Raw genomic sequence first — 72,089 nt, 5'->3', positions numbered from 1 at the left:
TGAACCATGAGCTAGCATAACTTAAGCCCTGCAGTCTTAAGGTTTAAAGAATCTTTACATAATATATATGTTCTTTACCAATGAAGTGTAGGGAGAACCTAGATGATTTTCTAATGAAAGGTAAATTAGGGAACCAAAAGTGTTTTTTTATGGCACATCACACAAAGAAAATAATTAAAGAATTTGATGAAACACAAATGTTTTGTTTGTTATAAATACACATGTATGTGTGTTTGTGTGTGTGTGTGTGTGTACATATCTATCTATCTATCTATCTATCTATCTATCTATCTATCTATCTATCTATCTATCTCCCCCTCACGCTCTCTCTCTCTCTCTCTATATATATATATACATATATATACATATATATATATATATATATATATATATACACAAACACAAATGTATGTGAAGATTTTTTTTCAAGGGTTCTTTCGTAAAGAGAATTAATGCTTAATTGGTTGAATAATTGTAAATGATTCTTTGATCATCTGTTAAATGAGGGAGAATGTGTTATATATATATGTTTCTATATAGAATCATTTTCATTAAGGTGAACCAAATTTAGCACCAAAATGGTTACAACATCAAGCTTGTAACAATAGAAGAACCTTTTCTGGTGCTACATAGAACCTTTTTCTAAACAGCACTGTATACACCACATTTTCCATAACTCTGAAGGACCATTTCACCATGCAAAGAACCAATTAAGCATGAAATGGTTCTACATAGAATAATAGAATAGAATAATTTCCTTACTAAAGAACCCTTGAAGAGCCGTCTTTTTAAGAGCGTGTGTGTCTATAAAAATATAGACGTGCAGATGAAATTCAGTACAATTTTAATGCTTTAGAACTTTTCCTTAATTGACTGCAAAGAGGCACCAGAATGAATGACTGAGGAACAATTTTCTTTCTTTCTTTCTTTCTTTCTTTAATCTCATAATATATAACATGTCAATGCTAGCAAGCTTAGTCACTGAAATTTGCTAGCTAATAGTAGTAGCGGTTGCTGTGGAAGTTTACTAGTTAGCTGATATACAATCTGAATATCTATGTTTCAAAATGTAACTCATATATTTTTAGAACACCCCACAATAAAGAAAAAACAAAATGCATGTCAAAGTCTAAAACCTTTAAACAACCTATGGCAAAGCACAACAGACAAAAGACAACATATCACTGCTTTTGGAAGAAAACCTTGTATCTCAATTTAATGAAGAATGGACTGAAAGAAATGGCTCCTGTACCTGTATTCACCAATTTGAAGATACAAGTTTCCAACAGCGATGAGATGCTTTCTTTGAGACATAAAACATCTGTAACAATCTGTTTCCACCACTAGTTGTTGAGAATCATGCCTGATAGCACACCACTAATATACATTTTTTAAAAATGTTATATGCCTAATTACAGGCACACAAATCAAGCAATGCATAGATACACTTTTCTATACCTGAATTTATTATGAATGTAAATACCATTTCATAACCTCACCACACTGAACATACACTTTCATTATGTATATGAACCGCATCACATTACTGCTCTGGATATCTATTTGATATAGGGCACTGAGGCCTGATGATTAGGCTGCACTCTAAACTTAAAGACTCAATTTGTTCCTCCTTGCCACAAAGTAAAAAACAGTCAATATTTTTTCATTCTTTTTTTCCCCCAAAACATGCTGTCATTTCAATGTTTTATGACTTTAAAAAAAGCATCCCATAAAGCCCTACAGTAGCTGAGCTTTTATGGCTTTTGCCTTAGAAAAAAAGTCTTTTCTATTCTCTTTCTCCACTGCCATTGCCCTAAGTCTGTGGGGATGGCGGGGTACCAGCAGGAGAAAAAAAACTTTTATTGTTGTGAAGAAAATCATTCTTGTTTTACGATGCTGCTCGAGGCGGGCCTGTGCCTGCTGACAATACAGCTCAGTTTTTGGCTAAATTTGGATGATTGAAAAAAAAAGTTCTTTTTTTTCATAAAGCAGTTTCACACAAACATATAAAAGGAGTAATGTTGCAAGGCAACGCTGCAAAGTGTTTCTCAAAATAAAAACAGAAGCACGTTTTCCTTTTTTTGGGAGCTGTGTGCGCTCTTTTACTGCCTTCTTTTCTTGCTCGATCTTTCTTTCTGTCTCTCTTTCTCTCACTTTTTCAGCAGCTCCTTTAACTCCTCCCACCCCCTACTGTGGCTTCCCTACAGCGGAAGATGAAAGGACAAAGGTCAAATATAATATTAAGAAAAGTAGTTGGACTGTAACTGGAGTCTGCAGGGCCCTCCTGCAAAACACTCATCATGCTTTTCCACACCCTTTCTTTTGCTGTTAAAAGGAAATATTTGGGCATTATGCACTCATTAGTTCCCCTGTGTGGCCCACAGTGTGGCCTCCTGGATGGAGCGCTGAACTACTTTGAAAACATTCTAACATTCTGTTTCTACTTCCTTTATAACAGGTTACAGTAGTGGTCTAGATGAGGGGAAGGTTTTGAATCTTTAACCCTATCTTATGTAATGTATTGTGGATATATATTTAATATACTAATACTGGGTGGGGCTTCCCTTTGCTCTCAATACAGCCTCAATTCTTCTTGCCATGAATTCCACAAGATTTTGGAAACGTTCTTTTGAGATTGTTGTCCTTGTTGACATGATTTCATCATTTAATTCCTGCAGATTTTTCAGATGTGCTTTAATGCTGCAAATCTGTACTACCACATCTGAAAAGTGTTCTAATGGATTCAAATCCAGTGACTGGGAAGGCCACTAAAGAACACTGAACTCATTGTCGTGTTCATGAAACCAGTTTGAGACGACATTTGCTTTGTGACTTGGTGCATTATCATGGTGGAAGTAGCCATTAGAAGATGGGATGAAACTGTCGTCATGAAGGGATGCGCATGGTCAACAACAATACTCAAAGGCTGTGGCATTTAAGCGATGATTGATTGGTATTAATGGATCCAAAATGTGCCAAGAAATAATTCCCAACACCATTACACCACCTCCACCAGCCTGAACTGTTGACAGAAGGCTGGATTGATGTTGTTGGCCCCAAATTCTGACTCTACCATATGTGTGCTTCAGCAAAAACTGAGATTCATCAGACTAGGCTATGACCATGTCTTCAACTTCCCAGTCGTGGTGAACCTGTGTCGACTGTGGCCTCAGGTTTCTGTTTTTGGCTGACAGAAGTGGAGCACGACATGGTCTTCTGCTGATGTAGCCCATCCACCTCAATATCTGACTTGTTGTGCATTCTGAGATGCTTTTGTGTTCTTTATAGAACATTTATGAAAAGGGTTCCATATAGTACCACAAAGGGTTCTTCTATTGTTACAACTTCATCTTGTAATAAAAGAAGAACCCTTTTTGGTGCTATATAGAACCCTTTTCAAAAAGGTTCTATAAAGGACCACCTACAGTACATTCTCCTTCTTATTCTTCTTATTCTCCACATTCTCACCTAAAGAACGCTTGAAAACCATCATTTTTTAAAGTGTGTTATTTATCATCTGTGATATATGTAGATCCAAATCTTCCGTTCACTGCTGTGCCATTAAAGAAGCACATTGCTGCCTTCATTGTTGGATGCACTGCAATAGTGTCTGAGCAAGAGAGCACACTTTCAGAAAAAACAGACTGGAGTGTAAAATAAATTCCTCTTCATATGTTTTCTTCCTCAAAAATGGTTGTTTACGACAAAAACTATAGAACTTCATAAGTGGTCAGTTGCTAACCTCAGAATCTTTGGCTAGATATGTTTGGGTTGCAGAATGTCACTCTCAGAATGTCACTTTCAGCAGTAATGTTGACTTGTATAAGAACCTCAGAAACACCACAGAAACAGCCCTGCCACTAAGTGTTGCTGCTGTGTTGAGAACGATTCAGTACCCAAACAATATCATGGTCAGTGGGGGTCAGTGGTCAGAAACTAACCAATAATACATATCCTTAACAAATGAACAGAGCACATTATAGAAAAAGGCCAAGACTTAATTTACAAAGCAAATTCATTTTAAATTTATTCTCAAGATAATGATGATGTATGTATGTATGTATGTATGTATGTATGTATGTATGTATGTACTTTACTGTAGGGTTCTGTTCATAAGGCTACATGACACCTACATAAGCTTGTCATGACAACTGACATAACCCTACAGTAAAGTGTGATCAAAATAAGTTAATACATCCTCTACAGAAAACACATTTTAACTATGGTTAATTGGCTGAATTTAACATTTAACATTTTAAGGCATTAGTTGAGATGGTAATAAGCTAAATTTATACAAAATCATTATTCATAGGGTGCTTTCTTTTGGGAAGTGGCTGTCCCAAACCATAACCCCTAAATTTCAACTTGTGAAAACAATACTCTTGTGTTTTTTCACTCATCTTTTTGATTTATTGAAGTCAGGTTAAAAAGATTTAGATTCATCATGAGTTTAATTTTTTCAAAGAAAACTTGTGAAAAATAGCTTGTGAAACGTTTTTATGTCATTACAGAAAAGCACAGAGTTTTAGTTCTTGGCTGGAACCTTATTTAGCCACACCCCTGCATGTTAGAGCAGAAAGTGAGACTGCATTTGCACCCTGTCGTACATAAGACAGCCACATGGTGAGCAGTTAGATTTCATTGTTTTGAAGTAAATGTGTCAGAGTCTGAAAATCAGTATGTAACATTAAGAATTATCCCTATTGAAACACACATTTTCTACAGTTATGTAAACTTTTAGTGTTTTAATAAAAATCTTTTGATTTTATTTGTGTACAACTGTTTAAAGTTGTGTTTGCTAGTCATGTACTGGTTAGTATTTTTCTGCTCAAAATTAGCTAAAATTGTCACTGCAGAAGCAATCACTACTGAAACATGTGGTAAAGTTTCTGTAGTGTTATGATTGTTTGGGCAGTGACAAAACCTAATGTTTTATCATATGTTTTAAAAAAAATAAACATTAGATAAGGTATACGGTCACTCAAAGCAAAAGGATTTTAGTCTAAGATAAAAGTCTGAAATGTGTTTTCAACTCCGACTTTGAACCAGCTCAGTAGAATGATCCATATAACGTTGCTATCAGAAGAGAACCACATAAATCCAAAATTGTACCTTTTCAGGAGAAGGAAAAATTATTCTTAACTTACAATATGAGTTTAGGATTTTTTAATTTCTATTGATCTATTCATCATGAAAATGTTACACAATGTAAAAGGCAGCTGGTGTTTAGGAATTATTACAAAAATTCCAAAATTGAATATACAAGGTTTTGTCCCAACTTACAAAGTTTGTAGATCCTGTTTTTGAAAAAACGTACAAACATGCAAAATGAAAGTAGTGTACACTGACAACTTATTTAATGTACAAAACTGGACGTGCTGTACTTTTGAGGTGTAACACTGGGTTGACAAATCAGACACTTGCAGATGTAAAATAAATCATAAGGTTTATGAAAAGGAGAAGGATATGAAACAGTAGGGTTAACACCAGACCAGGTCAAAAACAAGAATAGCCAAATACCGTACATAGAAACACACAAAAAGAGTAACAAGTAAACAGACGAGGGTCTAAACCAAAAAGCAAACCAACCAGTAATCTTGGACGGAGGGGTAAATCTGAGGATCAACAGGGTCATAACAAGAGAACAAACTACAGACAAAAGGCTCAGTACAAGCCAAACAGACAGGTACACCAATCAGGCATAACATTATGACCACCTCCTTGTTTCTGTGCTCATTGTCCATTTTATCAGCTCCACTTACTATATAGGTGCACTTTGTGGTTCTACTATTACAGACTGTAGTCCATCTGTTTCTCTACATACTTTGTTAGCCTCCTTTTACCCTGTTCTTCAGTAGTCAGGACCCCCATGGACTCTTACAGAGCAGGTACTATATGGGTGGTGGATCATTCTCAGCACTGCAGTAACACTGACGTGGTGGTGGTGTGTTAGTACGTGTTGTGCTGGTCTGAGTGGATCAGTGCTGCTGGAGTTTTTAAACACCTCAGTGTCACTGCTGGATGGAGAATAGCCCACCGACCAAAAATATCCAGCCAACAGCGTCCTGTGGACAGCGTCCTGTGACCACTGATGAAGAACTAGAGGATGACCAACACAAACTGTGCAGCAGCAAATGAGCTATCGTCTCTGACTTCACATCTACAAGGTGGACTGTCAAGGTAGGAGTGTCTAATAGAGTGGACAGTGAGTGGACACAGTGTTTAAAAACTCCAGCAGCACTGCTGTGTCTGATCCACTCATACCAGCACAACACACATTAACACACCACCACCACGTCAGTGTTACTGCAGTGCTGAGAACTGTCCACCACCCAAATAGTACCTGCTTTGTGAGGGTCCATGGGGGTCCTGACCACTGAAGAACAAGATAAAAGGGCTAACAAAGTATGCAGAGAAACAGATGGACTACAATCTGTAATAGTAGAACTACAAAGTGCATCTATATAGTAAGTGGAGCTGATAAAATGGACAATGAGCATAGAAACAAGGAGGTGGTCATAATGTTTTGCCTGATCCGTGTATACATACAAAGCAAACAGGTGAAAACAATTAGAATTCAGTTGACTGGGATCTGCTGACTGACTGATGATTGGGTAGCTGGGTCATGTGACTGGCTGAGGCATCTTGGGAATTGAAGTCCGTAAGAGAATGAGAGTCAATTTGAGAGCTGGGAAGTATGAAATGAGGATACATTTACATTGTTTTTACCTGTATTACCTGTATATGCAGTACTCATTTTTCTAACAGTGTAGAAAAATTTTGTTGATCTATGCACATTTTGGGGTCAAATGAATCAAATCACTCCTTAACCATGAATTTTCACACGATCAATTTAAGACCAAATGTGTGCGCACAAAGGTTTATGAATGAAGCCTCAAGACTTTGTGCTTTGTGAGTGAGTGAGTGAGTGAGTGAGTGAGTGACAGGGCGATGAATAACCCTAAAAGCATAAATACTTTTGTAAAGCTTGTCACTTTAGTGTTTAGTTGCAACATTTTCAAAAGCACGGGTAATCGTTCCTAACTTGGGACGTGATGACATCACTTTTTTGTGGCTCTCATTTGAATCATTGCTGTGGGGTTCTTTATTTTTGTTGACCTCATTAGTAATCCGCATTTGCAGAGAGAGAGAGAGAAAGAGAGAGAGAGAGAAAGAGAATGAGTGAGTGTGTGTGTGTCGTATCTGCTGTGTTCAGATCAGGAGCTGTGTGTGTGTGTGTGTGTGTGTATGTGTGAGTGTGAAGCAGTGGAAGAGGTTTATGGTGCTGTCCCCTGGGAGCCTCTCCCTCACTTTGAAGCTTCTGCCTGTTTTGGTGGCTTCTCTTATCTCAGGAAAGGAAAGATCTCCAGCTTAAACCTTTTTCTCGCCCGCTTTTTTCTCTCTTTCCTCTGCCTTTATCTCCCTCTCTCTCACGCACATTTTCCTTTCGTCCTCTCCTGCTATCTCCTGTCTGGCTCTCTTTTTTCCTCCTCCTCTTACTTCTCATCTTCCTGTTGGTTTCATCTCAGCCCTCCTCTTTACACAACTTTCTCTTTTGCACTTACCACATTCCCTGTTCTCTTTCGCCTGTGCTCTCGTCCCCTTTACTATCTCCTCCTCTGCTCCTCTCACCTCCTTTTCTTTTCATTGTTTCCTTCCTCCTCATTGTCTTTCCATAGTGCCGCTCTTCCCTCTTCCTTTCCTTCTGCTTCTATCTTTGCACTTATCCCATTTCTCCTTCTTTCCTGTTTTCTCTTCCTCCTCACTGTTACTCCATTGCATCTCCCCTTTTCCTTCCTTCTCTTTTCCTTCTGTCTCCCTTATTCAGTGCACTTATCCCATTCCCTGTCCTCCATCCCCTAGAGTATGTTCTATTCCTCTTTCTCCTCCTTTTCTTCTCTCACTTGCTTCTCTTTTCACTTTTTCTCCCTCCTCATTCTTCCTACATATTGTAACTCCTTCCTCTCTTTTCCTTCTTTCTCTGCACTTACCCTATTCCCTGTTCTCCTTCATCTGTACTCCTTTCTTCTCTCCTCATCTGCTTCCTTTTTCCTTCCTTCTCTTTCCTCCGTTTCTTTTCATTTTCTCCTCCTCCTCACTCTCCCTATATTGCATCCCTTCTTTTTTTCTTTTATCTTCCTTTCTCTGCACTTATCTTATTTCCTGCCCTCCTTCACCCTCCTTCACTCGGTTCTCTTCCTCTTTCTCCTCCTTTTCTTCTCCCATTTCTTACTCCTTTCATTTTTTCTTCCTTCTCTCACTCTCCTTTACAACGTTGCCCCTTCTTCTTCTTCCCTTTTCCTTCTTTTACCTTCTTTCTCTGCACTTATCCCATACTGTTATCTTTCACTCCTTCCTCCTCTGCTTTCCTCTTCTCCTTCTCTTTTCACTTATCTCCCTCTTCATTTTCCATCCATGGTGTCACTCCCTCTTCCATTTTTTTCCTTCTTTTTCCTTCTTTTTCTGTATACATCTCATTCCCTGTCCTCCTTCTCCTGGGCTCTATTCTCTTCTTCCTTCTCTTCCTTTTCTCTTTTCACTTTTTGGTCTTCCTTATTTCCGCTTGCATTACTTCCTTCCTCCCTTTCCTTCCCTTTTCCTTCCTTTTCTGCACCTATCCCATTCCCTGTTCTCCTTCATCTGCACTCCCTTCTTTTTCTTTCTTCTCTGCTACTTTCCTCACATCCTTTTCTTTCCACTTTTTCTTCTACCGTACTCTTCCTCCATTGCCTCCCTCCTTTTTTCCTCTTTTCCTTCTTTCTCTGCACATATCCCATTCCTTGCACTCCTCTGCCTAGGCTCTAGTCTCTTCCATTTCTCCTGCTTTTCTTCCCTCTTTCTCTTTTCTCTTTTGTTCTCCCTCCTAATACTCCCTACACAGTGCCTCTCCTACTGCTTCACTTTTCCTTCTTTCTCTGCACTTATCCATTTCCCTGTTCTCTTTCATCCATACTCTTTTCCTTTTCTCTATCACCTCCTTCTTCCCTCACCACCTTTTCTTTTCACTCTTTCTTCCACCATACTCTTCATCTTTTGCATCAGTCTTATCTTTGCCTTCTTCCTCTGCACTCATCCCATTCCCTGCTCTTCTTCCACACTCTGTTCCCTTTTTCCCTTTACCTTTTCACCTCTCCTTCCTTCATCTCTTTCACTTTGTACTCATTCGTCCTCCCTCTTTCTCCTTCTCTTTTCCTTCTTTCCTCCCCCCTGCCTCGTGTTCTACGATAGACGGGGTAATTAACGAACATCATAAAGCACGCTTTCCATTAGCTTTGCATTACTGAACCTGGCAGCGCTGTCATTTTGGACAAAAACACACAGCTCCTCTCTTTTTTTGATCCCCACTTCAAAGAGGGATCCCCCACTGTTTGTGCCTCGCCGTACTAATTGTGTCCCCCTTCTGGATGGGGCGAACACCCCCAACTGCTTCAAAAAGCAGCCAATGGAGTGCACAGATAGCAGCGTTGGTAGACTTCCACTGACCTGAGATCAGTCTTGCTTTTTGGCTTGTAAAAGCTACATTTCGGATTTGCTGTCAGGGTTTCAAAGCTTATTTGGCATTATGAGGAGCTTATATATGGAGCTTATATGGAACAGAATTCTTATTTGCACTCCCAGCATCTATCAAGCAATTCAGGCAATTTGCTGACAATGCACTGTCATATCAGAAGGGGGTAGAGTAGCCTAAATTGAGTAGAAGTGAAAAAGTATATCAGGCCAAAAAAACTCTTATAGAGCTGCAGTGGAACTAATTTGTACATCCATGCATCTCGCCCAGGAAATGAAGTGTGTTAGACACTATTCTTCTCTTACCGGGCTCTAAAATAACATGCTAAAGCAATAGCATGTACTGTGACCCACAGAGCAAAATGAAACTAAACCCAAAAATGCGAAGGACTAAAATAAAATTAAATGAAAAGTAGATTTTCTCAGAAATGTACAGGGGGTGTCCAAAATAGTGGAAACACCACAGGAAATATTCAGTTATTGGCTGTTTTATCTTGTACACCTACCATATAGTTGCACTTTGAAGGCTTACACTGCAAAAAAAATAATATATTGGCAAGTTAAATCTTAAATCTAGTTAATAGATCTTATATTTTTCATTTTGAGATTGTTGTAATAAAGTTAAAAGATTACACATTTCTACATTTTTCACTTGTTTTAAGCCCCATATCATGAAAAATGTAACCTATTCAGCCTATAGTAGTTTAGCCCCACCCACTCATGCTGAAGTTATAAGGAGTATTTCAGTCCAGAAAGAGGCACAGTACAGGACAGCCAATCAGAACAGAGCTCATTTACATATATCAGTCCTAAAGGCACAACAACAAAAACAGCCTGTGCAAGTAAAGTAAATTATAGACCTTATAATATTCTTACAACAATATTAAAATGCAAAATATTAGGAATATTGAATTTAAGAAGATTTTACCTGCCTAGATATAGTTTATTGGGGTGTTCAGTTACTGACTGTAGCCCATCTGTTGATACACATTTTGTTAGCCCCTCTCTACCTCACCCTTCAATGGAAAAGGACAGTCCATTAACACTGATAGTGTTGGGTAGGACAAGTATATTCTGAGACAGGAATGACCCTTATGCATGAAAACAAACCAGATACAGTGTCTAACTATACATCTACAAAGTGCACCAACTAGGTAGGAGTGAATGTGTAATCGAGTGGACAGTAAGTGTGCACAGTGTTTGAAAACTTCATCACTGCTATTACATCTTATCGAATAATATTATCGAACAATAGCAGGTCAGTGGTGGTCCTGTGGTGGTCTTTTTACATTGATGCACAGGGTAAAGGGGGACGATAAACTGTGTATCAACAGATGAGCTACTGTCAATTGTAAACCTACAAAGTGCACATCTATAGTACACACTTAGATAGTTCTTCAAGGGTTCTTTAGTAAAGGCAATAGTTCTAATTAGAACCATGAGTTTTATACAGAACCATTTCCTCTTAAATGTTTTTTTTTTTTGCATGGTGAAATGTTTTTTCAGATTGATGGAGAATGTGTTGCGTATAGTCCTTTTTGAAAATGGTTCTATATAGCACCAAAAAGTAATCTTCTATTGTTATGATGTCAAGCTTGTATGTAGGTTTACCTGATAAAACAGCTGATCAGTGTATTTCATGTGATGTTTCCATTATTTTGTATGCAGGGAATACATCTTGATGAGGCACAAAAAAAACTGTTGTTGTATTTTCACACTGTTCCTCTTTCTTACTGGTGGCAGTTTTGGCAGTTTTCTTCATTTAGCTGCCTAAACTAAGCAAAACAGGGACACTTTTGATGCATCAGGGAATCCACATTAAGATATTGTTGCGCTTGCTACGGGCTGCACTGCTGTGGGGAGCTCAGAGGGTGCGGCCATACAAAGTGGCTCTTGGAAGGTGCTGTGTTCCTGGTAAAATGGACATTTTGTTGTTGTTGTTGTTGTTGTGTTGCTTAAGCAGTCTGTAGCTGTTGTTTGTTGAATCGTGTCTATAGAGGGGCTTGGTGTGTGAGTTTGCCCACCCTCCACATATGTCATGTCCTCCAGTGTTACTCCCTGCCTGGTTTCATGTTGGTGTAGTGCTGTGCTGAGCATTTCTAGTCTTCTAGTCTAGTAAAGTTTTGCTATTTAACTGCCTGTTCAGTCAAGAGCATTTGCCCGTACACACTATGTTTTCCATGTCTTCTTCTGTGCCGGCACTACAATATGTATATGTTGCTGTTGCCACAAAACTTTTTTCATATTTTGACATAATTTGAAATCACCAACTGCCCTTTATATTATGTCAAGATTTCCTGATGAATGGACCAACAGAACTGGTCCCAAATGACTTGGAATAAAAAATTCTCTATTAACTTTCATTTAAAATGAAAATGTTTTTTTCCTTTGCTTGTATATATTATATTTACACTGAACTTTAAAAAAAACACCTTTTAAGTGTAGACTTCAGCACATTCCCTGTTTTCCAAGTAACCTCCCTCACTCAACACTGAAAGAAAAAACTTTAACTGGTTCTGTACTTATTATTTGAAGCTCAAAACTTTAAGGCAGCACAGTTACTTAGTTTTTTTTTTTAAGTTAACGTACCAATTTTTTTACAGTGAGTCTGATACAGTGAGTTAGTATTCTACCATACCACATTTTATTTTGTCCTGTCTCCACCGATTGGATTTTGAGATATTAAAACAGCTCATAAACAAACAAACATAAACACAAACAATGGTGTTTCTCTAAAAGTTTACATGCTTTTTAATTGAGTGCGTAAATATTGAAAGAAAAATATGAAAGATAAAAACTTACAGTATTCTAAACACTGCCTTGTTTAGATGTATGTAACATGGACTGAATACAGATGCTTCATTTTTGTATTCTGAATATGTGTTCCATTTTATCCCAACCCTATACACAGCACGCAAAAACACACTCATGTTAAAGAAAAATGGCAAATCTTTCTGCTATACTGTGTTCAGACAGAGGAATAACATGAGGGATGTGTTAAAGGCCCCTTCAGTGACTTCTTTGCTCAAACACATTTGATTCAACTCATCAGGTAATTTCCAGCCTTATTCGAGCTAAGAAACCTGGACTCCCTGACGTAACCAGTCATGTTGGAGAGATTAGGCTAATTAGCAGAGTTTTACAGTTAGCAGCAAAACCTGAGCATCAAGATTGTTCAATAGAAACATACAGTGTCTTATTTCTCCCTTTGTAGGGCACTCCATTTTGGCTAATGTTATCTGACTAACTTGGAAATCTTCTTCACTAAATATTAATCTGATTTGCTTTTGAAGTCCATTTTTAACTTCACTGGATCCGCATACCCACTTCATTCCCCTAAAAAGCGTGTGAGTCCAATTGGCCTGGAACAGATCGGATTTCATGTGTTTAGACTTCAAAGAAAAGATCGGATGCATCAGATATCGCATGTGAGGAGCTAAACAAAGATCCGATTCGACTGGCTGTCTAGCGTCCCTTAGAAGCCTAAACTAGCGTGCAGTTCAGTAGTTAAAGGGGTAAACACACTCGGTGGGCTCTGGGCCTGAATACTAGTAGCTGTATATGTCTGCCTTCTTATGACATGAAAGGGAATTCTTAAGTGAAAGTTTTCCCCTCGTTTTACACTATAAGCCAATAACATAAAACACTAGCTCAGCATCCAGCTAATTAAAGGGGAATCTTTAAAGAAAGAAGCCATCTGGAAAAAAAGCTCTCACTTGGTAAGCAATTCATGGCCCACATTCTAATGATTTCATGTTTTTTGTATGATAACCACCTTTGTACTTAATATTAAATCAAAACGTGGCATAAAATAAACATATAAGTCTGTGTTCTTCAATGAACACTTGATCATTTGATTCTGTCACACTAACTTCTTATTGCATTATCCTCTCTTTTTCACTATATATTGAATTTGCACTATATTAATTGGTACCTATTGACCTTGGTGCTGTTAGCCTTTCACTGGAGGTTCCTCTCTGACCTACTGCTGAAGTGGATATGCCTTTAGCACTTACATTACAGTTGGCTTTTGTCATAGCTGTGCACTTGAATTGTACACTGTTAAAAATTTGATTTACCTGGCTGTCTTAACTTATTGATTGTCTTCAACTTTAAATAAAAAATAAGATGGAATGCAGTGCAGACTATTGTTCCATTCATTTATTAGAGCTTCAATGATTTAAAAATTTTAACCCATTAGCAAAGAAATATATTCACATACATATTTTCAAAACATGTATCAAGTTTGTGAAATATTAACATGTTCGTGTGTAATATGTGAATATTAAAAAAAAACCACATTATTTAATTTAGATATATGCATACATTTAAAAATATTGACACATGCACTTTGTTAGCCATGCTGCTGGCATTAAATTCAAAATGGCCATACATTTTTCAAAAAATAATAAAATTTCCCAGTTTGAACATTTGATATGCTATCTTTGTACAATTTTTTTATGAAATATAAGGTTTAAATGATTTGCACATCATTGTATTCTGTTTTTATTCATGTTTTGCACAGCATCCCATTTTTTTGGAAACAGGGTAGTATATTCTACAAACATATATTTGTAAACATCATGTATGTTGGACACATATTACACATATATTTTTGATACAAGCAACTACGCAGTGGGAGCAAAAATCTGACACAGAGCCACAAAATGACCTAGGAGTAGTGCAGAATCTTGAATATTTCTTCATTGTACTAGTCATAACTTTTCTATGAGTTACAGTTTTAGAGATTCCAAAACTTTCTTTAAAAAAAAAAACCTTCTTAAAACTTGTAAGAACAAGAAATCTATATTTTTAATGTGTACTTGCCTCACTTGCATCTTTCAAGTCAATAAGCATAAATCGTGGCTTTCATAACAACATCTCATCTCTCCCCTTCAGAACGTTAGGGCCATTTCTATTGGTCTGATGGTGCCATATGTCATCTTTTTCCAGGACACATCCACTTTTTGGGCCCCAAAAATGCCTAAATTGCCTAAAATGTGTGAAATTTTGCTTTTATTTCATGTTGACGTTGCTTTCTACACTCTGCCCTGTGCCACCCTCCTGCCCACAGCCTCCTTTTTTTTTGAAAACCAATATATGGTCGTCCTACTTTCAGTGCTCACACAATGCAAAAGGCAGCTGGTGTTTCCAAACAACATAAAAAAGAAAAAAAGTAGTTAGGTTTTGATATGACAGGGGTTGGTATGTCTGTCTTAATGAGCTTGGTCTCTGTGCTTGTGTTGTGAGCATACTGCATGCCAAGCTGCTGTTGACCTATGCCCCCCTAACACGTATGGCCTACTCTCTTTCTTTCTCTCTCTCTCTCTTTCTGACTCTCTCTGTCTCTCAGACACACACACAAACACAAACACTCTTTACATTGCATGCTGGGCCCCCACAAAGCCCAGCTCCACAGCCATGGTTGAGGTCGTTGCTGTACTGCCCACTCCTCTCACACACACGCGGCCTGCTTTTGTCTGTAGAAAGAAAGGCAACAGTCACATGTCCAGTGAGCACCCTGCAGCTGCTCTCTCTTGCTTTCTCTCTCTCGTTACATGGGCATAAACAGTAATGTTGCAGATTGCACTAATTCTTCTTTTAATTCTTACACTAGTTACTAACTGTTTCTTGAAAATCTGTGTTCCACCTTAAATGTTACATCAGTTATATCCTGAAACCTGTACAGCCACCAGAAAGTAACTGCTGCACCATTTAAGGTGGAACAGAAAATTCAAATGAGAAGCTGGCAAACAGAAATTTTCAGCCTTACTGTGGTCATACCTGGTCAAACTAATTATTTCTGTAATTTGATATCTTACATTGATTGAATGTCCGACCCCTGACAGAACATAAAACCTTTAAAAAGAGGCTAAAAAAAGCCTTCTACTATGGGATTGTTTATGTTGCCATGGTTACAGTCACCATGTGTTCTGAAACTTATCCTTAGTTCTGATCAGACAGACAAGTGGAGTTTTACAGCTTTTAGATCCATATAAATAAATCTTCAAATCTGACTCGTATAATCATCAAGTCATGTATCTTTAAGGTTATTAATATTACTGAGTTTTGACATCTGCAGTCCAGTTTCCACAATTTTAGAATAAATTTGTCTGTAATGGTATTTTCCAATTCTCAGCCCTGCCCCCACTAAAGTTTGGGCATGGCACTGACAGCACCTGCACTGTTTTGCAGACAGACCTTTGATTTGGTCTATGAGTCTAATTATTTTACATACATATTTATGTATGTTATCTGATGCAACTATGTATGTTATCTGACGCAACTTACAGATCACATCATGTTAATATGTCTGCACCTTATTCCACTACCTCATGTCCAGAAATCTGTGCTGTGTCGGTGCTACACTGTCCGGTCTGTTTACTGTGTCTAATGTCTGTTTAATTTATCGTATTTATTGTATTGTTTCTAGCTTAATTTTTGTTTGCACATTGTCTGCACGTTCGCACTTGTTGCACCTTGTTCCTGGAGGAACGTAATTTCACTCCACTGTGTACTTGTACATAGATGGAATAACAATAAAAGCCTCTTGACTTGACTTGACTTGACTCAAGAACGGAGAAGCTGTGTCCCAAACTGTGCCCTATATATATATATATATATATATATACTATCCTCTATAGTGCACTATTTTGTAGTGGTGTCTGAAAATAAGCTATATTCCACTCCACAGGGTCCCAAGCAGTACTCTTATATTTCCTACATACTTGAGCTTGGGATGTGGGTTAAGGGACCTGCAGTTGATAAATGCCTTCATTCAAAACATCCTACAGTGTCATAATCAAATACGAATCTTTAAGAGACCTGCAATGACCGATGGGTAAACCTTTCGTTCAGCTTCCTGCGAAGTGATACACCAATGTTCATTATTCTCTGTGCAGTTTAAATTTTCCTTCCAATGGAACTTTTTTCACTCTTTTTGGTTTAGAATCACCCTTAATATGTCTGAATACCCTGTGCAGTACACTTTGCAGGGGCCTATAAGGGCAATTGGAATGCACCTCTAGTGCAGAAGATCCAGTGCACCTAAACAATCCCAAAATGCACCACAATAAGTAGGGTACATAGGTCCCTATGTACCTTAGGGAAGCGGGGATACCCATAATGTACTGCATTGTTCGGTTTGAAGATTCACACACAACTTCTCCAATGAGGATCACTGAGCCCATTTGCAATGGTAGCGTCTCCCCAGACCTCTCTTCACACCTGTTACAGATGTAAGTAAGCTCTTCTCATGTGTGCAGGCCAAATCAGTGGTTATAGTGGACTGGTGGCAGGATGTTTATAGTGTTTTAGCAATGGAATCTAATAGTAATGAGCAAACCTTATGACGTAGTGTCTTCATTCGAAATCCCCTACTACTATCATGAACTCTGTTCTCTATAACAGTGTCCTATGTAGTGATCTAGTTTTTCAAATGTTGGGTATAGTGATTAGGGGACCATTTCAGACACTGTGAGAGATCCCAGAAAGAGACAATAGAACCTAACAAACTTCAGTTCCCCTGATGATAGATGCTGGATATTCTATGAAGTTCCACTGAGGTTTTATAAGTCACTCATCCATGCATCAAATTCAATGTTTCTATATATGTTTCTCAATTTCGTGAAAATACAGCACAGAAAAACGGTTCAAACATTTCCTGAACCTGAGTCGCCCTTTCCATTCCATCGTATCCTGAGATTGTACGTGACTCACATCCGTAGTTATGAGGCTATGAGAAGGGGTTGCTATACTCATCATCTGCCTCTCACAGTGTATAATTGGTGGATTCATGTGTCCATCTACATTTTGTATGAAACTGACCAATGGACACTCAGGAAATTACTAAGGATTGACCCATCATGTTGGAAAACTTTTATTCTTCATTCAGTTGACCGTTCAGTTGTCTGCTGAAGTTATTGTAGCAGTTTTGGAAAGTAGCGATGAAGATAACAAGCATTTTGATATGAAACATACAGGTATCATGTTATATGCAAGAGCCTTTGAAGGCACGTTTAAGAAGATTTGCAAAAATCAAGAAAATTCCCTTAAAACCGAGAGGGTTAATCAGTATTTTTTTTTGAGCTTCTACTTTTTACATTTTACTGAAGTTGTTTTAGGAAAGGTGCTTTTACCTCTACTTGAGTTATTATTCACCAAGTATTATTCATCAAGTAACAGTACTTTTCTTTGAATACAAGTTTAGGCTATTTTACCCACCACCGCCCATTATAATTATAGTGTTTCCTATTATTATTACTGGTAGCTACATTTCAACCAAAGGATTTTTTTTTGCAAAAAATGATTTAAAGATTTTTTTAAGTAGGCTATGGAAACTGCCAGCAATATTTTATGAATGTGGACAAAACTTTTTTTCTGTTCAACTTCAGTGGACAACTTAAATATATTGAATATATATGAAATATTTTGAAAATCTACATTTTTTAATGAAAAATAATGCATTAAGCATAAATTTAGTGTAGCATGACAGATTTTCGGTCCTTCACAAGGAAAACAAACTGATGCAAACTGAATGGCGGAGAGGCAGAGTTGGACTCAAGAGCTCAAACAGCTCTATATTACGGAGCCCCACCGGTGACATTCTGTATAAATAAAAATAATGTGTGGCCACGACTTTAGTAAGGCATGATCTCATTCCTACACCTTACTAACTCTTAGCCATGACTTAATTATCTCATTCCCATGCCTTACTAAGTCGTGGCCATGCATTAGGATCTGGTTCCTACATGTTAATAAGGCATGGCCACGCATTATTTTTATTTATTTGGGATGTCACCAGCAGGGCTCCGTACTGTATGGCAGAGAAATGAAATGTCTCAAATAACTGTTCCCATCAAAAATAATTATGATTATAATGTAATAAAATGATAAACAAAATTTCCCTGTCAGTAGTTTATGGGGAAGTCAGCAAAGCCAGAGGTGCACAAGTTGCAATGTCATGAACTAAAACTCATGCAACAACTTTTTTTCTTTCAGGAAATCACGTCATTATATAAAACATTTTTATTACTTACGATCAGTTTGATGGAAACAACTTTTGCAAAAATTGCATTGTTTTTATACATTTTCACTCTATCACTTGCAGTTTGTGCAGAAAGTCCATGGAAATGTTGTAGTGAGTTTGGAATGTAACTTTAAGAAGTGCAACCCTGAGTGAAATAAAAGCCCACCAAGGACGAAAGGAGGCAGGGCGAGAAGAGATGAGAGACAGGCGGGCGTCTATGAAGAAGAAGAAGCTGTCTCCTCACTCTTTCCAGAACATGGTGATGATGTTCTACAGCTGTGACATTCTTTACAACCTGCTGTCAGTGCCTGGAAAGTGCTGTACCGCTGAAGCTATATGTCAATGTGTTCTATACTGGGGATTCAGACATCAACGTTTTTTGAAGGAAAGCAGACTGTTAATGTATAAGACAAAAAAATTCTAAATCGTCCCCAATCTCTCTCTCTCTCTCTCACACACACACACACACACTCACATGCCCGTTTCCTCCTCATGCAGGCTTCAAAGGCGCTGATGGGAGAAGCCATCTCTCAGCTGCCCGCATCAAAGCACAGGAAGTGTGTCTGAGAGCCTGGCCGGCTGTTCTGTGCCCCAGAATTTCTGTGTGTGGTGTGAGTGTAAGGGGTGTGATGAGATGCTGTTCTGTCCGTGTGCTTATGTGCACGTTCATATGAGCAAGATGAGGTTTAACGTCAATATCATGCTCGTCTGTATCTGTGTGTTTATGTGCCTGGGTGGTTCAAAGCTACCACAAGATCCGATGAAAGAGGCAGGATGTGGAGATCATGGAGATGCCCCATTCACACACTCTGTGTTTATGACTGTAAAACGATGGTAATTTACTGTTTATTTACTCAATACTTTAACTGTATTTCTAAATACAGTTGATTACTGTATTTGTACAGTTTTCCTGCCCCCCTGTATTTCTGTTTCACAGCTTATATATGCTCTAATGTGCACCCACAGCTGTCTGAGGACCCTCAATTTTACTACATCATATACAAGCCTAATTCTAAAAAACGCCAAAATGAAATGCCAATAATGATTGTGTGAAATGCCAGTAATAATAGAAAGCAGTGGTTAGTAAGTTTTGTTGGACAGTACAAAACACAATATTTAATGTTTTATCGTATGGACTTTTTTGTAAATATAGGCTTATTCCAAAATTGCAAAATGTACCAAAAAAGCTGGGACAGTCTAGCACTCTCTGATTACGCAGTGCTGTTGTAACACATGCAGAATGTTTCTTGGCATTGTCATGTTGAAATAAGCATGCACATCCCTGAAAAAGACAGCGTCTAAAAGGCAGCATATGTTGCTCTAAAATGTGTACAAATATTTCAGCATTAATGGTGTCTTTATAGGTGTGCAAGTTACTCATGGGCACTAATACACCCCCATACCATGACATACCCTGGCTTTTGAACTAATAATATCTGGATGGTCATTTATTTCTTTGGCTCAGAGAACACAACTTCCATTATTTCATTGAAGTCAACCTGAAATTAAATGGACATATTTTACCTTGTTAGTTCAAGTCTTTGGTCATTTTAAGCACAATTCATTATATATCCTTCAAAAAACAAAATGTTTGTTTTTCTGTGATCTTTGATCAAAGTGTAGTGACTTTTGCTTTCCTTTAAATGCAGTCTGACGTTTGGTTTGTAAAGCAGTGTCATCTGAGGGATTGAATATGATGGGATTCCCTTGTGGTTTTTGGCCTTGCCAGATATTTCTCAAGATTTCCTGAATCTGTTGATGATATTATGCACTGAGGAGGGTGAAACACCTAAAATCTTTGAAATTGCTCATGGAGGAACATTGTTTTTGTACTGTTGCATTATTTGTTGACATATTTTTGGTAAAGTGTTCAGCCTCAATAACAAAGTCTTTAAACAACAAAAAATGTAAAACACATTAAAATGTATATATGTGGTACAATCTTTAAAAAGATGGTTCTTCAAGTGTTCTTTAGAAAATGTTCTATATGGAACCATGAACAATTAAAGAACGCGTCGCATGATTAAAGGGTTCTTTGCATCGCTAAATGGTTCTTCAAATTGTTTAAGAATGTGCTGTAGATGGTTCAACGTTACGATGTCAAGCCTATGAACCCTTTTCAAAATGGTGCTATATAGAACCATATACAACACATTCTCCAGCAATGTAAAGAGCCCTTTTGTGATGCAAAGAACCCTTTGATCATGCACAGTGTTCTTTAAGTGTTAATGGTTCTATAGGGAACCATTTTCTTTACTAAAGAATCCTTGAAGATCCATCCTTTTTAGGGGTGTAAGAAAAATATGTTAAGGTGAAAAAACATAAAATGAACTGTAGATAAAACAATAAAAGCAAATTAACAAAAACCAACAAAAAAAATCCATTCACCCCCTTTCACTTTCCCAGTATGCTCTGCAAATAAAATGAATTTCTGAATTTTCCTGTTTTTCCCAGAATGTATATTTACATCAGTTCATCAGTTCTTTACATTGTGGCTTAAGGTAGCAGAGGCAACAGCTGAGTCAGAGAGGTGGTACTGGCTACCCCTGGAATCTGATAGGCCCAACTCTTCTGAGAGAAAGTAGTTCAGCTTATGACAAACAAAGGAAGCAGAAGTACGTTTTGCAAAACTTCAACTTGGTTGTAATGTTTTCTCCACGTCCTCCAGCGCCAAGGCTGTCATTTTGAATGGGTGTGAAAATTCACGGGTGGGCCGAACCTTGAATTTCACTTCTGTGGACAGGGACGATTCATCTGTTTCAGACTTTTTTTTTCATGCGGCGGCCATTTTAATGAGTGTCTCCTGCTGCGCCTCAATAAAAAGCAATGGTGGAGAAATAAAAGAAAAGTGAATACCACTTCTGAAAAACTGTGATATGTCCAAAAAACGAAAAGAAGTCTTTCTCCCATTCAGACACAAACACTAACGTTACTTTTATGCAGATAAAATACTTTTTCAAAAAAACGTTTGGGAGAGAGAGTATGTGATGTTATTTCTGAAAAAAAAACTGGTGTGATTACCTTAGTTATCTAATACTAGATAGATTATCCAGTGAACTGTGAGTGTTTTGATATGAAATGTTAATTTCTAGAAACTTATCAACTCAAATCTTCTTCACAATGATGGTTATGGGAACCTGGGGTCTTGAGCTCTACAATGAAAATATAGCCATTTTATTTACTATTAAAAATGACCAGTGAACTTAAATCTGTCTTGTTAGTTTTATTTTATAATATTAGAATATTGATAATTAAATAATTTAAATGGTGCTGTTTTGCTCTGCAACGTCCTGCATACACCTCTCCACAAATGAAAATAGGAAAAACACTGTAAAACATCTTGTATCTCATGTATTCAGCTATCAGGCAGTGTGTTTGTGACCATTTCAAATAATAGCTTTCTGTGAGGTAGATTTTAGAGGCATTGAACTCTTCAGACATCTGATTACTATCACCACCGTTATGAACTATTCTGACTCTGTAAGTTTCCTAAAAATGGCACAGTTCAAATCAAACTACTCTGAATGACTATTCAGGAATTTTGAATTTTAGCTAAAATCTTTCTGAAGCAATGAAACATCAAGTTGCTAAAGGTTGGTACCTTAAGTAGTTTGTAATTGGATGTTACACAACATCCATAGTGGACCACCGTCCTACATTTTAGACCAGTTCTCTAATTGCTGAAATGAACAATGAACTGAAGTTACTGATAACGATTTGTGAAACATGAAAGTGTAGTGACAGTGTGTTAATCTGTTAAGCTTTCTGCTACTGTTGCTGTATAAATGAGAGTGGGCCCTATCAGACGCAGATTTACTCATATACACACAGACCTGACAGACCCATACTCAATGGACACATTGAGGACACATTGAGGACACATTGGACACATTGAGGACACATTGATCATCATTTCTTTTCTAATTAATTAAACACTTTTAAAGGCCAGGGCACACCAGTGGCCCAAAGTTTAATTGCACACCTATGTATCAATACTTTGAGTCCAACTGAGCAATAGCAAGCTAGAAAACATTCACCAACCCCCCATTTTACTTTAAAACAAATGTTGGGAAACTAATCCAAATGCACATTTTCAAATCAGAGATCTCCAACCTAACATTCCATCTCACCTGACTGTAAATTTTAAAAGATAAAGTTACAAAACTAATAAAACTTAAATATTGAGAAAAATTAAATATGAAGTAAAGAACACATGAAGGAAAGAACACTACTGTTTGACCCTCTACTGTTTGAGAACTTTTGCCTTACTTAAGTTTTCAATTAATTACTGGGATTTTTTAAAATCTCATGTATTAAAATCGTTGTTGTGGTTGCTTGTTATGACCTTTCTGATGGATATGAATAATAAATGATGCATTCATTTTGGAAAGTAACAAATAAACACCATATAAATTCTATTCAGAGAGTGTCACAAGACTACTTTTGAACCCTGTACATGACCAATCTTTGGTTATCTAGTCAGATCCACTGTAGTAAGTGACGGGAAGTCTTAGGTTTGTTGAACCTTGGTAGTATAACACATACTGGACTGGCTCCTCTTATACTGAGTCTCGGCTGGGGTGGCTGTGATGTCATATATTCTTACTGACTTGCTCAGGCCCAATAGTAACAGGGCACTGCAGAAGCTGGAGGGACTCTGGAGTCAGACTTTAGTGGGCGGAGGTCAGATCTAGGATTACTGGCAGCAAAGTGGTATGCAGTTATTATCCTATATCTATGAAACATTACCAAGAGGCAGGAGGTTATTATCTTATATCTATGACACCAGAGGGCATAGCCTGGGGGAGGCCATGGGGTGGCCAGTGCCACCCTTGAATGAAGCATGGTCACCCCAGTTAGTGAAAGTGAGAAAGTCAGCCATCATCAGTCAGCCATGACCAATGATTGATAATAATTGATCAATAAAGCATCAACTATGCTTTATGGTGAAAATATGCCAGCAGTGTAAGAATCACTTATAGGAGTCTGATGATGCTGCCTTTGATAATTAACGTGTCTTGCTGTAATAGGCTCGCAAACAGACTGTAGTGAATGTGCACTGGGGTCCTTTCAGCTGTGCTGCTCATAAGGTAGCATAATCATATGGTAAGATTAATTAACTATCAAAAATGACTCAGCCACAACCATTTATAATGCTAATTACTTTTTTACAGTTAAATGCATGCATGTGTTTTGGTTTACCTTATACATTGCTGTCTGGTTATCCATAACATCCATAGTGCACTACCATCCTACAATTCAGACCACTTCACTAATTGCTGAAATGAAAAATGAACTGAGGTTACTGATAATGATTTATGAAACATGAAACCTATTGTAGCGACAGTGTGGCCAGCCAGATTCATCTCACTGTGCCATTATTAACTGTTAATCTGTTAACAGTTTTCTACCACTGTTGTTGTGTAAACGAGAGTGGACCCTATCCAACGCAGGTTTACTCATATACACACAGTTTTTTAGAATGAATTAAATCCTAAAGCAATAGCAAGCTAGAACACATTCACCAACCCCCCATTTTACTTTAAAACAAATGTTGGGAAACTAATCCAAATGCATATGTCCACATCTTGGGCTTCGCTGGCCACCCCTAAAACTTCTAGCTACGGTTTGACACGTTACCTGTTTCACTGTGGACTAAAGGAACTCCCCTTTACTGGTTTGGCAGACTTTCTTCACACTACTTGTGTTGATTTTGGCAACGTCTTTAACTAATTAACTAACTAAAGTAAAGCCAAAAGTTGCAGAAACAACAAATGTCGTCGACGGTTCATTTTAATTCATCCGTGTCGTGTTTTCTCAGCTTTTTATTTCACCCAGACTGCAGCAGTCGCTCTGCTTTTTTCTCTGCTGCTCTTTTTATAGTTGGAGACTCGAAAAGAATCCCGGCTCGCGCTTTCATGTGCCGCTTTTGGACCAATGAAATAGAGCGAAGCTGCGAGGCGTCAATCACTTATTATTTTCCCCACCCGTATTCCGGCATGCCCCGCGACCCTGTGCCAGGATTGGTTAGTGCTGTCCTGCCCCCCGCGCTAGGATTGGCTCGGCGGTCCGCTTGTGAGTGAGAGCTACCAGCCAATCTTAGCACAGAGGGGCGTGGCTTATACCGAATACAGGTGGAGAGAAAAAACTGGAGGGAGCTGAGCTGAGCAGAGGGGGGATCAAAGCTGAGATCCGTCTCTGTTGGATATACCGCGAGGGTTTATTCGCTCTTCTGTACGGACACTGCTGTGTGAAGGAAAACATTAACCGTTCGTCTCTGGATTATATTCATTTCTGATGTTTTGCTATTCCAACCCAATGAGGAGAAATGGGTAAACTTCATTCGAAACATGGTAAGGCTTTTTCTCTTTCATCTCTCTCTTTCTTTCTTGCTTTTTTTGGCTTTAACTGTGAAGCTGTAGTTCTCTGGACTAACCATGTCTCACCGTGTCTTCTTTCTCTTGTGAAATGTCCTGGGAAGCTGCTATTTGTAAACCGAGGGAAAGCCCTGAAGGTGAGTGCATTTGTGTCGTGTGAGAGAAAAAGAAAAGTGGTGTTAAAGGGGAACTCCACCAATTTTTCAAAAGTTGCACATAATTAAATAGTGGAGGTGTAAACGAAGTCATTCAGAGTGGTTTGACGTGAAATGCTCCGTTTTAGGGACACTTACCGAGGCAGAATCGTTCACAGTGGTGGTGACAGAAACCAGATGTCTGATGAGTTTAATGCCTCTAAAAGCTCCCTCACAGAAAGTTATTACATAAAATGTTTATGAATACCGTGCCTGATGCCTGAGTTATTGTTTTACGATAGGTTTGTGATAGTCTTAGCCTAAAATGACTTATTAATCCATTTATTTGAATCAATTCATAGAGGAGGGATACATGCAGGGCGTTGTGAGGCAAAATAGTCCCCAACGAAAACTTCCTTTTTCTCATTTTCCACTATTGTACAATCTTCAACATTACATGTAAAAACTGAGAAGGCACGTGTAGGTTCACTGGTGGTTTTGGATAGCAAATAAAATGGCTATATTTGTGTTGTAGACATGGCGACCCCTGGTTCCTATCACCACCACTGTAAAGAAATCAGTGTGTAACTTTCTCTACAACGGACCATCTCGTACCAAACCTCAGAATGACTTTGTATATATATATATCTTTAGAAATTATGAAAAATGGAAAATCGGTGGTATTCCCCTTTAAGGCAGTGTCCTTAATTTGTCAAAGTAGCTACAATTTATCCAGATAAGACCCCAACTCCTCTATCGTTAAGGTTAATCGGGAGTGAGAGTTTAGGAGACCACGGGACGTGATTTATCACGAAAAACAACTCAGACTGAGTTTCTTTTGCTGTTTTTAGGCGACAGTTTCGTAGTTAATGCCTGCTTGGCGAGAAAAGGACTCGACGACTGGCTCGTTAAGCAGAAGTATTACTGCACTGGATCTCGCCTAGAACAACAGGACTGCCACCAAAAAAGTACCTGCGGACTGTCTTCAAGGGTGAGTCTGTCTGTTTTAATGACATTTATGTGGTATTCAAATGCATTAAAATATGTGTATTTAAACCAAACGCGTTAAAATGTGTTTTTTACTACTTTATTCATATCTGGATTGGAGCTTCAGCTTCGTTGCTCTCGCGCGCGGCGGCTCGCGCTTCGTGTTGGTCTCCACAGGAAAGTTTTCTCGAGAATAGCCGTTTAGATGTTAAAGCTTTTTGTTAGAAAATGTAAAAAACTGTCAAAAAACTGAAAGTTACTTTACTTATGTCAGTATTTTCGAGTTTCTCCGCAAACTAAGACGTTTATCGCAGCGTCGTAGGCAGCTCCACTGTCTGCTCTTGACATAAACCATTGAAAGATGTTAAAGGGGAATTCCACCCAATTTGTCAAAATTCCTGAATAATCTAGTCACTGAGATGTAAAGTCATTCAGTGGTTTGACGTAAAGTGGTTTAATGGTTCACAGAAACCTATAGACTCAGATTTCTTTACACTGGTGGTGACAGGAACCAGATAGGAACACAAATATAGCCATTTTATTTGCTATCTAAAATCACCAGCGAACCTACATGTCTTCTGAGTGTTTCTATGTAATATTGATAATGATAAAATAGTCATAAATAGAAAAAAAAGTTTTCTTTGGGGACTATTTTGCCTTACAACACCCTGCATGCGCTCCTCTGCCACGAATAAATAGATTAAAATAAATAGTTTCGCATTTAAGGTCAAAACTTTATCACGAAACCATCATAAAACAGTGTCTCAGATATCAGTCAGCATATACCATAATTATTTCTTGTAATAACTTTTTATGTGGGAGCTTTTAGAGATGGACGCCTGGTTCCTATCACCACCACTGTGAATAATTCTGACTTGGTAAGTTTCTTTAGATTGGAGCATTTCAAACCACACCACTGGCTTTGTTTACATCTCATCCATTTCATTATGTAGAAATTTTGAAAAATCTGTGGCTTTTTCCTTTAAGCGCTGTAGGAAACTTTTTGTGAGTGAAGGACTTTGATAACTCACTGAGGTGAGCTAGTGTAAGTGTTACTGTCGGTGCCTGTGGTAATTCTTCCCAGCTTTTTGCCCTTTTGTGACCCCAAGCTCTTGGCTGAAGACCACCCTCACTTTCTTTAATGGCTTTCTGACGCTTTGGACGTGAGCTTTGGCGTTGTGTTTTCCATAATGGAGAACAACAGTCAGCATACCAAGCTGAAGCCACAAGAATGGCTTTGTTTAGCGGTTGGAGCCTGACTACAGAAGGCAGAGCCGTTATCCTCGGCTGTGGATTGGAGAAGTTTTGAACACACACTTGCCTGACACCCACTAATGAACGCTTTTAAAACGCCTGCCAGTTCTCTCTACAATTGCAAATGTTCCCTTTGAAGCCTGAGGTAGAGCGGATTTCTTCATGTTTATTCCTGAGGAGGATGGGAGGGGAAACGTCTGGTTGGAAGTTTTTACAAAGGTCCAGAGTCTGTTTGCACCTGACAGGCAGTCATTTTGCTGAAAGGAAGGAGGCAAGGAGGAGAAAAAAAGTGCTTCACACAAAGTGGTGCTTGGATTTCAAACTTTTACACCAGTGCTATAAAAGTGATCGGACGTTTCCACTTTTGCACGCAAGGTGTGGTTATATTGGGGGAAAGCTGAACATAGTCGAGTTCACATTTTCACTCATACATGACATGGATTTGTTCAAGCAACAGGGAAGCAAATGTGTCAGGGTTCAGAACAGCTGAACAGATGCAGTCCTCTCTGGAGGTGATAGATCATGGCAGGCTTGAAAGCACTGCGGCCTGACAGGCTGGTGACAGGGCTGCATTGTGAAACTGAGTTGGGGGGGTTGCAAGCCTGTCTGCGATTTGGCGTCCTGGTAAACACATAAGAACGTTGTTGTTTGAGGAGGGCAGAAATGCTCTGGAAGCACTTCTGAGGGAGCGTAAGCCTCTTTCGGGTTGGGGGCTGTCGCGTCTCAAAAGAGTTTTTTGAGAGGCCTGGGGTGGAGTGAGGGGGAATCCAGCAGGCCACTCTAAAGGGCCCACACAAAAAGCAGGAGACTTTGGCCACTTTGCAGGCTTCTTTAAAGTGCATGAAAATGCAATAGCCACCAATTCTTGTCAGAAACCACTGAAAGTTTGTGGGACTGTAGCCTTTGGGTCAGCGTTGCATTGCTTACTGAAGTGTTTCCTTATCTGGGTGCGATCCTCTAATTAAACGTCATATGATAGCTACAGCGGGGTAAGGTTCTCTCGCTCTTCACGTAAACCACTGGGGAAGGTGGACTGACCAAGGCTTTGGGACTGCTGCTAAGGAAGGTCATTCAGTGCCACTGGAGTTTATTTGGAGTGGCTTTGGCTGGTATGAGGAGGGAAAACAGGCAGAAAGTCAACAGGACAGCTCAGATATACAGGAAATAGGGGAGTAAAAACATTGTAAGGAATGCTGGTATGTTGGTAGGGCCACTGCTGAAATGGAGAGATGAAAATCCTTTGTTGTCTTGTCATTTCTTTGAAGGTATTTTTGATATAAAAGCCAAGGTGAGGTCAGTTGGAGTTATAAAGCAGAGGTGGAGTTTTAAAGCCTGAGTTTTATTACGTTTGGAGTGATTAGATAGTACTAAAGCGTTTTTTTTGTTAGCTTGAAATGATCTCAGGTTGTATCACAGAGCTTATTGCCATGACCACAGCTTTTATGACTTGAGGCTAAGGTAGGCTGAGCAATTCCTGAATGGCTCTTCAGGCATCCCAACGTATCAAACGCACAAGCTTTATGGAACCTTTGGGTGGGACTCTGTGGAGATCTCAAGACAGCTTCAAGTGACCTGCTTGGCTTCTTTCAGTGGAGGTTCTAATAAGAAGTTTGAGAACATTGGGAGAACATTGGACAAGCATTGCGGAACGCGTGTGTGTTTGCCAGATGGTGTGAAGTGATTTGGCAAGACTGTGTAAAGATCCCTGCTGAAAGACTTGGACTGTTTGAACAATTTGGACTCGACAGAGCTGTGTGTGCATGTGTTTTAACATAAATAATTGAGTCCTGTGTGCCTAATGGTTTTCACAGTGTTGTGGGAGAAAGAACAAAACGGAGCGAGCCGTGTTTCTGACCATAAATATTTATTTGGAAGTGTTTGCTTTGTTTTGATTTTAACAAAGCGTTTCTAAGATAACTTAATATTTCATTGCGTGTTAAAGTTTGAGGGAGTGCTTGCTGACGGCGCAGGCTTTTTGGACTCCCTTTCAGGCTGTCTGTTTTTTGGGACTCCTTTGTTAGTTAGCGTTGCCTTTGTTTTTGCTTCAGAAAAAGCGCCAAACAAGAATGCACTTCAGTGCGGTTTTTTATTGTTCCAAGATGACAATGATTGGATCCAAGTGTTCAGCCTCGATTGTAAACACATTTCTGTTTTATTTTCACTTTTCTCAGTACGTTTTTTTGTGTAATTTCTCACTATGTTGTATTGTTTTTGTCATGCTGTGACTGATTTCACCTCCACAATTTAATTCAAAGGGCTTGTAGTAAAACCACAAACTTGTGAAAAAGGAATGACTTCTGCACTTTTTGCCTTTCACACTGCCCATGTCGTGAGGGATTGTCAACCTTAGAATACAAGTTACAAATAAAACACGGATTTTATTTCAGACTAGACTGGGATGTGAGGCCAATTATTGGGAAAAACTAAATGACTGATGCTGCTATTTTTTATATCTGCTGGTTACAATATGATTCTGCAATCTTTTTTGCATGACTCCTTTTTTTGGATACGAATAAAAACGGTGTCTGTGGGGGTATCTATGATTTTGTAACAGGAATATCACCCAACTTTAAACCTCCCTTAACCTCATGCAGTAAATCTCCAGCTGGAACTAGAAGCTTTTTATTTAAGCAATATAGGAGTGTATGCGGGAGTGAAGTGTGGACCAACAGTGTATATGTGTCAGTGTGTGTGTGTGGACCAACAGTGTGCATGTGTGTGGCTGAAAGGGGGTGGGTGTTGTAAAATGTGGGTTATATGGGAAGGACAGTGGGGAGTCAGGGTCAGGAATCTGTTTGATGTTGAAGCCCACTATGGTTGTGTGCTGAATAGCTCTGGCGTGGGGGGAAAGTGTCTTGAAAACCCCCTCTCATAGACTGACCATGTTTATATAGCACCTCCTATTCCAATAGCCTGCTAGACTACAGAGTTTTGAACCAATGTAACTACCAAGATAGGAAGAAGTTGTGGCCAAGAGAACCATGGAGTTCAGACAAACTCAGCTAGTTTAGCCTAAAGATATAAGCCTACACTGTATCACTATAGGCCAGAATGAAAAGTTGCAATGCAAAAATACAAGTTCACAGCTTTTTTGTTGTTCTCAAACTTCCCGTTCAGCATGCCAGCCAGTTAGTGTGTAATGGTCACCCCAGTTATCTATGTATGTGTGTGTGTGTATGTGTGTGTGTGTGTGTGTGTGTGTGTGTGTGTGTGTGTGTGTAAGAGAGAGAGAGTGATTGACTACTCTGTATTAGGCAGGCAGGTGAAGATCAGTGTTTTTATTGTGTGTTTGTTGGTCTGGGAGGTCCACAGCTGCTCTTGCTGGTCTTACTGATGACACAGGGTGCTGCCCTCTATGGCCTCTCAGACCCCCTCAGTATCCAGCACAGGACTCCAGTGTTCTTTCTTTGATGTGGTAATAATCATCCCGGTTTTAAATGGAAGGAATAAGGGTTGCATCGTTATAGGGACAGAATATCTTGTTGCGATTACATAGCTGCATATTGCAGTTGCTATGCGTTAAAAACATACGGGTGAACCCTTGATATAAGATGATTTAAAGTTGTCCTGCATTTTTTTGGCCAAATGTGTTCACATTGGGTCACATTAATGTCTTGATTCATCAGAGGAGTTAGGATGCTCACAGCACATAATGAAAAATTAATAGTGATTTGTTAGCTTGACTACATGTTACAGCTTCTGTGAGGCCAATATTGCAGTTACATTGACCAAATGATATATCATACAGATCCCCAGTGCTCCCCAGTCTAGACCGGTGCAGTATGGTGATGTATTCAGATATTCACAGTTGACCGCCAAGTGATTGATTGACAAGTAAACTGGTGACGATGCTTCAAAGGATGTATTTGCTGTGTTGATGGAGAACTAGAGAGGATTAATTTATAACTTTAAATATCTTTAATAAATTTAAACAGCTTGGGAAATGATATTAAACATTATATGTCATGTTTCTGTTCACTGTTAAAACAATGGATTATTTTACAATGTTAATAAGCCATTAGGCTACGCCAGAGCAAATACCCCAGTGTCTGTTCTGCGGGGTTCCCAGAATGCGGTATACAGAAGGCTTTTCAGCACAGCTCAAGTGTCCCGAGGGCTTATGCATGTTAAGCAGTCTGAAGTTTCTCCACAAGGGGGAGCAAATTGCTGTGCATATTTTAAAGAGAAGAAACAGTCATGAGGCCACACCAGAAGGCGATCATAAACACATGAAAACAAGGCATTGAAATTATGAAAACACATGAAGTTTCTCAGTATTATTTGATAATTATTTCATATGTGATTTTCAGTTTGGTCTTTTGTTTTATCCTTCTTTGTCTCTTTAGTTTTCTCTGTTTTGCTCTTCTCTCTGTCTTCCATTGTCCTATTTAGCTGGTGGGCCTGCCTGAGTGTGTGTGTTTGACTCTGTGTGTGTATAATTGTGGAGGATGTTGTGAGTGAGAGTTAGCCTGAGCTATAGTGGAGAACTGAGGTTTTTTAGCATCCTTTTTGTCATCCTCATGCAAATACTTCACAGTCATGCAGGCTCCATTGGAGGCTCAGAGATTGACTGTTCCCTCAAAGCTCTGCTGTTTTTCTTCTCTCTCTCTCTCTCTCTTTCTCTCTCTCTGTCTCCAGTACACTTCTCCACTGCCACATAAAGAGAGAGAATAAAGAATAGAAACACAGTTTTTCCTTCTCTCTCCCTCTTCTCCTCCTTTAGAGAGTGAGTGCTTTTGTCTAGGGGCTGGCTGTTGCTTTTAGATGCGACTTGTCTTTTTGGCGCCCCACTCTTCCTTGCTCTCTTCCTCTTTTTCTTTCTGTCCCTGTTCCCTTTCTGAAGCTGACGGAGTGTTGCGTGCGCCCGCCCGCGCCTCCTCTTCATGGGTCGTTTTCGCATCCCTTTCTTCTTCTTTTCTTTATATTACTTCTTACATATTTCCTCTACTTTTACACCCCTTCAAGGGATCTACCCACCAGCCCTCTGAGTGAGTGTATGTGTGTGTGTGTGTATGTGTGTGCCATTCTTCCTCTATGCTCCCCAGGGACCTGGCTGTTGTTGTGTTTGAAGCCAGCTGAGGGAGAGATGGAGAGAGATGGAGAGAGTGGCTGTTGTTTTCCTTTTGTGAAAGAAGAGAAAGAAAGAGCCCCGGGGAGAAGACCGCCGGCACCCGATTTGAGGTGGGGCCTCGGAAAAGTTCCCATGAGAGGGCAAGAAGTAAGTGAAGAGAGGGACAGTGAGGAGAGGAGAGTAAAGGAAAGGGGAAGATACAAGAAGAGAGGGGGGTTACAAGAGGACAGAGCAGGACAGTGTAGTGGTTCTTGGCTTGTGCTTACAGTTCTAGGAAAAAACTTAATTGGTATAGAAGCTTTATATTACCTTACTGTTCTTTAAGCTCTCATTAATTAGAATGGTTTCTTTAAAGACGCATCCTTTTAAAAGTTCTTCATGGAACCAAAGGTCACTCCAAAGAACCTTTTTTTTATGCCGTCTTTATGTTTGAGTGTAGGAAGGTGGGTAAAAAGTGAAGAGAGTAAGAGAAAAAGAGAAGAGAAAGAGTTGAGTGTGATTTGTGCAGGACAGTGTTTCCTAATCCTTATCCTAGAGTAGGGCTGGGCGATAAAACGATAACGATAAGTATCGCGATATAACTTTTCCTCGATAGAGCGATAAGACAGGTTCGATAAATGTTCGACATAATACACCATTCGCACACTTCCCCGTTTTAGCGAAAGCCTTGGTGGCGTTTTCTACTGCAAGGAAAGCGACACTACTCTGCTGTCGCCAGGAGAGGGCGCACTTCCGAGTTTTTCAACTTGATTAGAGAGGGAGGGGGCCACGAGGGCCTCCCTGTTTCAGTGGAGCGACCGGCGATCTGTTCTCCTGTGACCGAGTGTGAGTGACGAGGTCAGTGGTGTAACTATACCGTCCTACGGCGAACTCACCTCTTTACTAACAACTTTAGCGGTGTTAAATCAGGTCTACAGCGCCATGTTACAGCGCCAAACCGTCATATTTTAGTATTCGTGCATTCTCGAGCAACGAAAGTGAAAGAAAGAAGTGGGTTCATGTTCGAAAGTAAACTGAGGAAGCTGTGAGGCACTGGAGAGCGGGAGAGCGCTATCTTTCCAGGCTAGCTGTTTTTACCTGCTGGCTAACTTGAAGCAGCGCTGAACTGATGATACGGTAGATCAAACAAGACACAAAATCACCGCTTTCAGTGTAAACATACCTAAAAGGAGGACTCTGTGACTGGTGTGAGAGATTCACACTGCAGATAATGCTTTTACACAGCAAACGTCAGATATACTGCGGTTCACCCCTTAAACTACTACAGTAGCATAGAGAAACCCAGTCGCCGCTAGCTGGTGTCTGAATACTGTGATATGCTCTTACATGGATGTGGTAGGAGTGACAGCAGTGACCTACCGAACCGAGTTGACGTTGTTGAGAAACTAAAGAGTTTAGCACTGTTGTTGGCCACTTGTTTAGCATTTGTAACGGGGTAGCCGAGCGCTCGTCACCAGACAGCTAAAAATAATCTGTTTTCTTTCTTAAATCATGACTATTACAAAAATTGCAGCTGTGCTTTTCAAGCTGATAAAAACAGTTTAGAAACTTTCTCCCACTCTTCCATGACAGATTAGTGAAATGTTCCACTGTTTGCCGAGTGTTTGTCATGATCGGGACCATAAGTGATAGTTTAAAACCACAGTTAACCACCCAGGAGCAAAATCAGCCTTCAAACGTGAAAGAAATCATGATTTGACATTTATCGCGATATGTATCGATATCGAACGATATGAATTTTGTTTATCGTGATAACGTTTTTGGCCATATCGCCCAGCTCTATCCTAGAGTATTCCTGTTCTGCATGTTTTCCTGTTAGAGTGGGGAAAATATGCAGGACAGGGTTAGGGATGTGCATGGGTACTCGAGTACTAGATTCATTTGTTCCATACCATATTTGAGTATCCATTGTATAACATCATGGAATACTGGGGAGAAATACAGAGGCCAACAATTAGAAGAAACGCTGTTAAGTTTTAACAAGGCTGTAACATATAGCAGTTGTGCTCATGTTTAAGCTTTAGTAAGTATATTATACTTTGCTACAGTAAAACACAAGTACCTCACCTTGAGCTTGTGCCAAGGACAAGCAGTTCAGGATTTGATTAAAAAGGCAGATGATAACTAGGCCTACTACTCTTGCTGGTATGATCTATAATCAAAAAATTAAAAAAACAAAAATGAAAATGTATTTATCTGTTCTCAGTGTTACCTCAACCTACACACATATTGGCACATCACCATTGCAAACAAAAAACTTCAAAGTCAGAAACTTCAAACCAAGTCATCATCACCTACCTTTGCTCTAGTGAGAGTTAGCTCATTAGCTTAACCGAAAAGGTAACCCCCGTTACTTGACACAAAAACCTACCAATTTAACCTGTAATGACTAAAAATGTATTTTTGACTAATAAAACCTGTTATTTTTTAGCCTGTTTGCACAAAGCACCAATATGTGTTTTAGGACTAAGAACTTCGATATGTTAAAAACAGCCAAAGCCCTTTCTTTTCTTCCCCAATCGTTGACCAAATTGTCAGTCAATAATTTAGAATTAAGATTAGAGTGCAAATCTGTAGGAAGAGTAACATCAGGATCTGGTGTAGAACTTGTATGAATGAAGACTTCAAGTGACTTTATCAGACTCTTCTACAGTGAGTGTCTCCTTGTACCCTGTCATCACTTGAAACATGCTTTTACCCTGCTGCTCTGTTTCTACTTCTACTTGTGTCTCTCTTTCTGTTAACCTTTAAGTCTAATTACTACTCGATATTTATTATCCCCTTAAATTAGAATTATTTAAATGTGATTGCATAATTGCACCATTAATTACATAGTAGCAGTCACATGACATAAACATGGTAAAAGATTTTTTTCTTCCTGCAAAACATAAAATAATGGGAATTGAATGCACTCTTTTGTCAGAATTTCTTTGCTTGTTTCAGTGAGTTATGAGTAGTAAATAAATTTACAGCGTAATTCTGTTGTAGTTTTATTGCTGGTGCTAACTATGATTTCTGCTAAACTGTAAAGCAAAAACGAGGCATTTTGGGGTAAAACTCTGCTGTCTGAAAATTCTTTCTCATTGACCTCTCACAAAGTGGTGATGTTGATCTCCTTTCATGTACGACTGAAATCCAGAGACATTTGTGGGTTCAGTTCAGGATCTAAATTTGCGATGTGAATGTTTTTGTATCTTAGACAGTTCTAATGATAGTTTACATTCATTTTTGGCTTGACTTTTCCATACAGTTTGGCATGTACACGGGTATATGACTCTGTATGTTTTGTCGATTTGACCATGACTCTGTGGGTGAGCACACGCGTATGTGTGTGTGTAAAAATAGTGGTCAGGAATGTGTGGTATGGGGGGAGCATGCAGGGGGCTAGAGTTGTGCCTGGTAAGTTGTTTGCATGAGAGACAGACCAAGACAGAGGAAAGCATATGTGTGTGTGTGTGTGTGCATGCGCATGTGCACTCTGATAAGTGTGTGCATCATGCATTGAGGTTTCACTGTGCGGATGAGCTCTGGAGATCAAAGTGTGTGGTGGGAATCTGTACAGCAAGCCATGGGGATCAACAGCTGAGATACAGGCTGTGTTTCCAAATATCCACACACACACACACACACACACACACACACACACACACAATATGAGCAATCAGAATTCCAGATCATTTGAGAGTGTCTGTCCAGCTTCCTCACTGTGGATGTATGTGGGCATATATGTATATGTACAGGTGTGTATGTATGTGCGTGCATGCACATGCACCTCCAACCAGTGTGCAGGTTTTCAGTTAATTTTCATGTATTTTTGTTCTTTTAAAAAAAACGGGCCTATATGTGGGCCCACACTTCAGTTCCTCACTCTCATAGCTATATAACTTTTAAGGATGGGATGGCTATTCTGTCTAACTGCTTAAATTCCCAGGCTCATTACACCTTCATCTACTGTCTTATTATTCAGTAATTGCATGGAAAACAAAACAAACTGGCTAACTTATTAAGTTGGACGAGAGAGGAAAAGAAGTCTGGGTCCCCCAAAACGTGGTATACCATGGTATTTAACCTAATGATAGATATACCTCTTTAAATGGTAATTATTCGATTATCATGTACATTCACTCAAACGAAACGGAAGGTGAAGGAAGTGTGTTCTAGACTGGTTCTAGCACGGCTTTAGCGCTAGTTCCTTCTGCCAAAAAATTGCATCCTTTTGCACTATGAACAGCACAGCAAGTTGAATATCCAATGAAATATCAACTTTACAGCGCTGTCACAGAAAGAGCCACAAAAATGTTGCAATTAGCTCAGCTTTTTCAATACTTAAGTGCTCACCAGATTAAGATCCCGAGAAGCTTAATCTGTTTTCTTTCTAATTAGGTTAATCTTGTTCTTGCAGGCAAACAGTAAATGTGCTAAGTAAACCTTGTGAATAATGACCAATAAGTGACCAATATATTTCACTGTATTTCTATCCTCTTGATGTAAACTGGGTAGTCCTTATCTTGGGTGACACTTCCATAAATATTCTCCTTACCAACCACATGGCTGATGTTTCTTGAACCGCCCCACAAAAGCAGTTTCAGAGTCAGAGAAGCTTAGTGAGCTAAAGCTAACCCAGCATAACCAAAAGCTAACTGTCTAACTGAATGTCGCCTGTTCATTTGTATATACATACATGAACATTGTTTGTTCGTCTGTTCACACACGTTGCTTCGTCTGTTTCTTTGTTCGTCCGCCTGTCCGTCCATCTGCACATCTTTTTGTCCATGACTTTTTTCATCCAGTTACTGTCACATAAAAGCTGGATAATGATTTTGGTTCTGTATGAGTGGCGGAGCAGGCTAGGAGTGTTGGACAGATAGCTGTCAATCAAGGTGCTCATTGGCCATACCCACACAGCTCTCAGATAAGTCTGATTAGTAGTTTTTAAGCTGTGTTATATCATAGTTATATCTTGTAGTTTTCATTCAAGCATTGCTGGATGTTTAATATAACACTCAAGTTCTATATCATATGAACATTTCTAATATTTTACTCCCTGGGACTTTAATCTCGTCCTGTTCCAGTGAGTCTGTAAAGCCTTAAGCTGCCCATTTTGTTTGTTGAATTGTATTTTGTTCATTTTTGGCTTGTTAAGTTTGTTTAGTTGTTCTGTCGTTACAGTAGAAACATTCTTTGGTTAGCCGCAATGCAGTTGTTACTTAGCAATCAGTGCTCAGCAGAGTGATACAGTTATTGTGAAAAAAAACGTGCTGTGATTTGGAGTAAAATGCTTCTCAACCAATCACATTGTACCGTCAGAACCAACTGTTGTGTTATGAATAATACTTCTTAAGATTAACAATTGAACGATAACCTTGCAGTTAAGGGACAATCCAGCACATCCACAAAAAACACTGAAGTCAAGAACACTTAAGGTTATGTCTTTATATTTATTGTACATATTTAAAATGTAGAAATCAAGAAGTGGGCCTGTGTGCATATGTTAGTAGAGGGTAGTCAAAATCATTGTCCTGCCAATAGGATGATCTCACATTTTTGCTGTAGAAGCAGTGGCCACTCTTTTCGATTCGACTTCCTCCCCTCCTTTCTGCCCTTTTAACCTCATCAACAATGGAGAGGCAGGTTTGTCTTAGCTGGTTTGTTTTTAGGCTAGCAGTGTTTAAAAATCTCTTCTGCAATGTTAACATCAGCGGCTGGAAGGAGTATTGTGCCCATGTCTGTGTCTGTGTTAGTATGTCGTCTTAAATAAACGGGCATCTCATGTGTTGTGCAAAGGCCATTTCCTGAAAGAAATTGTGAGTAAAGGAAGTTTTTGTCTAAGTCAGTGATCCAGTGGTTTTATCCAAAAGGAAAGCTATAAATGAGCTGATCATGCAGGTTATCTACCAATCAGCTCTGGGTATAGGTTCCTCTTTAGCTGTCTTTGTGTGTGCACATGTGTTTGCCTTTGTGTGAATGTGTGTGATGCTCTCTCTGATCATTTTGCTTATTCATGAATTCTAATTTGAGACTGAATAACTGAATTTTTAACTGAGTAGTCTGCTTCCTCCAGTCTGATTCAGGTACAGGTCTGCTCCAGATGTCTTTCAGGTAGAACATAACTGCAGTTATCTCACCTTTAAAGGCACAGAACAAAGACGAGAGCCTTCATTTCTGGAAAATGCACACATTTACCCTTTACAGCTTTCTTTGTGGATGTCCAGCTAACAGAGGGAGAGAGATGAGAATGAGAAAGATGGGCAGAGAAAGAAGGAGAGCGTAGCGATTGGTTGCCTGAAGGTAGAAAAAGTGGAACTGAAAGCACTGATACATTTCTGATACTTCAAAGCTTCTCTTCTCTTCTCTTCTCTTCTCTTCTCTTCTCTTCTCTTCTCTTCTCTTCTCTTCTCTTCCCTTCTCTTCAAGCACCCCCCACCATTCATTAAGATAAACTTCCTTTTTGCTGAGCTTTTCCTGTGTTTACCCCCTGTAGTACACTGTTAAAAATTAAAGTCAGCTCAACTTAAAATTATAAGGTAACTGATTACACTGCTTTTCTTGAGTTAACTCAGCTTGAGGACACTGGAGTTCACCCACATCAAACTTCTTAGCTTAGTTAAGATCTCTCCTTAACTCTCATGATTTAGTTCTGCATCTCAGTTAGGTTATTAATAAAGAATGTGTGCTTTTTACTCAGTACACCCACTAACTGGGACTCTTTCCATCACACAGTCCCACCTGGCATTTTATCCACTTGGGCTCCCAGATATGCATGGCTATGGCATCGCTGGGGTTCAAACTCACAACCTCCTGGTGGGGGTGAATGCTTAAGCCATTGCACCACTTGCAGAAAAATTGCTCAGATTTCCGTGTCCTTAAATGTTTAATAGGATGCACAGTGATATTGAAATAAAAAAGACCACTGACATTAGGCAGGTGTTTAAATTTGGCTGATATTTCAAATTAATATTTGTTGATATTTATTGGACCTTGGAAAGGCAGAACATTTAGTGACTCTGGGCTCCTGTGCTAAAATGTCTGTATTTTATTGGTTTTACTGTATTTGTAACCCTACAGAAATAGGTTTTTCCTGTAATGCTTATCCAGGTGGATTTTCTACATTTAACCCCTAAATAGCCACGGCCCGCCGTTGTTTTATTACACACTTCTATAACCTAAGAGTAGCTCAGCCAGTTTGCATTGAAGTTTCTGAAGTTACTGAAAAATAAGCCCTGGTATGTAATAAGCCTGGGATTTTAAGGGGTTCATTAATGTATGTATGTATGGTTGTCATCAGATAAATACATGAAACATGTCAGATATCAGCATCAGCTCACAACTCCAATATTGGTTCACTCCTGACCTCGTCTAATAAAAGATATAGTTTCTAATAACTCTTTCACTGACTAACTGAATATTATGAATTCTGGTGGTGCTCATAATGCTGCTGATACTGTTTTGTGTAGTTTGGGGGTGGGCATATATGAAATATATGAAAAAAAAATAGTATGTCAATGCTTAAAAAACCAATAATTATTATTCAGTGTTTTACAAACTGCACTGCACCAAATCCAGTTAGACAGGACTCATTAGGCTCAATTTGTAAGAAACATGCAGCTGGTCAGTGTTCTTTAAGTACTGACAGTTTCAATAATATGCTCAGAATGCATGTTGTGTATCACGAAAACAACAAATTTCATGATGATGATACAATATTGTCATATTGCCCACCCCTACTGCAGTCCTGGTTGAAGCAGAGAGGCAGAATGTTTGATGTGTTTTTCCTGTCATATTTTAGGTTGGGTAGCATGTTTGTAGAGTGTTAGATGTTCCATCGTTCTGTTCCATGTCTCTACAGGTCTTTGAGTCACTTTCACAGAGGTACAAGACCTCACTGTGTCCCTCCTGAGACGTGCAGCAGCCGGTTGTGTGGAGTGTTTATGTGTAGGTCTGGGAGTGTTGGTGTTTATGTGCCCAGAGTCAGGAAGGTTTGGTTAATTTTGGCAAGAGTGCGTGTGTATGTGTGTGTTTTTTGGGAATGAGCGGGTGTGTCTCAGCTGGGTCTGCATTTGTTAAAGGTGTGTGTATGTTTGTGTGTGTGTGAGACAGGTTTTTCCCTCCATTCAATCTTATAACTCCTTCTTTGTGCTTTAATGGATAGTTGACATTTTGTACACATTTTTGTACCCGACAATTAAATGCATAAGACCTAGTACCATCCTGTCTAGTTACCAGGAGGGCTCATATGACCAGAAGCTAATACATTACCAGGAAATACAGTGACATCTAGATTACAGATGGCAAATTTCTGTGACTCTTGTTCTTACTTAGTTTTTAGCTTTATTTGGGGAAAACATCACAAGAGTATATTTTGTACATGATGCTACTGAGTAATGGCAAAAATCTACCTTGCTTGTGTCCATGGCTGCTGCTCAGGCAAAGCGATGAAGCATGGCTGGCAAGGCAAAATAATTTGGTGGCACTTATTTTGTTTTTCAGCTTTGTTAGAGAAAAAAGTCAGGAAAGTGTATTTTTGTACTTAATTCAGAAACCAAGGAGCTTTTGGCCATACTTGCTGAGACTGTCACATCCTATTTAATAGAGCTTTTATTGCATGTATGAATATGTTCATCCCAGTAAAATAACATTTAAAGGCTACAGCTGTCAATGACACAAAGCCCACACGTCACCAGTAAAAGTGTTCCAGGTTTTGAATGTGAAAAGAAGTTTAGAGATGGCATATCGTTATTGGCAGGTATTGGTTTCGGGCCGACATCAGCAAAAAATGTGATTTTTTTCCTACGATATTTGATCCAGACTTTTCTAGAGATATCAGGATGATTGCCTTTATATGCTTATCTTAAGTGAAGTGCTTCAATTAAAAAAGCTCATTTTAAAGCTTAATAGTTTTTGAAGAAAAAATATTTGATCTGTATCAATACCAGATGACATCCAGGTTTCAATATCGATATTAGAAAGGGAAATATGGTATCATATCATCTCTAGTTTTACTCTGTAGCTTTCTCTCTCTCTCATGTACACACACACACACACACACATACACACACTTGTGATAAACAGAGTCTGATAAAGGTGATTGTGTATATGTGGTTATATATTAAAGGCAGTAAAGAGATGTGTATTGTGAAAGAGGCAATAAGCCCTCAAGGGCTGTAAAGTAATTACACTGCTGGGGTAAAAGTTACAAAGAGCAAAAGAGATGCTCTGTGTGTGTGTGTGTGTGTGTGTGAGAGAGAGAGAGAGAGAGAGAGAGAGAGGGTGAGAAACATAGAGAGAGAGAGTAAGTAGTAAGTGTTGTAGGCGGTAGTAGCGTGGAGGCTTTAGCTGGCCGGACGCTTTGATGTGGATGAGGTAATGTGGAATGAAATGCTTGCAATGGTAATCTCATATAAGGGACTGCTGGAGAACTCTCACTATCACTGACATTAAGGAGGTATCACCATGTGAGAAATGAGGTGTTTACTGAACAAAGTTCATGCACAAATTATCCCAGTGTCTTATGGTACTATACACATACTATACTGTTACAGTATATTACTATTTAAGGACTACAGAATATACTGTGGTAAATGGTACAACCATGGATAATGAAACAAGATGCAGATACAATAAATGGAAAAATGAAATCAAATGTCCACTGATATTTCAGAACAGAATGACAGAATGAACACACAGGAATCTGTTTCCTATCTCTCCTACTTTCAATATGGAACATCACTCATTCCAAAGATCTCATTGAGATTTTTTTTTTCTCAAAGTGGAATCAGTCCATACACATGCACACAGAAAGACAGCTGAGTTGTTCACCGGTAGTTCTGGATTTAGAAACATGTTGTCCAGTAATTGGCAGCATGTACTGTGCGTGTATGGAATATATGCTGTGTGCCAGGTTAGATATGATATCTGACCCTCTTTTCAGCCCTGCTAAACGATGTGCTTTGAAGAGGTACTTCTTCCTTTTTACATCTTCTCTCAATGAGCTGTAAATAATCTCCATTAATCAGTGCTCTTCAACCACTAAAAGAAATACATTTATGTAACATTGTTTATTATGCTGTTTTATTTGCACTAGAAAAAAGGCACATGAAAAACAGCCGAGATGGCAAGGAACCCACTAATTAAACTTACAGGCCAACAAATTAAAACACCTACACATAACTTACACTCATGAACAACATTAACAATAAAAAACAGCAACAAATGTCCCTTCAAGAAGGAGGAGGTGCAGCGTGTATCACTAATGTGGTGGCAGTGTGTTAGTATGTGTTGCGTTGGTCTGAGTGCATCAGACACAGCAGTGCTTCTGAAGTTTTTAAACACCTCAGTGTCACTGCTAATCCACTCATACCAGCACAACACACACTAACACACCACCACCATGTCAGCGTTACTGCAATGCTGAGAATGATCCACCACCCAAAAAGTACCTGTTGTGTGGGGGTCCATGGGGGTCCTGACCACTGAAGAACAGGGTAAAAGGAGGCTAACAAAGTATGTAGAGAAACAGATGGACTACAGTCTGTAATAGTAGAACTACAAAGTGCACCTATATAGTAAGTGGAGCTGATAAAATGGACAATAAGCGTAGAAACAAGGAGGTGGTGTATATATATGCTTGTCAAAGAGAGACATATGCATGTACACATACACGTGCCCACAATGAAATAGTTAACTAAATAGGTAAAGAAGGGAGGATAAAGGCAGAGGGGAGAGGCAAATAGAGGACTGGCGCAGAAAGCATATTCGGATTTCTCTAAACAGAGAATTAGTGGTAAACTGATGTTGGACAGGGTTTTTCTCACTAGAAGAAGAATATAATGCTAATGTCTGTTATGTTCTGTGAAGCTTGTTTCTCATACAGATTTATGTCACATCTGTATACAGTCTGTCTGTATCACATCTGTATACTGTCTGTCTGTTTATCATGTCTGTATACTGCATGATAAATAGCCTGTTTTTGTAAAGGCTATAGAAAGGATCATGATAATTTTTAGCTATCCATTTCTTTCACCCAAGCTCAGTTGCTTGTTTTATTTTAAGGGAGTGGTGAAGTTGTCTGGATCTGAAGAAATGAGATAGTTGTTTAGTCCATTGACCTTAATGGGCCACTATAGCAATGCCTGTAACATTTCGCTTGACTTTGTGTAGGATTTTGTAGGTCACTTGCTCTGACTCTTTGATCTCATACTCAAGCTATGTTGTTGCTCCACTTGCCCCAGAATAACGGTAACAGAGTGTAGGGTATTCAGGTTCAGGTATTTTCCAAGGTGCGAGACTCATGCTCAAAATAGCATAGTGCAAAATAAATGGAGCTTGAAGAAAACATTTAAGAGGAAAACAAGGAAAACAGATTATCTGCGTAAGCCACATTTTCTGTCAGTGCTTGATCATAATAATACAGCCAAAAGATCAGAATGTGTCAAAATATGTATTTAACAGACAATTACACAGAAGCTTTGACAACTAAGTATAATTTCAGATTTTTCAATATTTACTGTTTACAACCTTTGTCTTTATTACAGCTTCCATTCTTTTCAGGAGACTTGCTTTCAGTTCCTCACAGACATCTGTAGGGATATTTTTCCACACCTCCAAAGTTCAGTCTTAGAAGTTTTTCTCATGATCCAAGTGATTCCAAACTCATGCAGAGATGCTGAGGTCTGGGCTCTGAGGTGGTTAGTTCATTGTTCTGAGAACACCAGCATCTTCTTTGTCTGATTTGCAAATGTTTTACATGTCTCGGTAACAGCTTCTTGACAGCTGTACGTCTTTTTTGGCCCATATCATTTAGTTGTCTTCTCACAGTGGAAGGATGGACAAAAACACCTGTGGATTTTTTAGATCTGAAGCCAAAGTGAAGCTAAATTTTTCACCTGTCTTTCAAAGATGAAAGCTTTATATATATACTGTTTGTCTGATGGTGTCAGTTTTGGGGGTTTACCAAGTCTTGCATGTCTGTAAGGAATCCTTTAAATATACTTTTGAACTCCAGATTTGGACACTCTTGTAACTTTCAGAATTAGCTCCTGAAACATTTGCACTTAATAGCTGTTTTGAGTGGACATTAAATTAAATGAAGGGTGCTCTATGACTTTTACACAGTACTGTATAAACAATATTATTTGATGAAATTAAGTGTATATCTGTGCATGTGAGGGTGGGAGATTAGTGCAGATGTGTGTGCGTGTGTGTAAGAGCTACGTTGTAGGCAGTACTAAATCTGCAGCAAAGTTGTGTGGAGGATTTAGCGGGCCGGACGCTTTGATGTGGATGAGGTAATGTGGAATGAAATGTTTGCAATGTTAATCTTGTATGAGCAACTGCTGTAGAAGCGCTTGCTGGCATAAAGGAGGTGCTTTAGCTTCGTGGATTTGTTTGAGGTTCAGCGTATGCTGGGTGAGGGACATAGATTAAGTGTATAGGCTGTGATTCAGGACTAGGAGCATCCTCTTGCCAGTGTAAACAGGATTAAGGCTAAGTATAAATAGGTGATTGAGGAAATGTGCAGGGTGTGATTTTGAGACCAGGTCCTTTTTTTATTTTCCTCAGGCAAGCTCAGTTTTCACCACAAGGGAACTGGGGGAGTGTGCACTTCTCTCTCTAGAGATTTCATGGAGGTAACACTACACCTGTTAGCAAGATAACGTAGCCAGCAGTTTAAAAGGGGCTTTATTTTGAGGTCGTGCACTGGCATGGCTGACGACTCCCCTTGTGGACCTCCCTCATGACACCATTATAGGTTGTTTGTGTACAATTGAGCTAAACAACATATAGTTTGTAAATCCTTAAATTGGCAACAGTATACAATGTTTTTACTGTGTGGTGACCAATCAGCTCCTGATGAGTGTTTCTGTGAGTGTTGCGATTATCATTTAATTCAGCATTTATTTATTTGTTTGTTTGTCAACATAATACAGTCTTTACCATGTCATGTTACTAAATGACTTTTTAAAAAGGAGTTTTTTTTCAATGGTTGAGATGTAAATAAAGTGGTTCAATGAGAAATGGTTCATTGTAGAGAAACTTTACCAACACTCATTACTTTACAGTGGTGGTGAACCAGGGGGCGCAGTATCTATAGCACAAATATAGCCTTTTATCTGCTCTCGGAAACAACTACATATCTTCTGAGATTTTATACATAATGTTGATAATGATACTACAGTGGTAAATATGAAGGCCCAATCCCATTTCTTATATTTACCCCTACCTCTTGTTTTTGAGTGTCACCTTGCCCCTTGGAACTGAGTTATAAAGAGTAGTGGGTGAAGTCTTCCCCTATGAAATGGGACAAGCCCAAAATAAAAAAAGAACATTTCATTTACGGGCTACTAGCGGTGCTCTGTAGGCGACCCTGCCAGTCTGCAGAGGAGGGTAAAGTTCAACATCCTTGCTGCAATTATTTATTATCACCCACCCCCAGTTCTTTGGTGATATGAAGCTGAAGTCAGCTATTTACCAGTGGTAGGCAAGGGGTGAAATGGGATTGGGCCGAAGTTTTTATTAGACACTATTTTACCTTACAATGTCCCACATGTACCTTTCCGTTATGAATTTTAGGCCCAATCATATTTCAGAACTATCACAAAATAACGTCTCAGTCATCAGGCGATGTATTTGTAATGATTTCACGTAACTTCCTGTGATGTCGCTTTTAGAGTCATTAAACACTTCAGACGTGTGGTTCTTATCATCACAACTGTGAACAATTCTAAAAGAGTACATTTCTGTAGAACCACTCTGGATGACTTTATTTGCATCTCAATTTCTTTTGAAATTTTGAGAAAATTTGGTGGAATTCCCATTTCATATATTAAAGGCATATCGCAGTATGGCAGCATAATTGCAATACTGATATTTGGTCCATATCTTAGAGCCCTTTTGCACAACCAAGCAAGACTTCTCTGAAAGTCCTTCGTTCTTTCTCATACGCTCCTTTTCATTTCAAATTATCCTTCCTTCTGTCTCCCTCACTTCCCCCCTCCCTCCATTCCTCACCCTCTTAATTTCATGTTTGCGTCCCAGTGGCATCGCTGTAAATGCTGCCTTTTTTCTTTCCTTTTCTCTTCGTCTTTCATCCCCCACTTTCGTCATTCCCTTAATGATCCTTTTAGCTCAGTGGCCTGGAGAGAGGGAGAAAGAGGGAGAGAGGGAGGGAGGGAGAAAGAGAGAGTGTCAGAATGAGGTTCTTGCTGGGTTTTGATGAAGCTTCAGCACTGCGGCCTAGCAGAGGGCTGGCGAGACTTCATGGGGTGTGCGTGTGTGTGTGTGTGTGTGTGTGTGTGTGTGTGTGTGTGTGTTTGTGTATCTGGCCTAGGATAATCCCGAGCTGTCATTGGCTGCGTAAATCGTCTGTCAGGGTGTGCGGTTTGGCGGGAAGACAAACAGCAGTATTGGATGCACACACATGCACACACACACACCTTTCTCTCTCTCTCTCTCTCTCACACACACACACACACACACACACATACACACACTTGCTTTAGTGAGAAGCATGCACACGCGCTCTCCTGAACACACGCATGCTCTCGTCTGCTCCTCAGTCGGCTCTGGAATTTTTCCCTCGCTTTTTTCTGTGGCGCTAACATCTTAATGTGCCAGACACCAGGGGGCTGTATCACTCACACACACACACACACACACACACACACACACACACACACACTCACACACTCACACACACTTGGCACTGTCTTTGCATGTGTTGCCAGGTCAGAGCTGGCAAGACCTCATAAGTGTCGCACAGTGCCAATTTCAAGTCAAAGAGAAAGATGTACTCATCATCTCTCTGTAGTGCTCTCTCGTCCTCTCTTTCTTTGCCCGTCTCATTTAGGTCTCCTCTCTCTCTTTCATTGTGTTTCTCTTGCATTTGTCCTAGCAGCTTGCTTTGTTACCCATAAACATCTGATGTTTTAGAATTAAAATGAGTTTATGATGTAACAGCACCCAGTCACAGCTAAAAATCTTTTGTTCATTCATTGATTTATTTTTGTGTACCACTGGGCTACACAATATATACACTCTTAAAAAAAAGATGGTTCTCTAATGGTTCCTTATCAAAATTTCAAAAAACAATCAGAAATGGTTTTATTTGGAACCATGAGTCTGTATAAAACCATTGCATGCTTAAATGGTTCATTGCATGATGAAATCATTCTTCAGATTGATGGAGAATGTGTTGTTTATGGTTCTATATAGAACCTTGTTGAAAATGGTTTAATATAGCACCAAAAATGGTTCTTCTGTTGTTGCAACACTCTTAAAAGAGATGGTGCTTTAGTAAAGAAATGGTTCTATATACTATGAACTATGAACACTCAAAGAACCCTTCGCATGATTAAAGGATTCTTTGCATTGTGAAAGTGTTCTTCAGATTGATGGAGAATCTTTTGTATATGGTTCTGTATGAACCTTTTTGAAAAGGGGTCTCTAAAGCACCAAACAAGGTTCTTCTATTGTTACGATGTCAAGCTTGTAACAGTAGAAGAACCCTTTTTGATGCTATAAAGAACCTTTTTCAGAAGATTCTAAATAGAACCATCTACAGCACATTCTCCATCAATCTGAAGAACCATTTCATAATGCAAAGAACCCTTTAATCATGCAAAGGGTTTTTTCAGTGTTTATGTTTCTGTATGGAACCATTTTCTTTACTAAATAACTCTTGAAGAATCACCTTTTTAACCATGTAGCTTAACATTGCAAGAATAGCAGAACCCCTTTTGGTGCTATATAGAACCATTTTTTTAAAAAGGTTGTATATAGAACCCTGTACAACACATTCTCCAGCAATTAAAACCATTCCCTTTACTAAAGAACCCTTGAAAAAACATCTCTTTCAAGAGTGCAATATGTTCATTGCTATTGTTTTATTGGCTTTTGCAGTACTGATATAATTTGCAAAATGAGCTCTCTACCCAGTACAAAGGTTTACTGTGTGCTCTGAGCACACAGACCAATCGTAGTTCCATATGAGTGTTTCTGTGAGTGTTCAGAAGAATTAAGGTATTTATATAATCCAGCAAAGGTTTTTTGTTCAGTAGAATGCAGGCCTGTCTTTATCATGTCATACTATTGAACGAGCAGTGTCTTAGAAAAAGAATTTCTCACGATTTTCCAGTCCTTACCATAGCCCCTAGTGACAGTAAAACCTCATTTACTTGTTGTTTCATTGATTTATTTCATGCCAACCATAGTAAGGTAGTAGTATTACCTCACATAAGCATAACTGAACATGCTGAGTAAAGTGATATCCTACATTAATACTTCACCTGTCACGATCATGAGATTATAGCTGGCTATTAATTGTTGTATAAATGATTGCAGAAAGGAAATCCCACTACCCCTCACCCTTAACCAACTTTAACCATTTTACAGCACTGAAAATTTTAAAAGAATCAGTGTTCTGAACAGAGCATGAAAATGTATATGTCTCTTCCAGGTGTCTCTCATTTACCAGTTTTCATGGAAGCCACTGTCAGTGGGTCGCTCTCCTCTTTGGGGAGACAACACATGGACTTTCCCATCCCATGTTTTGTTTTAAGAATAAGATCTGTATTTTTCAGAGCTAAACCAAGTCATTTTTAACACATGAAATACTTAAAATATGTGTATTTTTACACCCTTAATCAGAAGTGTATGCTACAAAACCTTGCTTAACTTAATGTTGAGCTCAACTCGAGGCTGTGCTGAGCTGAACAAAGTTATTGTGTTCAACCCTGGTCTACCTTAAGCTGTATGAGTCAGTCTGCTAAGCTATGAATCCAGCCTTGTAGTATATCTTTCAGTTCCTTCTTTATTTAAATTCAACATTTAGACATGTCAGTCTTTTGCTTGGGCTCCTTTTTTGCTCACCGCCAACTAAAACAGAATCGGAGTCAGCACAGCGTGTGTTTCGACGATGCCGTAATGCCGTACACTGTGTTCTGCAGGCATAAATCTGTGCGAAAGGCCCTTTAACAGCTTTGATGCTCACAGGGATGCAGTAACTCCTCTCTTCTCTCCTTCTCCCTTCCATTCCCCTCCCCTCTCCTCTGGCACCTGTCTAAAGGAAAACGTCTTGTCGTTCATTTTTTTTCATACGGTGTGTGAAACATCACGTCTGGAAAAGCGGTTTGGCTTGTTGGCGTGAGTTAAGGGGAAAAGGCTTGTTTATGTGTCGGAGACTTTTCATGGTGTTCTGAAGGCAAAAAAAAGGCCCTGAGCAGAGAGCCGGCGCCTGCGACACCTCTCCACCGTCTGTTTTAAGCCTTCATAAACACTTCGTAACAGCAGCCATAAACAAATAGGAACAAAGAACATATTTTATGGGACTTAAAAGATGGCCCCAGATAGTCCCTTTTTGTGCAGATGGAGAATTGCGTGTCCAAGATGTTCTCATCTGAATTACTCATCACTGAATCTGGCTCTGTGTTTCAGCTCTGGGGTTAGATCACTTTACTTTGGAATGAGCTCCAAAGACATATTTTAATTCAGAATAGCTGGGTGCTATCGCCTTGATCTCATCAGCCATCAGAAATTAAAATAATAATAAAAAAATAAAATAAAAAAACGTCTTTTGACTTTCCAGATCAGATTCTAATTCAGGCCTAGTGTGAACCATATACTCTATCATTGCTGTTGAAACAAAACCTTTTTTCTCTTTTTTTTGCATAATTTGAAAGTCCCAGCAGTCATTTATATTCTGTCAAAATTGAGTGACACATGGACAAATAGAAATGGTCCAAAATGACTTAGAACAAAATCTTGTTGCATTAACCTGGGTGTATCCAGGGGTGGGGTCACAAGGTACTGGGCCCAGTAAAAATCTGATCTGGCCCTTAAATGCCACTGTTGAGCTCAATGAACTGAATCATTCTATAGCAGTTTATTTCCCTGTGTTTTTCTTTTTTGGAGTGCACCAGAATGCTTAATTTTCACGTTAAAATTATTCAATTTTGTTCTGGTGGGAAAAATGTTGTCTGTCACCTAATTGAATGTTAAACACACTGAGTAATATATGGAATTAACTGTATCAGTAGTGTTGTTGACGATTTATAAAATGTTTAAAGACATTTATTTGGCCCCAGAACAGAAACTGTGGCCCCCTTATGGCACCACCAAAAAATACTAGAATCACCACTGCTTACTTTGAAAGTTAAGAACATGTTTTCCTTCTCCTGTAAAGTAACTACTGCTGGATGTAAGGTTATATATATTATATAATATATTAAAGGAAAACTCCAGCATTTTTTAACCTAATCTCTATTCACCGCTTCTGTACTACATGGTGATAACCACAATTTTAACAAGTTTACATTTTAGTTAACTATTTAGTTAAAGTATAGGAAACTTGTTGCATGAAATGAAACCTATTACATTAAATTCAACTCTAACAGGTTGTTATGTAACTATCCTGCCAACTCTTCCTCTTTATCGTGCTTTTTTACCATCCTTCTGCCCTCTCCTGTCTGCCTCCCACTTGACGCTGTTTTGATGTGCATTTGTATTGACCTCTGACCTTAAGGGGTCAGTGGATTGGCCCATTGCTCTCACACAGCGGGTCAGCACTGATAAATATGTTGAAGCCAGTTAATGAGTATACATTTGGCGCCCTTAAGGGCCCACTCAGTGGATTTGGGATGCTGCAAAGCCCTCGAGTGCACTAGAAAGGGGGAGTCATTGTGCTTAGAGGTCGCCCTGAAGGGTACTTCAGTCCAAGATAAAAGTACATGGGAACAGTCTGGAGTCAGCGTTCACAAACTCTGTGCTCCGGCACTGAATAATGCGGCACAGGGCTTTGTGTATACAACTGTCTTCAGCCCTCTTATTATCCAGCTACAGGGGGGAATTACATAAAATGCAACTGCAGCCTGCACTCTTTTTAGCAGACTCTTGCATCTATCACAAAAATATGCCAAAGGCTAAAAATATGCCATACAATTCTTAAAACATACAGGTCCAACCACATGGGACTTCAGGAAACGTTTGGAGGCTTCGAACTGTCCGCATTGTGTGTGTGTTTAGTCTGTACGGTCAAGTTTGTCTCAGTGAGACTGGGTGGTCTACGCTAAACTTAGCTACACAAAGCTAGGCAGTGCTAAACTAAGCTAAGCCACGTTCCTCAGAAATAAGAGTCATGGTTGCATCAGTGGTGCCTGAGAATGCAGGAGCTGTTTGAAGTATGGAGCATGTATTGGGTCATGGGGAAAAGGGTGTGATGTGAAGTGGGTGTGGGTGGCAAGGGAGTTTTTTCTTAATGAGGACCCTTGAGACAGGTGTCCAGACATTTTGACGACCAGATCTCAGGGCCTTGACACATCAAGCTGACTGTTGGCTGTTGGACAGCATTAGGCTGTCGCTGAGCATCGGTGGCAGATCATTGCCCGTGGTGTATCATGCACGGATAGCTGTAGGTGGTCCTTGTCAACACTGTTTTGGCTGATTACAAAGCTGAATCATTGTCAGCTGTGCAAGAACTTTGATTGGCTGTTCAGTCTAACGAATCAGCACAAAAAGTTGAATGTAAAGCAAAATTTGCACAGAACACATTAGACGATAAGGGTTCTGATGGCAGGCGATGATCAGTTGGCCTCAGATGGTGCTAGTTTGTTGACGTCGGCTTGGTGTGTCTGAGCCCTCACACCTCAAAAGCACACACCTAAACTTTCTTCAGAGGTGTCTGTTGGACTGTTGAAATCTTGCCTGTTCAAGCTAACGTTAAAAACACCTGATGAACCGCAGCAGTGGTAGAGCAAGACACTTAATATAGTCATACTCTACTAGAAGAAAGAACGATGAGGTAATAAAAGGTCAGCTGGAGCTTGATGTGCATGAGAATACTGCTTAAGAATGTCTTGAGACTGTGCAGCTTATATCAGGCCTAGTATGAAGAAGAGGACAGGGAGAGAGAGAGAGAGAGAGAGAGAGAGAGAGAGAGAGAGAGAAACTCATACTAATAATAAACCTCCATCCATCATCCAGACAACAAGCAATTAGCACATTCCGCACTGCCCAACCCGTATGCTCCACTCTAACCCCTTTGCTGCTTTGCTGTATGTGTTCATGTGTGTGTTTCCGGAAGAGAAGAGAGCTTGTCAAAAGGGCAAGGAAAGGAGACTCTGTGTGTATTTGGCTGTTAAGGTTTTGATCTAGATGTTGCACATGATGGCTTGTGTGTGTATGTTTTTGAGCGCCAAGTTTGAGTCAGCAGAGCCTGAATACAGTCATTTAAAGGGGAATTCCATAATTTTTTCAAAATTTTCACATAATTTAATCTTTGAGATCTTGAAGTGTTTTAAAGTGGTTTGATGTGAAATGCTCTGTTCTTGAGAAACTTAATGACTCAGATTTCTTTATAGTGGTGGAGACAGGAACCCAGGGTTCCAGTGTCTACAACATAAATATAGCCATTTTACTTTTCAAACCACCAGCGAACCTAAATGTCTTTTATATATGTTTTATACGTGATATTGATAATGGTAAAATAATGGTAAATCTGAAAAAAAAAAAAAAATTTCTTCAGGTACTGTTTTGCTTTACAACGTACCAAGATGAATTTCAAAAAATGCGTTTTAGGCCAAAACTTTATCTCGGAGTAAACATAAAACAGTGTCTCAGGCAACCGGCTAAGTATTCGGCAACCAGGCCCCCTAAAATCTTTATTGGGCCCCCTCATATAGATATGGTACACTCATGACTCACAGAAAGATTCAGTTTCTTAACAAAATATCTCAGCAGGTTAGAAAATCTATAATATAGTTTAGAAAATCTATAAATCTCAAAAGATTAAAGTGAGTTCATTCAAATAATATATTAAATTGTGTATTTCATCAAAATATGTATGTTGCATAGCAAGCGTTCTCAGGAATCTGTGTGACTTCTTTATTTGGCCGGTGGTTTATCAGACACATAATTATTGTGATCTAAATAGGTAGACTGTCGTTAACATTTTGTTTAATTTTAGATGGTAGTGGGTGGGGTGATGTGCCTTAAGTCATAATAGTGAGTAAATAAGCAAACTACATTATCAAACTTGTACATTCTTTTAGCAGTTGACAGACAGCTTTGTGTTTTGAAAACCTGTTGCTGCGATTCCAAAACTAGCTTTGCAGCTGCTGTCTTTTTACTTTACTAGGCCCAGATTTCTTAGTCATAAATCATACAGTGTGAAACTGCAAAAATTGACTTTACATTACAGTACAATACATCACACACATGATTTTGAAGTGTACCTACCCAGTACCCTGTATCTACCCAGTGAGAACTGAACATGTATTACAATATAAAAATACATGTTCAGTTCTCACTGGGTAGATACAGGGTACTGGGTAGGTACACTTCAAAATCACCAGCTATCATCTCACACTTCTCTTTTTTATAATTTCATCCAAATGTTTACAGCACTCTAAAGAGAGAATATGTGGGTGTGTGTTTTTGGTATCCTCGTCATCACTGTCTATGTATCATTGCTATTGTCATGTTCTTCTGAAGTGTTCTTCAGAGTACCTTTGGCTACCACTCATCTCTCTCTCTCTCTCTCCCTTTGTCATAGGACCCACTGGAAGAAGCTTGTGCTGAGGGTATTAGTGATGAACATTATCGTTTAGAAGGTAAGACTCTCCAATAAGTTCATCTTCTTTTCTTTGTCTCAAATTGGAGTGGGCGATTTGGCAAAAAATGTTATATGAGAATACTTGAAAATGATGTTCACGATATGATATGTATCACAATGTTTTGTTTTTCTGAGATTTAATAAGTTGGAACAGACAATTACAAACTCTACTGCACAAAATGCAATTTTGCTCCTTTTGTAATGAGACGTATTTGAAGAAAGAAACAGCAGTGTTCTTTAAGTACTGACAATGGTGTGATCATTTAAAACGATAACAATAACATATCATCATATTGTCCACCCCTACTCTCAAACCTCTGTATGTCACATAGCAGAGAGTTCTTATTTGGCCAATGGGTAATCAAACAGCTAAGTGTGTGTGTGTGTGTGGTTTTATATATATATATATATATATATATATATATATATATAAATAGGTGTATATAGATGTGGCTGCAGCTGAATTTCTTAGTTTTAACCTCATGCCATGTTGTTCCAAGGAAAAAACAACCCTAGACAGTCAAAACAAGTCCGCACTGACCATAGACAAAACAATAATAGTTTTAGTTCTTTTTTCTTGAAAAGTAAAATGTGGAATCTGTGTAAAAAATTGATCACCCCCTTTACACTGAATCACTGAAGAAAATAGTCCTGTGAATGTTTTGGACATTGAAGTCAGCAGTCTACGAAGGTCTGAACTAAAGTATAAGCTGCTGTTTTCTTGCTTTTTCTCTGTCTGTCTTTCTCCCTCACCATTTCAATTCAGTCTTGCTCCTCTGCCCATTTGTTGCTTTCCTGTTCTCATTCTCTCTCTCTCTTTCTTTCTTTCTCTCTCTCTCTCTCTTTCTCTCTCTCTCTCTCTCTCTCTCTCTCTCGTTCTCGCTCTCTCTCACACACACACTTTTTCTTTCTCTGCCCATGTTTCACCACGTTGTCTATTTTTCAGTGCAGTTCCAACTGTTCTTATTCTTTGTGATTTGACCCCTGGGTTAGAGCCTGAGAGAAGTGGGGCTGCTTCTCTCTCTCTTGTTCTCATTTTCTGTTGTAGCATCTCGGCTGGAAAAGAGCAGAGAGGTCACCCGGGGCACTCCCGGAACGAGGGACGAGTCCCTCCGTTAAGCCCTCTAGAGATTTCCCACGCATGATTGGTTGGGTTTGGTTTGTTTGTACGGCCGAAAGGTCATTAAAGGTCACAAGCAAGGGCCTCTCGATCATTACGCACGTAAGCCCACCTTTAGCTCGCGCTTGATTGTGATTGGCCCATTTGTAGTGTGTGGTATCTAAGGTCAGTCGTAGAGAGATGCGATTGGTTGAGAATAAGCTGAGGTTTTAGATGGGTTAGTAGTATCTTAGCGAAGTGAGCTCGCTGTGTCTGAGCTTCGATTAGAATAAGTAGTTTTAAAGTTTTAAAGCTCACTTTATCATATACTGCTATAATCTCTGCAAGATAATAATCGTTGCCGGCATAAGATAACCTCGTTTTTCTGAAATGGAAACTTTATAGATTCGCTTCATGCTTTTAACTTAATGTACATTAATGTAATGATATTTTCTTTCAATTTTGCACCATTTCTATTGGTCCATTCATCATACAATATTCACAAAGCTGGCAGCTGATGTTTTCACATGGTATTGAAAAACAAATACATGGAGTCAAAAGGTTTTGTTATGACAGCAACAATAAACTTGTTATACCTGAGTATTTATGCTGTGTATTGATTAGGGAGATAATAAAGCACTAAATCACATCACTTGGGTGCCCAACAAGAATTCATGAAATATGAATTTGGTATGAAATTAAGCATCACTTGTTGAACTGCACAGGAAAACACAATAAGAAAGAACAAATAGTCCTGGGTGAATGCTGGACCCCATTTTCCCAACTTTTTCCTTGGAAATTGCTTTGCCATTAGTAGCAGTATCAGGCTGTCACATAGGACATTAGCATTAACTTCAAATTCATGCACTGTGCATTTCAGATGTTTTCACACAGTTCAGCTTTAACTTTTTCCCCAGTTTGCCTGATCGGGCAAGTGCATTGAGAGTTTACTGTCTCGAAAAGAGCTTATACTGTTCTCAACAAATTTTTTTGCTTATAGAAACATCTTACAAATGTAAGTAAGTGCCAGCTTGCCTGCTTTACGTCTTTCCTGCTCTGTGCATTTAGGCATTTGTTATTGTTGACCCCTATTTCACAAGTTTGAGTGAAAAGTTTATTTAATCCTGTCACATTGCTGATAATCCCACACCTGTGCGATATTGCAAATGTGTTGCTGTCTAGGATGGAATCGATATAGTGACTCCAAAATAGCAACACCTCAAACCAACACTCATAGGCCTAATATATACTTTTTAATTTGCTGATAAAGTTTTCACTTAGTCATATAATTGCAGATTCAGCAGCTGCACAGTCATGCTGTGAATCTCCAGTTCTACCACGTCCCAAGGGTGTTGTATTGGATTGAAATCTGGAGGCCACTGACATACACTGCACTCTTTATAATATTCATAGAATCAGTTTAAGATGACATGTCCTTTGTGACAAGGTGCTTTATCGTACTGGAAGTATCGGTTAGAAGAAGAGTAAATTGTGGCCATAAAGTGATGCACATGGTAAGCAAGAAAACTCAGGAGACAGACAAGAGAGGGAAGAAAGGATGACGGAGAGGGAGTAGAGGCGAGAGCAAGGGAAACGAGAGAGAGAAATGGTTGGTGACAGTATAAACTCTACACACTCTCCTCTGCCTGTGGCTATAGGATGATCCTCCAAACAAAACGTTTGGGATTAAAAGACAGCAAGGCTAGCAAAATGAGAGTTCTGAAACTTCAGACATCAGAAGAGGCTGGAAGTCTGCTGGCTGGTTCCTTTCTTCAGATGTATGCAAGTAACTGATCTTGTAGTGGTACTGTTGTGTCTTGAGTAGCGTAAACATTCTTGGTGCTCTGTTGAAGGTGAGCTTACATGTGAAATGCTTGTCTTTTGAGACCAGACATGATCTCCTAACATGTCTGGGGACAACTTGTTAAACTTTTGATGCTGAGTTAAGGCAAAATCTGCTGCAAAACAAGGGTACGGCCCTACAAAAACCGCCTTAAGATTCCTCTAGTCAGTGCTGTTTTATCATCCAGAGTAGTTGATAACAAAAGCTAAACAAGCTAGCTAGTAAAACGTTCCTGAAGTGTTTTTCCTTTCCTTTTTTATTTGTTTAGAATCTGCATGCTTAATTAGACTTTGTATGAGACTTTTCAGGCATGCTGAGCTAACTTACGTTACGTCCACAGGCTGAAAACGGGCTTGTTGCCCTTTGGGCAATGTTGACGAGTGCATAATCGCCTCCCTAGTGTGGAGAGTTGCAACACAAAACATGTCTTTGGGGTTTGTTAAAAGCTGAAGGGCTCTCCCAAGTGAGTCCAAAATGAGCTTTTATAAAGCTTTTGTGCAAAATCACTCTTCGTTAATGCTTAATAATTTTTGTAGTCATGTTTTTTTATATAATCAGAGAAATAGAAAGTGGCCAGTCTCCCCTTAACTAGCTGTGCTCCTAGTTTGAGCTCCACCACCATGATCTGGATTGGTTTAAAAAAATTTACTCCCAATAAGTATGTTTCCACACACATTTAGCCCCAAATCTCTAATGGTTGTCATGAGACATTCACTTTTCATGATCACATCTGGGCCCGCAAGACTGAAGCAGTGCTAACGACTCTCCCCTGAACTTTTTGTCAGGGTCCACAGTTCAGGACCAACCTGTGTGTATGTGTGTGAAAAAGACAGAAAGAGAGAGTCTGTATGACTGTACCTGTGGCCATGTGCTGCTGTGTGCTCGCATGCTTCACACTTATGTGTGTGCGCTGGGCTACTGTAACCCCTTCAGGCTACTCATTACCCCTCCAGATAAGTATCTCAGAAACATTGCGGACGGGCTGGCGAGCAGATTTTTGCCCTCACTCACAATGTTGCCTTTGAGTATCTAGCCCTGATCAAAAGCCCAAAGCCGCTGCTATTTCCCTGAAAAAAAAAAGTCTGTAAAAGCTCCCTGGGACGATTCCTTTCATTCTCTGGCGCTTTTCTTTCTCTTTTTTTATCACTCCCTCTCTTCTCTCTGCCGAGGGACAGGACAGGTCCTCTTTGATCTGAGCAGATCAGCAGAAGGGGGGTGTGGGGAGCGAGAGAGAGACACTGTTGTGTCTGCCGATCCCTTTGGCTCACACAACAAACACTGTTTTAGATTTGACTTTGCTTAATTAATTAGAGATTCTGTTTAACAGACGGACTGATCCTTGGCCAAAAGGTTTGAGAATGGAACTTCAAAGCGTGGGGATTGGGGGCAGGGGGGAGGATTTAGCCTGCAGGACACAGGCTGGCGTGGAGTAGAGCCTCCTCCCTGCTCAGCGTTAGATCTACTGCTGCCGTCTGCAACATCTCCCACACGAATCACAACCCACGAACAGCACAGCTGCGAAATTTGAGAATTTACCAAGAGTGGCTCATCTTTCCCATAGAATGATCGTTATCTGAGCTGAACTAATAGTGACTCAGGCTGCATGTCGTTCATAAGTTTTCCATACAGATACCAATATCTTATTGATAATCCTGAACAATACCTTTTTTTCGATACCTTCTTTTAAAATCACAAACTGAAAGTGGGTGTGACTTAAAACAGAAATGAATGTGAGATGCTATAAATGTACAGACTAATTAAGTGCTGACATTAACATGCATAGGGAATGTAATTTAAAGAGCCAATCAGCAGTCCAGATTTTTGAACAGTCATGCTTATTGGCTTACTGGCACTGAAAAGATCAGCTACTGAGGTTGGACTTAAAATTAGGGCTGCACAATAAATCGCATAGTTATCGCGATATTAGTGTTCATGATAAACTTAGCAAATTACCAAATACACACAGAGCCAGAGAGACATCATTACATTGCCAGCACAAACCATTAGAAGCCATTCTAGAAGCCTAGAAGTGCATCTCTGCTCTGGGGTTAAACCCTGCTGCTCTCCCATGTGGGAGACGAGTAACTTCAAACATTAGGATTGTTCTCGCACCCAGTATTGTTTTAAGTGTGCAAGGCAGTAATGATACAACAAACATATTTAATAACTAAACAAAAATAAATTAAAAAAATAATTATGTGCCTTTATATATTTATTTGTTTTTGAAGTCTTTATAAGCTGTTGAGGTAATGTGCTTGCAGTTCTGATGTAAGTAGCTGTTAGTACTTCATTTCTTTTTATTATGCCCAATAGAGAATGCTTTTGTAATTTTGTATCCTATTTGCTTAAAGGAGAGGTTAGTTAGATTTCTGCCGACACATCTAATAAAACGTCTGTACTTGTGTCACATCCAGTCAGAGGCACAATATGTTAATAATAATGAATCGCTTCTCACATCGTCCTCTTGATATATGACAGCTTTATCAAACATCATATTTTATATCAATATCGTACAGCCTCACTTGGAATGTTTCGAAACTCTGTAATACTCTGTAATATTGAAGTTCAGTCATTACCTTCAAAGTTTTGAATTTCGATACTCAATCCTAATAGTGAAAATGAAGTTAGGAACATTGTAATGTTTATTTGTAAACTTCGCAGAAAAATCACCTATTTCACATGTGAAGTGTGCAAAAAAACGTGTTTACAAGTTATGGCTTGTTTTTTCACATGTAAACACTTTGTTAGCTGTGTTTCTGCTTATGGGGTAGTAGAGTCTAGATTGAGTAGTTTAGCCCACTTTTTAAGCCCTATTTGAACTAGATTAGGTTTACCTGGGCAGGTAATAATCCCGGGGTGAATTCCCTTGTATAATTTGCTACAGCAGTCCTGTTTGAATCAACCTTACAGTAATGTAATAACAAAAGACATAAGATCTATAGCTAGTGTTATGTGTGCCTGATTTCTTGTGCTTGTTATGGTGAAGAATGAGGTGATGCTTCAGTCCACTTGCTATTATGTTGGAATTCTCCTTCCCTCTTCTCCCTTCTCTGTCCCTCTGCCTCTCTCTTTGTTTGATTTCTCTTCTCTCTCTTTCTGTAACAGCCTTAAAAAGAACAGAGAAAACTAGAGCAGTCATAACACTTCTAATTCTATACAGTGTCTTTGGAACATGCATGACATCCTGTTTGTGTTCTGCCCCCCTCTGTAGTGGCCCTGCCCCCTGAGAAGATTGACAGCTGCGGTACAGAGGAGAAGATGCAGGAAAGAGAGAGCGCCGTCCCCGCTGGCCCACACAAACAGCTACAGTTTGAGGTAATAATATGAGATCACACACTATAAGTAGTGATGTCCAGTCTTTTGCCTCTAGACTAATAGTTTGTCTATCAGAGGATAGTAAATATTTCTACTCTGACAGTGACAGTATTTTAAACAATTAGAGTGCACCTCTGTCCTGAATAACCAGTTACATGTTGATAATGGTTTGTACATGTTAATCTGATTCTTGATCAGGAGCTGGAGTGTGCTGTTTCAGTTGAGGAGGATAACAGACAGGAGTGGACGTTTACTCTGTATGACTTTGACAATAATGGCAAGGTCACGAGAGAAGTAAGAGCACATCTCAAATGCATCCTACATTCTGTATTTATAAGTTATCTACCTTCACAAACTCACACATAAAGCCTTCCAGTTTGTTATGAGGCTGCATGTTTGTGTAAGTTTTTTTAACATTATCTTGGGAGACATGGGACCATTGTTATGGCAAACTGTACTGTGCACAGGGCTGAGTATTGTTAAATGCTATTTATTAATTAATGAATTGAATACTATATATTTAAATAATATATATCGCTGCTGTCAGAACCAAACCTCATTTCTCCAAAATGGTAACTTTATAAGAAAAGGAAAAAATATTCCTTACTTTTAATGTGACTTAATCTAACCAGACTTTTTTTTAGTTTTGGGCCATTTCTATGGTCCATTCATTATGAAATTTACACACGATGAGTGTGTTTACATGCACTAAATAATCCGATCTTAATCAAATTTCTGCAGTTATCCAGTTATTCAAATGGTCATGTAAACACCATACTCCAATCTAGAAATCCGATTAAGAAATCCGATAAAGAGAGCTGGATTTTAGCTCAGCAATCAGATTTCTCAGCACATATATACTCTTACTCAGATTTCTTTCGGATTTCTCAGTCTGCGCCTGAAAATAAGCAAGTGGCTTTGGTGCGAGATGGCAGCAAAACACTTTTTGGGCGACGCTGAAACCAACTACATGCTCGACAAAATGAAGGATTTAAATATTCTTTATCTTCTAGATGATGTATGTTCATATTTTCAGGTAAAGTGTTTAAAGCCACAGCATGAAGTTTGATTTTACATTACGTTTACCTCATGTGTTCTTCTGTGAGTCTATTGGCTTGTTGCAAAGCAGAAATCCGATGCCTGATACTGCCTGACTCATGTAGACCCGGAGTTTCCCATTATCGGATTATTAAATGCATGTAAACTCACTCAATGTAAAGGGCACCGGGCATTTTCAGGTTATGACAAAAACTGAAAGACAAAAAAAATTGGAGATACAAGGTTTTGTTCCTACATCAGGGACTGGATGCTGAATCTCGGCTCTAAAGTGTGCAGCATAGCGCGAAAGCCCTGGTTCTCAACGACTGAGAACAGACAGCAGACAGCAGGTCACATAGCACCGAGATCTGGCCTCGCCAGTAGCGAACGAAAAAACAGAGATTCGCATTTATAAGCAGTGCGGTTGGTTAAATCTGCAACGAGAGTTAAAAAAAAGTTGCGAAAATGAACTCGCTTCTCTTTTGAATTTTCCCGTTCCACCTTAAATGGTCCGGCAGTTACATTCGGCGTCTAAGGCAGAATTTAAGGTGAAACGGGAGAATTAGAACGAGAAGTTGGCGAATGAGAAGCGACCTCAGCCTCGTGAGACATTTTACAAGAAACTCTTCTAGTTTTGAAGAAAAGTTTTCTGGCGGAGATGGGAGGAAAGCGGCTATAGCTAAAGCTTAAAGCAGAGCGAAGTAAATCTGCGCTCTCGTTTATATTTTTAGCCCATACTAGGACATTAACACATACTGGACATTAAATGTTGCGGCTCCCAAGGTGGTTTGACTTTGTTGAAAGACAAAATGGCTCTTCTTAACATTTGTGTTGTGACTCCTGATCTAACCTGGCTTTAACGCAGAGGGAGCCGCTCGGATTTCTCACTCATCCAGTAGTGTTTTTGTTATGTGCTGCCACAGACTGTCCAGGAGCTGCACTTACCCACTTCCAGTTCAGCCTTTTGCATTCCGTCAAGATTACGGTATATATTAAATATTGAGAAAATCGATTTTTGAAATTTGTGAATCGATTCAGAATCGTTCACGTCCGCATCGCGATGCATCTAAGAATCAAGTTTTTCTTGCACCCCTAATATATATATATATATATATATATATATATATATGTATATATATATATATATACCCCTGAGCCAACAGCACGTGACTGAGGTGCCCTTGAGCATGGCACCTAACCCCCAACTGCCCCCGGGCGCTGCAGATAGGGCTGCCCACCACTCCGGGCAAGTGTGCTCACTGCCCCCTAGTGTGTGTCTTCACTAGTGTGTATGTGGTGTTTCACTGCATGGATGGGTTAGATTGCAGAGATGAAATTTCCCCATTGTGGGACTAATAAGGGTAATTATATATATATATATATATATATATATATAGTATTTAAAAGCTGGTACACAATTTTGTACACATTTTACAAATCTGTGCTGTTGACCACAAATTACTGTGATTGACCCAGTTTTCTCTCTCTTTCTCTCTATCTCTCCCTCTCGCTCTTTCAGGATATCACTAGTTTGCTGCACACTATCTATGAGGTTGTGGATGCCTCAGTGAATCACTCGCCCAGCAGCAGCAAAACACTCCGGGTGAAACTGTCTGTCGCACCGGACGCCAGCCAACGATTGCGGAATTGTACTCAGACCAATACAGGTAGGGAGAGAGAGTAAAATAGTAGAAGAATAGTAGTTAAAAAAGAAAGCATGGGAAAAGGCTTGAATTGAAGTGTGCGAAAGCGAGAGAGGTACCTGACAATTGTGTGTAGCCTTCAAAGCTGAATGGCTTTTGTACATCAGAGCAGCTTCTGACAACTCTCAAGCTACGCCCTCTCATCTTCTCCTTTCTTATTTCAGTGTGAAAACTGAAAGATGGCTGCATTTAGCTTAATTTTTGGAATGCGTGACATGATGAACATGAGCAATGAGGGTGAAAAAGGGGAGGATTAAAGAGAGAGAGAGTGTGTTTGTTTATGAGCTGTCATTTGAACTATTTATATGCATTGTGCATTTGAAAGTGACGGTGTTTGAAAACTGAGGCAATCTTCAAACTGCATCAGATCCCTCCACATTAATGAACTCTTCTATGTGTGTGTGTCTGTGTGTGTGTCAGAAAAAGAAGGAGAGTGTGTGTTTGGCTTTATATGAGCCCCCTCAGTTGAAAATAGAATAAATGAAGCATTGTTGTTTTTCCTCTTTTATAAATCTTCAAAGTAGAAAGCAGGGAACAAAGGTTTGTTTCTTTCTTTGGTTGGTCTGTGTGACTGTGCGTGTGTGTGTGTGTGGGTGTGCGTGTGTGTGCACGTGTGTGATGCTGACGAGCTCAGCACAGTTTCCTTTGATAATAGCCTCTCTCTCTCTTTCTCTCTCTCTCATTCTTTCTCTCTCTCTCTTTCTTTCTTGCATTCCCTGGCTTTCTTAGACACACCACACCCCAGACTCAAGGGAGAAAAGTGCTTTGAGGAGCCCAAGAGCTCAGAGAAGAAGTCCAGAGCCCTGCTGAGGTACCGAGCTGCACTATTCGCTTTCCTTATGATCAGAACTCAAACAACTGCAGTGCTTATAACTGTAACATTTATTGTGTCAGTGAATTTTTCCACTTTAAAGGGCCCGTATCATGGTGAAGAACGTCGTCCATGATTTACTTTTTTTTTTAAATAAAAGAGTTTAATGTTGTATGTAAACACTGCGACATTTTCATAATGTATCTCCAGTCCTTAGAGTCCAAGTATGGAAACTAAGCTGTAAACACAGCTCAATTCGAATTCATTGTTTTGTCACACATCCACAGATTCAGTCTATATCCATTTAGCCCCACCCATTGACACTGTCATAAGAAGTGTTTCAGCCCAGACCTTTTGGATGAGGCACAATACAGGGCAGACAGTAAAGCTTGGTTATAATTTACATGTGTCAGTCTTAAAGGCAGAGTAATAAACACAGCCTCTTTAATTCTTAGGGATAAAGAGAGCTTGGAAAAACATCATAAGTGGACATCAAGGGAAAAAGCAATGCAAAATGCAAGAAAAGAAATTTAGGATATGAGTCCTTTAAGCAGAAGATGTCATGTGACTTTCTTGTAAACACTAAGGTGACACAGGACAACAGATAAGATAATCATTTACATGGAGAACAATGCAGATAATATAAAGCTCTTCAGGAGTGTTTAATGTTTCCAAAGTCCTGCTGCAACTCACAGGCTAGTTTTTAGTACTAAAACAAACAGTATGCTCATTTAAAGCACTCTGTTTGGTCTGATTCATGGGATAGCCGAGCACTGTTTAGAACCTTAAGGTAAAATCTTTAGTAACAAAGCATTTGATTACATTCTGCATGTAAGACTAATGAAAAATAACATTGTCCTTGATCCTTCACCACTTCCATTTCTTGTTGCTGTAGGCGTTACCATAGTGACCACCACACGCAGCAGGGCTGCCAGAGGCACTGTGTAGACGAAAACCTGGAGAGGAGGAACCATTATTTGGACCTGGCTGGCATTGAGAACTACACCTCACGCTTTGGAACGGGTGAGATTAGCAGTATATTATAAACAACTGTGTTACAATTTTCAGAATTTTTTATACTGGTGTGAGGGTGCATGAGCTTGTCCAGCTGAGCCGTTAGACTGATGTTTGGTCTAAAACAGAAAAACTGGCTAAAAAAAACTGCTAAAGCTAGCAAGCTAAGAGACTTTTCACTGCCCTGCAGGATTTGTTAAAGCACTCTGTTTACAAACTGTGCAAAACATCTCAATTGTGGATGGGTCAAAATTGATTCATGGCAAATGAGTTTTCCATGAGGGAGCTTCCCTCTTGTATATCTGCCAATAAACACTGCGATTGATTTTACTCAATGGATTTTTGCATGGCGAGGTGGTAAATCAAATTAGTTACATTATATAGGTACATTGTGAGGTCAATAAAAAATACACTAAATGGACAAAAGTATTGGGACACCTACACATTATACTGACAGAAGCTTTTATGGCATCCCATTCCAAATCCATAAATATTTCTATGGAGTTGGTCCCCCCTTTGCAACTATAACAGCTTCCCCTCTTCTGGGAAGCATTCTACAAGATTTTGGAGTATGTCTTTGGGAGTTTTGCCTGTTCATCCAGAAGAGCATTTGTGAGGTCAGACACTGATGTTGTTCGAGAGGGTCTGGCTTGTAATCTCTGTTTTAAGGCATCCCAAAGGTGTTCGATAGGGTTGAGGTCAAGGTTCTGTGCGGTCACCCAGCCATGCCTTTATGGACCTTGCTTTGTGCAATGGGGCACAGTCATGCTGGAACAGAAAAGGGCCTTCCTCAAACTGTTCCCACAACGTTGGAAGCATACAATTGTCCAAAATGTCTTGATATGCTGAAGCATTGAGATTTCCCTTCACTGGAACTAAGAGACCTAGGTCAATTCCTAAGAAACAGCCCTATAACATTATCCCTCCACCAGACTTTATAGTTGGCACAATGCAGTCAGGCAGGTAACGTTCTCCTGGCATGTGCCAAACCCAGACTCGTCCGTCAGGCTGCCGGATGGAGAAGCATGATTTGTCACTCCACAGAATACATTTAAACTCTCGGCCCCCCCTTAAGTGATTCAACAGAGGATAGGCACTGTGCACTTCAGCACTCAGCTGCCCACTGTGAGTTTGCGTGGTCTACCACTTCGTGGCTAAGCTGTTATTACTCCTAGCTGTTGTTGCTTCCATTTCACAATAATACCGCTTACAGTTGACAGGGGCAGATCTAGCAGGGCAGAAATTTCACAAACTGTGACAGAGGTGGCATCCTATGACAGTGCCATATTTAATGTCACTGAGCTCATCAGTATGACCCATTCCGCTGCCAGTGTTTGTCTATTGAGATTGCAAGGCTATGTGCTTAATTTTTTCCACCTGTTAGCAGTGGGTGTGGCTGAAACACCTGAACTGGGTTTCCCAATACTTTTCTCCATATAGTGTGTGTAGTGAATGGATAGTCTGCCTGGAAAAGTCAAAACTACCCAAGCACAAAATGTCTGCTGTGGTAGAGGGGTCACTGAAAGGTAGTAAGCCATTTAGCCAAATGGTGAGTTATGAAATTTTGGCTTTAACACCCAAAATTCCACTTTATGTCCAGTATGGAATTGTGCACACCTGGCTGAATCCAAAGTGGTTCTTTGCTAGACATCCTGTGCACTGTTTAGACGCAGTAGTCATTATTTTAAGACCTACATTGTGTACTTTGCAGGGAGAAAGGTGTCATTTCAGATTCTGCCTAAAACGGCAGTGTTGCGTCACCTGATCTGAATACTGATTCACTGAATGGATTTATCGGGTTCTGTTCGAGAACAACACCAGCATTTCACTGTTTCTGCTATAAAACGTGAACTTGCAATGCCTTGACAATGGACCATAACGGCTTTTGTGACAAAAAGTATTTATGTACACATCTACTACAGAGAACACACTTCTGCATATTTTGATGCACAATTACTGATTATTTGCTGAATTTAACATATTTCAGTTTTTCAAATATGTTAAATTCAGCAAATAAATCTATATTGTGCAATAAAATGTGCAGAAAAATTACATATTTAGGTTATATTTCCCTTTAGATGATGTGTTACAAACTCAACAAAACATGTAATTTGACCAGCAGTGTTAAAGTTTTGCAAACGACTGTATAACTGTGATAAAATAAAACAAACATATATGTTCTTCCAGCTGCGCCCATCTCTGAGCCACCCAAACCTGACCAACATGCCCCACGCTCAGCCAATCAGACGCGTTCCAGGTCCCATGAACCAGAGAATGGCCACGCCTACCCCTCATCCCACCACCGCCGGTCACACACCATCTCCACAGAAACTCCAGCCCTGCAGGACGGTCTGTGTCCTCGCCCCCGAGCCCTGGACTCCACTCGCCACACACATGGCTTCCGCTCACCCAAACCCCACCATCGCACTCCCCCAGCACAGGCTTCTTCCAGCAGGGTTATGAAGAGGGGTGCCCCTCCGCCCCCGGCCCTGCCTGTTCAAGCCGGACCCCATCAGAGCTCGGGACCCTACCGCCGGCACAAGCAGCGGCCTAAGGAGGGAGGGCCCTCGTCTCGGGCGCTGGGTCCAGCAGTGACCACTGGACCCGTGGTGGAAAAGGAGCAGGTGAGGGAGCTGCCCAGCATGGTGCTGTATGAAGGAGGCCTGGCACAGGTGGTGCAGCGGCACGAGCACCACCACCATCATGAGCACCATTACCACTATCACCACTTTTACCAGTCGTGAGGAGCGCCACTGGCAGCCTGGGACCCCAAGGCTCAGTGGAGGAATGAGTGAAGGAATTAGGTCTGGAATACGATGGCTGAGCCAAAACTGATGGACAGTGGACACCAAGTTAAAGTGGCTGATTGTACTTTTGTATGTACATGGACGGTTGAGCAAGTGTGTGTGAGTCTGTGTCACACAGCCTTCAGTCTTTTCAAATGCTAGGATGGCAAAGGGTTCTGGACAGATTACAGGCTTGGAAAGGGCTATATCTCTTTCTTTTCTCACCCCTATGTTCTCTTGGTCCTTCTTGTTGCCCCTCTTTCGGTCTATGTGAAGCTGAGGTCCCTAAAAAGGGTCACGACTGTTAAATGAAGGATTGTTAACTATGAAGGAAAGGGAGATGTTAGATAGAATCTCCTTGTGTGCATGTCTGTGTTCCTGTACAGTACCAGTGAAATGTTTGGACACACCTGTTTGAATGTATGGTGTTCATATATGTTTGATATAAAGACTTATGCTTAAGACAAGACAAAGTAGCAAAGTTGACCTGTATATGAATTTGTGAAATATTTATTTAAATGCCTCTAAGAAGTGGCTTTCAGCAGCTGCCAAGGTCTCAACATATACAGAACCTCTGCAAGACAGTTGGAAAAGCATCTCAGGTAGTTAAAACCGTAAACCGTATTTAAAATTCTTATCAGACAGCAAAATCATAATTCAGGACACATTGGGCCAAAAACTGAAAAACTAACAATAAATAAATTTACATTAAATAAATGTACTAAATTTTTTAAGTACAAAGGCTAAAGTAGGTGCCACGACAACAGTGAGAAGTTGGTCATCCAGGGCAATGAATTCCTTTTGATTTTTTTTTAATTTAAAATACGTCATGGTGGTAGCAGGGACTCTGCTTTTGTTGTTTTGCAACTCACTTGTCTAATGTCCCTTGTAGAAACCCCTGAAATAATTCCACACAGGCGATATATTCTCACTGTTTTTACTGTGTCTACACTGACCAGGACAGGAAAGGAAAACAGCATTTTTAATCACAGTTTCATATTTTTATTAGCCTTAAATTATTGGTAAAGTTATTGATTTTGACACTTGGTTCTTTGTAATTTATTTTTTCAGTCAAACTTTTTTCCCTTTTTTATAAAAATTTTAGGTGGCCGCAATTTGGGTACATCCCTAATCTCAGGTGGCTCCTAACGAAGCTAAGAGAATGCAGAGGGTGCAACACTGCATTAAGAAAAAGGGAGGTTTATATTAGAAACTTTGAAGAATAAATAGCTTTATTTGTTTTTTGGTCATTGCATAATTCAATATGTCTTAGCTCATATTTCTTTTTTTCATTTTTATTTCTTCAGTATTATTTTAAAATATGTAAAACTGAAATGTGGAGGTGTGTCCAAACTTTTGCCTGGTACTGTGTGTGTGTGTGTGTGTGTGTGTCCCAATTGCCTAGGGTGTCTTTGCTGACACAAGTCCTGTGTTCTTGCCACTTGATAACCACTTGAAAAGCACTTCTGGTTCGGCATTCGGAAAAAACTTCGCTACGAAAAGCCCACCAGTGGACAAACGGATCAGACCCAATTTCCCTTCATGCAATACCGGACTCAGCTTCAGAGAAAACAAAACAGGAGTGCATGAATGCAGAGTGAGGAAGGAGGAAAAAATCATAATCTGCTGCTACCTCTAGTATTATTATAATTGTTGATAAAAATTATCATTTAGATCTTATTTTTTATTTTTTTGTTTTCTTTCTTTTCTAATATGCCACCGATCTACAGTTATGTCATCATACATATTTTCCACAGACTTGTATGTATGTGTTTAACAAAAAGAAATGTACTGTCAACATTGTAAGCTTTATTAATGTGATATTTTTATTCATTCTGTAAAGCTTTTTTTTGTTGCTCCTCAGCTCTAGATTTAAATGTTGAGTTTTTTTTCTTGTAAAGACCACTAAGTATGAAAGATTTATAGTGCAGTTAAGTGTAGTATATGACAATATATATGGAATCTTTGCACAATAGAGTTGTGAAGTTTCCCTTTCAAACAGATGACCTACAGTGAAATCAGACAGATGTGCAGGTGCGTGTTTGCAAGTTGAGAAAAGTTTTACTTGTGTGTATGTGGGGGGGGGGTCTGTATGTGTGTGTGTGTGTGTGTGTATGTGTGTAACTGTGTGTGTGTGCCAGCTGTCTCATTCCTAAGGTGCAGGATGACAGCAGTGGCGGCTTGCAGTCTCCAATCCATCCATAACTCACCAATGCCTAAAGCCTGCTGTCAGAGGAGCTAGTAAGCGTGTGCGTGTGCGCGCGCGTGTGTGTGTGTGCGCGTGTGTGTGTGTGTGTGTGTGTGTGTGTGTGCAATACCATTCCAAAGTTTGGAATCACTATTTTATATACAGCTACCCCAAAAGTATTTTTAAACTATTTAACGATTAGTAAACTTTAAACTACATATTACTTGCATTTTGCTAAGAAATTTGTGAGTTTATGCATCAAAAACAGTCGTAATTCATTTCAAATGTCCATTTTGCAACCTCTCTTCATCTCGTAGAATTAACAACCTGTTTGCATAAGACTGATATATGTAAATAACCTGATTTGCTGCCCTGTTACTGGCTGAAATACTGCTTATAAATGGGTGGGGCTAAAGTGCTATAGGCTAATTAGACGGATATACATAAATGTCAAAACATACCATTCACTCCTCAGTCCACAGTGTCCTTATATAGAAACTAAGCTGCAAAAACAGTTCGTTCTGCATTAATTATTTTTTGTGATGTCACAAAAACCAACACATTTCAGCTCCGCCCTTTTACCCTGAAGTTACAAGGAGTGTTTCAGCCCGAACTGCTTTTTGAATGATGCACAGTACAGGACAGCCAATCAGAACAGAGCTCATTTTCATATGTGAGTCTTAAAGGTACAGCAAAAAAAAAAAACCTCTAAGGCATATAGAGAGGTTGAAAAATGATCATGTAAAAATAATTCAAATGGGCCCTTTAATATGTTAATGTTTCCTTTTTAGTTTATTGTAGCATTAAACAGTATAAATGGACAATACTATATAATAATGCAGTAGACAAACTAATACGTTACATGTGCATATTGAATTAAGAGGCGCATATTAAACAATACGATATGTTCTAGTATCGCCCAGTACTGAAGGTTATCTGTATCGGTATTGAAAAAGTATTCATCTGCAGCCACACTGGTTTCACATTGTAGGAAATATTGATTCCAGACTTTTGCATGGAGGTACATGTGTGACATTCAGAGAGAGAGAGAGAGAGAGAGAAGAAGAGACCGTGGTCTCTAGGAGCTGTTGTCGTACATGCAGGTTGTACTCCAGGTGCTTTGACCCTCCAGATTTGTAGCAGATGAGTAGACTAGCAGATAGTATATAATGACTTTAGCAGTATGATGGGAATGAATGCAGTTTATCTTCTTAAGCTGTTTCTCTCACTTGACTTCCTCCTCTCTCTTCTTCTGACCTTCGACTGTCTCGGTAAAAATGTAGCATGTTCATCTGGCACCAGTAACACAGAATCCCGGCAGAGTGTGGCGTCTCTCAGGGGACACAGCTGCATCCAACAGTGCAAACAATTAGCTCTGCGCTCACAGTTGGTTTGGCAGAGCAGTAGTGAGGAAGGAAAAAAAGTCATAAAGAAATGAGCTAGGACGCGGACCACAAACGTCTGTCAGATCTGGTATGAGGGTGGTCTCATTAAAACTAATGTACCATTGAGTTTTTCTTTCAGCTGCTCTCTCTCTCTCTCTCTCTCTCTCTCTCTCTCTCTCTCTCTCTCTCTCTCTCTCTATCCCCTCTATTGCCCTCTGACTCTCTCTGTCTCACCCTTTCTTCCCTTTCTCTCTCTCTCTCTCTCTCTCTCTCTCTGTTGTATAGCTATGAGTCTTGCCCCCTCTTTTAACGTGCATATAAGTAAGATTAATGATGCCATGTGCTGCTTCAGTCTGTGTGTGTGTGTGTGTGTGTGTGTGTGTGTGTGTTTGCTAATGAAGGAGCGTTCTAAGTGTTTTCTGGTGTCATGCTGAAGGACCCCCATTCATACTAAGGGGAATCCTCCAGACTTTCGGGAAGCAATACACTATTATTATTATTATTATTATTATTGTTATTACTATTATTATTATAATTATTTTAAAACTACCATATACTGTACTTCAGAAGACATTCTCCATAATCCTGCACTGAGCATTGTGCATACTTTGACCTGTTTCAATATTTTCCAGGTGTTGCCTTTTCTTCATGTTCACCATGTCATGTTTGTTATGCTATAGAGAGTCATTTACGCCTGTGTAAATAATCTATGGACAGAAGGTAATCCCTGCATCTACCAGAAGGAAATAATGCGCTATTTATGTTCATTCTAAGACAGTCTGTTTTTTTCTCTGCTTTGTACTTTTGTGTGTGTGGTTAGTTTAGTTAATAACTGAACTGATTTAACACACACTCAGTCACATCAAGGTGCTTGTGTATTGAATAAAACCCAGAATTAGCTGACCCGACCACACCTCCACTCTAGAACACTTTGTCTCTTTTATT

At 39.5% G+C, this 72,089-nt stretch overlaps 1 protein-coding gene across 1 annotated transcript; it reads left to right on the top strand.

Moving 5' to 3' along the window:
- Window positions 1-24,682: 24,682 nt before the first annotated feature.
- nkd1 (NKD inhibitor of WNT signaling pathway 1) lies at window positions 24,683-70,275 on the top strand. Its single transcript, XM_036584063.1, has 10 exons — window positions 24,683-24,888; window positions 25,017-25,049; window positions 25,898-26,037; window positions 53,903-53,960; window positions 60,116-60,219; window positions 60,418-60,513; window positions 62,777-62,924; window positions 63,690-63,771; window positions 64,667-64,794; window positions 66,973-70,275. Exons 1-10 carry the CDS (start codon window positions 24,864-24,866, stop codon window positions 67,527-67,529), a joined length of 1,371 nt encoding a protein of 456 aa, XP_036439956.1. The 5' UTR covers window positions 24,683-24,863; the 3' UTR covers window positions 67,530-70,275.
- Window positions 70,276-72,089: the final 1,814 nt, after the last annotated feature.

Source organism: Colossoma macropomum, unplaced genomic scaffold (genome assembly GCF_904425465.1).
Source record: "Colossoma macropomum unplaced genomic scaffold, Colossoma_macropomum, whole genome shotgun sequence".
In the NCBI taxonomy this organism is placed as follows: domain Eukaryota; kingdom Metazoa; phylum Chordata; class Actinopteri; order Characiformes; family Serrasalmidae; genus Colossoma; species Colossoma macropomum.
Note: the sequence above shows the minus strand (reverse complement) of the source record. Positions and strands in the feature narration are given on the sequence as shown.

Coding starts and splice junctions, on each gene's coding strand:
- nkd1 (XM_036584063.1), top strand. CDS start 24,864: ATGGGTAAACTTCATTCGAAACATG. Junction 53,961..60,115: donor TGAACATTATCGTTTAGAAG/GTAAGACTCTCC, acceptor CCCCCTCTGTAG/TGGCCCTGCCCCCTGAGAAG. Junction 64,795..66,972: donor CACCTCACGCTTTGGAACGG/GTGAGATTAGCA, acceptor ATGTTCTTCCAG/CTGCGCCCATCTCTGAGCCA.